We start from the raw sequence: 72,089 nt of genomic DNA on the forward strand, positions 1-72,089 counted from the left end.
CCCAACACTGGAGACATTTTTGGGGGCCACTGACAAAGAATGGATACCACTGACAAAGAATGGATACCAGAAGTAAAACATTACATCACTGAGTACCTGCGTAATTTAGTGACTAGCTTCAGAGATTACTTCCTAGCACCAAATCGTGAAAACTCATGGGTAAGGAATCCTTTTGAATGTGGTGATGTACAACTAACAACTATCTGTGGAAGAGCAAGATGTACCTGTTGACGTGACTTGTGAGGGTTCATTGAAATCATTTTTCAAAGAATGTAGACTGGACCAATTCTGGGCAGAGGTTTTTGCTGAAAAAGCTTTGAAATGCCTAGTTCCTTTTTGTTCCACATATCATTGTGAAAACACATTGTCAACATTTTGTTATATGAAGAACAAGCATAGAAAATGACTTACTGTTGAACCAGACTGGAGAATAAAAGTAGGAAATATTGAACCGGATGTGGAAGGGACAAAAAGAGGCATGGTTTTTCCCATCACATTTAGGTTGAGTGTGTTTTAACATTTTGTTGTGAGCTACCCAGAGTGGCTCCCAGCCAGATGAGTGGCATATATTTAGGCTTAGTAGCTGCTGGACATGTCCTAATTTGTTCACTTGTACTATGCGTTAATGGGGACGTGGGTGGCACTGTGGGTTAAACCACAGAGCCTAGAACTTGCTGATCAGAAGGTCGGCGGTTCAAATCCCCGTGACGGGGTGAGGTCCCGTTGCTTGGTCCCTGCTCCTGCCAACCTAGCTGTTCGAAAGCACATCAAAGTGCAAGTAGATAAACAGGTACCGCTCCGGTGGGAAGGTAAACGCCGTTTCCGTGTGCTGCTCTGGTTCACCAGAAGCAGCTTAGTCATGCTGCTCATATGACCCGGAAGCTGTGCGCCGGCTCCCTTGGCCAATAAAGCGAGATGACCGCCGCAACCCCAGAGTCGTCCGCGACTGGACCTAATGGTCAGGGGTCCCTTTACCTTTACTATGCGTTAATAATATTTAATTTGTCCCCTCCCCCAACTAAATCTTTGCATTTTGTGTAGTAATATCACAAATTTTATGGTCCTAAAATTTCGCTTATTAGGGGTTACCTCAGATTTCCTTTTAAAAAAATGCTTTGTACAGGTAACTACCATAGAGTTATAAAATTTTTCAAAAGTAGGGGGTCCGTGGCTTGCCTTTTGAAAAATAGGGGGTCCTTTAGCTAATTGGGAGCCACTGATCTAATATATCTCCTCTGTTAAAGTATGATTGTGAACAGGAAAACATAAAAGAGTATATGATAAGGTGAGCTCAGGACACCTTATCACCTGCTATGAATGCCTTATCACCTGCTATGAATGCAAAATTAAGTCGGTTTTGAGTTGGTGTTAGAATAAATATTTGTAATTTTATGTTTTCACTGGATAGATCATGACCTACAACCAAGCCACACTGTGACAATTTATCTCACTTTATTTTAAATTCAGAGGAGAAAATGAATAGAAAAAACCTGAAACTGGGAGGAGAGAAATGCATTAATTTTTTCCCTCTTTTTCTTCTTCTTTTTTTACCATAAAATGACTCATGGGTCTGAAGACAGCTGCTTTAAACAATGAGAATCTTATGTGTTTGGGCAGTTTTGGACAGGACATGATTGTTATTCACATCTGCTTACTTTCAAATATACTCTGCATTTCAACAGTCCCTGTAAATATCACTTGCTATTTTATTGCAGAGTGGATACAAAAAGTATTCTTTTATGGTTGGTTTATAGTGCCACGCAAGTGCTTTCTGAGCCTATTTAATAACCTATCTCTGTGATGAGTTTTACTCCCTTCAACTCTCTCCTTTTGCTTAGAAATCGACCTGATCCTGGGATCTGCAGCAACATTGCCCAGGCACTTTACTGCACCCCGTGAGTGTCGTTTGACATCTTCTTTTACATTAGCATACAGGAACAAGCATTGAAGTTCTTATTTCACGTGTCACCTTGACTGAGAATTATAGAGAACCAACTGTAGGGTCGTCCCTACCATTAGGCCGAGTGAAGCAGCTGGTTCAGGTGGAAAATGTGAAGGGCAATGGTGGCAATCCACTCGCCACTCCTGAGACTTCCAGCTCTTCCCCACTGTTGGAAGACTGTGTCCCATGTAGCCTTGTCCTGCACTTCTCAAATAGCCTGCTGGACTGGAGGACGGGCTCCCAAAGTAAGATTCAACAGCCAGCCTAATCTTGACATTATTGACAATAGGCAGGTGCCCTCAATATATTATTTTAGACACCTGCTGCAAAATTATCAAGCCTATCCAGACACATGATTTAGTTACGGTACTTGCGTTAGTTTTAAGTTTTTATTGTTTATATCCTTAGTTTTTAATGATGATGGTTGTGGGTATAGTTGCATTGAATTGATTTATGGCTTTAAGCCATGTTTTATCTATATTTTTTAGCTGTAAACCGCTTGGAAAGCTATTGTCATTTTCTTAATAAGTGGTTTTCTAAGTAAGTAAAATATTGTACAATAGGAAGCATGGAGGGGAAGGCGGGAAGTCCTGAGATTTGGAGAAATCTCAAAATATGGATAAGCAATTTGGATTGTTAAAAAGTAATATTTGTAAAAACCAAAACCATTATACAATGCTAAGTAAATGAAATGAAATAAATAGCCTGATTTTTGTATGTGGAAGGGTATCCTTTGTCTCAGGGAGCAAAATGTCCTGGGCTGGCCTTGAGCAGCTGTAGGCAAAATCTAATTTCTTTCCTGTGCATACTCTCAAGATGACTTCCTTTGTACATTGGGAATGATGATCCACTGTCATTTTTCCTTTCTGGAAAGCAAAGGCAATTAAATAATGATAATAATTAATCATGTGCTCAGTGAAAGTAGGCCAAAGAACCGCAGAAATGGCTTACAAGGGTCCCACATCTGCTGGTGAGCAGATGTCCCTACCTAGTCTCTTTTCCTGATGCCTTGCCAAGGAGTCCAAGATTCCTTTCAATTCCTCTTCTGTGTAGCCCATTCATGCCATTACAATCACCTGCTTTTCATTAAATCAAATAATGATGGTAAAGCGAATGAGTGGCTTTTCTCCTTACCTCCCTCCGCCCCCCGCTTTCTCTTTTTCCTCCCTCCTTTTTTCCTTTCTTTCTTTCTCCTCTGGGTGAAGGGAAGCCATCTGCACATAATAAACAGTTTCCTTATCCTTTCTTGGGAGGGAACTAATTATTTATATTTTAAGAGACTTGACTCTAGGAATAGCTATGTAGGCACAGATCACAAATCCTCTATAAAAGCTGGAAAATTCAAAAAGCCAAGCCTTGGCATCTATAAAAGTTATCAGAAAAGATTTGGGGTAAATTCAATCGTTTTGAACGAGCGTATCTTGCCAAAGGGGGGTGGGGGGGACGTCTTAATGAAGACAATCTCTCAAGTGTTACTTGGTTGATCTCATTGTTTGCAGAGAAAAATCGAGGCATGGGGTTTGAAGTAGGATATTTTAATGGCAAGATATATAAGCCCTGAAGCCAGAATTTGAGACAGCGCAGTGGGCGACCTGGACAGCTTGGATCTACAGCCTTCAATTATTAGAGCAATAAAAAGCAAAAGAGCTGTGCCCCAGAGCCCAAGTGCTTGTCAAAATATACTGGTGAAGTTTAGTTTAACACTTTTTTTTTTAATTCCTCCAATTCCAGTTTTCTTTAAAAGCATCTCAGGGTATGAGCTCTGAGCCTTAGGCCAGCCATCTTACTTTGGCCCTCACCCCTTTGCAATATGGGAATAACAGCTGCCTGTCTTTAAGATGTAATTTGATTGTGTTTATGTCTGAAATGAATGGGAAAAGGTAGTCACAGCTAAGAGAAGACCCACTGGTTTCAGTTGAAACTAAGTTCAACTGACCAATGCTCTTCTGAGGATTCCTGAGGTGATGGTTGAAATCCAAAAGCCATGGTGAAAACTGGCCAAGTATGTGTGCTTTGTGTCTTTGGCTTCACTGTTTTGAAACATCAGTATGTTCTAAATTGCTACATAACTGCCGAATTGTTTTATGGTGTTTTCTAAAGTAAAACATATTTACTTGAATTTTGAGGCTTAAATGGGGACATTCATGATGTGCAATTTTTATCCAGAGGTAAAGAACAGGCTTTTGCACATTAGGATGGTTTAAAAGAAAGAATAAACTGCTTAAAATGTAAACACAAGCAAAATATCATGAACTAAAAGGCTGGGGTAGTTTGGATATTCAGTTTGGATGCCACCACAGAAAAGGCCCTCTTTCTGGAAGCCACCTGTTTGACCTCAGAAGGCAAAGGCACCTGCAGGAGCTCATACCATGAAGATCTTAAAGAGTCACCATCTGCCTGTATTTTGAGTACATTTAAGGCTGTGATTAAAATGCTAAGCTCTGTTTAGTCTGAGTGAAGGCAATAAATACAGGCTGTGGGGAAAACAGAGAATTCATATTCTGAATCAACTGAAAATTTAAAGAAACAGTCATGTTGACGAAAGTCATTCTCACAAGTGATGCTTATTTTCTGCATCTGTAATTCTGAAGGCAAAACAGGCATTGCCTAGAAAGTAAACTTGCTTAATTTTTAATGTATTTATTTCACAACATTTATATACCATTTGATTATAATAAAATCTCAAAATGGTTAATGGAGTAGTTTACAAAAAGAATAAAACTGGGCCCGCTTTCAGCAACCATCCATGATCAGCATTCCCAAGTGTTTCATTCCAAATGAAAATGTGTTTTTAAGTATTAATTCTAAATCATCTTTGGCAGAAACAGCCAACTTTGGTTCATTAGTCTAAAATACAAGAATATTCTTTGAAAGTAGTGATGTCAAAAACAAAACCTCAGTCCAAAAGAGCACCATTTACAAAGTTCAGGACACAGGATGTCCTGAACTGTTGATCACCTATAGGTAACTCCAAGGTGAAAGGTTTACTTGTAGGCTAGTTTAAGGAAGCCTGTGTTGTTTTTGCCGGCCTGTAACAGGATGAGTGCTGTGACCTGTATTTGAACTGAGCCTGATCCCTTTAAGAATTGTGTTAGGACATGCCAGTGAAAAACTGTTGCCTGGGAAATTGTGGATGCTCTGAAGATCTTGCGAGAACATATACCACTTACTTTCCAGTGTATGCATTGTATAAGTGTCCTAGAATTTGATTGGTGTGCACAAAATTTGTACCTAATACAGGAGATACCTTTTTGATGTGACACTAAAATTTACAAATCAGACCTTGCCAATTTGCTTGAAGTTTTGTCATAGTACTGCTTCTGTTCAGGGCCCAGAACATTTAAAACTGTTCACCCATGCTTTGCTCTGACCGTGTGGAAAGAGGCTCTCAACATGAATGTCAGCTGTCCCAGTGAACACATTGGCACTGAAGACTTTCTGCTGGATTGTTAACTTACTTAGAACTCTATCCCCCTATATAGCTCCTAGATGCTCTCCAAGCAGCTTACAAAAAGTTATCGCAATACAATTGCAATGAAATGTAATACTGGACAGAGGAATAACACTGTGTCCATATGGTTCTGGGGTTATACAGGCAGCTTTTCCCATTCTCATCCTTGGTCTTTGGGGAAGGATCATAGCTCAGTGGCAGACCATCAGCTTTGCATGCAGAAGTTCCCAGGTTCTATCCCTTGCACCGCCAGATGTCACAAACTGGTTGGGCACAGAGGAACAGTGTGAGGAGCCCCCAAGGGAAGAAGGCTCAGAGTCCAGGGGCTGGTGATGGGACAACAATGAGTGGTCTGAAGGAGTAGATGGGAGGCGGAGGTGTCAAAAGCTGAAATGTACTCGGAGTCGACATTATTTACACAATGGGCCCCACGTGATTGGCTAATTCTAGGATTCACCTGTAGGCCAATCACGTTGCGGATTCACTTCCACCTGGAGCTGGATTGGATGGCTCCTGTGGACCAATCAGACTGCTGCATTCTGAATCCTATTGTTCTAGGACCAGTCAGACTACTGCATTCTGAATCCTATTGTTCTAGGACCAGTCAGACTACTGCATTCTGAATCCTATTGTTCTAGGACCAATCAGACTACTGCCTTTTGGATCCTATTCAACTAAGTACATAACAAAAGCTGAAAAGGTAAGAGGGCTGAATGAGCAGGAAGAGTCTGTGGCAGAGAGCAGTCCAGAATCAAAGGCAGAAGCTGAAGCAGGACAGGAGAGGAGGATGGCCAAGAGGCAGAGATGAATCTGGCTGGTGAAGAGGCATGGGTGTCTCCCCCTCCTGCTGCTTCAAGTTCCCCTCTCTCCTGTTCTCCCAGAACTGGGAGAGGCATGACGAGGGCAGAGGAGCAGTTAGCGTCATGCAGGCACAGTCTCAGATTGCTTGGCAAAAACCCTGGAAAGGAGGGAACTTAGGCAGCTGTGGGAAAGCAGGGACCTTCAGCATCCACAATTGCTTCAGACCTGCCAGAGATGAGTTGCTGTGCTCATTAGACCGGCCACTCCTGTACTGTTTGTGTTTTTGCTAATAAAGAGTTCATTCCAAATTGCTCAGTATAATTTACTGCTGGCTTGATCCTGTCACCAGGTGGGACTGGGAAAGAGAGTCCAAACCCCTGGAAGCTCCTGCCAGTCAGTGTACACAGAGCAGAATGAGATGGACCCAATGGTCTGTCTCACTATAAGGCATCTTCCTATGTCCCTCCCCTCAGTGACCCCCTTCGGCTCCTGCCTAGTAGGCAGCAGAGTCACTGAAAACCTCTGAGGCAAGAGCCAGTGTGGTGAGCCAGCGTGGTGTAGTGGTTAAGAGCGGTAGTCTTGTAATTTGGGGAACCGGGTTCGCATCTCCGCTCCTCCACATGCAGCTGCTGGGTGACCTTGGGCTAGTCACACTTCTCTGAAGTCTCTCAGCCCCACTCACCTCACAGAGTGTTTGTTGTGGGGGAGGAAGGGAAAGGAGAATGTTAGCTGCTTTGAGACTCCTTCGGGTAGTGATAAAGCAGGATATCAAATCCAAACTCCTCCTCTTCTTCTTCAAGGGAAGAGGGCCCAGCAACAAGACCTTGCTCAGCTAATGACAGAAGAAAGTGTTGCCAGGCTGCCTCACCCACCGTGATCCTCTGAGCAAGGGAATTGGGCGGCGTAGCTGGAACCTGCTCTGCCTACGATGGAAGCAAGTCTTCTATAATGGAGTGATTCACATGCCAAGGAGCAGCTTTCCAGCATGATGGCCTTTGCAGAGCTTCTGTCATGTGGCAGCATTTTCATGTGACAGCCGTAGTGTTTGAATTGACCCTCCGTTCTCCCCATGTCCTGTCTGCTGCCCCTAGCAACAAAAGCCAGCATGGTCAAGAGGTGCTATCAAACTTCAAAAGAATCTCCCCGGTTTGTTTTAATCTTCAGCTTCCTTCCTGTATTTTTACCAAGACTTTGTTGAAACGTTAGGCATGCCTTTGTTCTGATTTAGGCTTTCGATTAACAGGATATGCTTGTTGCTAAGGGATCTTTCATAGATTACTGCCTTGAGACAAGACAAAAAATTATTTTTATTTTTGGTCCAATTGGCATGCATCAATTCAAGATATTTCACTTTTCAATTTCCAAATCATACCCTTAGACAGTGGGCTGCCACAAAGTGATCCATCTACAAACTGAACCCTGAGATCGTAGACGAGGACAGTTTGATGATCTACTTAAAGCCTTCAGACCTGGATTCTCTACATGTCTTCTTTCGAAAGAAATGCAACATTCCTTGCAAAGGGGACAAGTGATTCACACATCACGGCCTGACATTTTGCAGTCAGGGTCATATTTTTCTTTCTTTCCCCGACAGGCATCAAGGATTTCATAATTTGTGTGAAATCCTCCCCAGGCTTGTGTAATATCAGTTCCCTGTGAAAAAATATTTGTTCCTGAAACACTTGCATGAGGGTCCATTTTAGGACTTGGCAACTGAGGAGGGGAGGAGCGAATGGACCATGAAATGCACAATCTATTGCCATGAAAAAGAATACAGCCCTAATTGCACAGAAATGAAGCTTCTCCTCCTTTCCCTTGGGGCGAAAAGTTAAGGCTCCAACCTAATGGATATTGCAGCAATTTATTTTCCTGACATTTGGTCTGAATTCTTCCTTTCCTCGCTGTCCTTTGGCTTCTCTGCTCGCTCCACCAAGTGTTATTTGCACTCTGAATCCCCTTAAGAGTGTGTTTATCATCGCCGCACCTCATTACACAGAACGGAGCTTTTGGCGCTCTCCTTCCCCTTAGCTGGCAGCAGCTGCTCTTGTCCATCATGGCACCTTCCTGGTTCACATTCCAAAACGCTCACGCCACTGCGTTGCCCCCGAAGTGCTTGCCAAAGGGGAGGGAGGCTGACAGGGCCTGCACTTTGGACGGCATCCCAGCTGAATGCAGCTCTTTGTTTCTCTCGTTAACAACAAACACATCTCGATGGGAATCGGTTGACTTGGTCAATACCTCTGCCGGAGCCTGCGCCATCATCACAGAGGCTATTCTGGTTACACGAACATGTAATTTCTTCCCTTGTTGCATGTGACGAACGATACACCCTTTCCTCGTTCAACACGAAGCAGAGGAACCAGTGTGAATTCCAGATGGATGCTACAGCTCTCGTACTTGCTCTGGTTTCACACTGTTATGATTTAGGATTAAGAGAACAGAGATCAATATCAGATGTTTCTCATGACCTCCCTCCCTCCCTGCCTGCCTGCCTCTTTGCACTTTTTGCTTGCTGTGCATCTACTCTTCCTTGGAAGTTCAGAAACCAAAAAACTGGAGGTCCTTTGTGGTTTAGGGGAGAAGGGGCTGGGCTTTTCTTTAAGGGTTTGGGGCTTTTTTTTGTAACGGGCATTTGTAGGGTAGAAAGAAAAGGTTTGAGGCTCAGAAGCTACACTTATAACCAGCTTTGTGTTCTCTCTAGTGCAGGGTTTCCCAAAGTAGTTGAAACTGACCCCACCACAAGTCAGTGGGACTGCCCAGAGGGTGACTAAGGATTGAAACAGAGTGAAATGTGGCAGAAAAGGAGTTCATGAGGCACAGTGTGAAAAAATTACTTAGGAGCTATGGGCCTCAGAAGAGTATATAAAAAGTGTGCCTCCAGTGAGAAACCTCCCTATTTAATAAGATGATATCATAGTGCAACAGTATTCTCAGACCGTGCTGCTTTCTTGCTTTTAAAAAATACTGTATTCAGTATTTTTGGTTACAGTGGCAAAAAATATTTCCAACACTCCTCTTAAATATAGCTATGTCTTGATTTCATTTACATTTCTAACAACTTGGGTTGGAGTCAATGACAACTTTATAAGCTCATAGCAGGGTTAATGAACTCAGAAATTTGGGGCACCCTCCTCTGGCGAGAGATTAGTGCTTGATGAAGGACTGTGTCAGATGAAGGCTTGCATCCTCCTTTGCCCAGAGTGGAAGGTATTTACTCTTTGAGTAGCATGAATGGGCTGAACCCCTGTAAGCAGCGTATTTGATTTCATTTGCCAGTAGCTTGCAGAGGATGGAAGAGCAAAGGGGAACCTGAGAACACACTCCAGACTTCCTCACATGTCCCAGCCATTAATGGGTAATTCCTGTGAGCTGATGTCCACTTCTCAAGGGCTGATGCATCTTTCTCGATAATAACTTCATAACAAACGTGTTTCGGTGCATCCTCCACCTGTTCTGTTACCAGTGTGATCAAATTAATTGCCTGCCTAAGCTAAACGCTCTGAATCTCCTGCTGTGTCTCCCCCCCTTAAAAACTGGAGATTCATCCAATCAGATATGAGAGTTAGCAAAGCTGCTATCAATGTCTCTTTCCAAGGGAGGTGTAAATCCTCTTTCTGTATGTAGTGTAATCATATTATATTCTCCGATGGCAGGGTATGGATTCCTTCTGGCCCTCAGCTGGGGATCAGCTTAAATCTTTTGAGTTCCAACAATGCGGAGCTATCCTAATACTTATCCCATCTAGTGTAATGCCAGATGCTGCTGCTCTTTATAGAGGCTGTCTAATCCGGCTTTGTATTCTTCAAGCTGCCTCTCTAAAGGCGAAATACGGGAGGAGAACAAGCCAGAGATGCAGTTGTGGTGCTGGGTGAGAACAGTGTTTTGTCAATTTGTGTGCTAGCAGTTGCAGGTTTTCCCTTCTTCAGGGTTTTGCTTCCTTTCGCCTGCAGCCTCTCTGAAGATCTGGCATCAGCCTCTCATATTTTTGTGTGTTCCTAATAATAATAGTGTTGCGGAGAGGTTGGGGCCTCCCCGCTGCAAAATATTGACACGACCTCAGGAAATTACATGCGCTGCTGCCAAAGCAAAGTTGTGCTCAATCAAAACACAGATCAAACAATTCCAGTTCAAGTGAGGTAGGAAGTCGAAGTCTTCCCCCAAACCATTGTGGTTTAGGAATTCCTTCTGCGTGCTTGCCAAAACCCAAATTTGTCTGAAAAAGCTATTCAGCGAGTGCAGCAAATTCTGTACAGGATCTTTAGAGCGCCATTGTGATGTTCTTAGAGTGCAACTGAAAAGAGTGCTACTGTTTTTTGGTGTCCCTCTGCTATCTTCTCATTCTCTCCTGCCAATATGAACATCAATGCTCTGGGCTGTATGAAGACATTGAAACAGCTTAGCTAGTTATAACAGGGATTGGGAACGTCCCAATGCACATTGCAAATGTGTGCTTCCACACCCCTCTACCTGGCCATGCCCCTCACCAGCCTCCTTTGATGGTGCTTGCCTGGCTGAAATGCATTCTTGAACTGTTTTCATGCCTCTTGGCTGCCAGGAGGGAGTAGTGGATGTCTGTTCTATAAATAAATTGATGGGTGTGCGTTTGTGGGTATGCATGCTCTACCTGTTGCCTCTGCTGCATGTTGCTGTGGGGAAGGATTTTTTTTTAAAAAAATAACAATTTTATTTTATTCTGAAAGTATAAAATTATAACAATACAACCAAAAACACCCACATTTAAAGATTCCTCTGAATCTCTGGGGGACGAGGGTGGCACTGTGGTCTAAACCACTGAGCTTGCCGATCAGAAGGTTGGCGGTTCGAATCCCCGTGATGGGGTGAGCTCCCGTTGCTCGGTCCCTGCTCCTGCCCACCTAGCAGTTCGAAAGCATGTCAAGTGCAAGTAGATAAATAGGTACTGCTCCAGCAGAAAGGTAAATGGCATTTCCTTGCACTGCTCTGGTTCTCCAGAAGTGGCTTAGTCATGCTGGCCATGTTTGCAGACAAACGTCAGCTCCCTCAGCCTACAGAGTGAGATGAGCGCCGCAACCCCAGAGTCGTCCGTGACTGGACCTGACGGTCAGGGGTACCTTTACCTTTACTGAATCTCTGGACTTCCCACCTTCCCCTCTGTGAGTCCTATTATTAAACCTTTTCTACTGCATCTTTTTCAGTAGTCCATATTTTATATAAATCCATTATATCCATAGTACTTGCTGCATTACAAATGTTATTGCAATCCTGCTAACGTTTTCATCTGCTTACAGTGGTCTCCAAGATAAATTGTAAATTTTCCCCATTCTTTGTTGAAGTTTTGGTCTTCTTGGTTCCTGAGCTTCCTGGCCAGTTTTGCCATTTCGGCATAGTCCAACAGTTTGATTTGCCATTCTTCTCTTGGTAGAGACTTTATCTTCTTTCCATCTCTGGGCTAATAGCATCTGTGCAGCACGGATGTGGGGAAGGGATTAGCTGGGTGAAAAGAAAAGGACCTGGAGGCTGCACCTACTGACGTGGACTGAAGAAGAGGTGAATGAGGGGATTTATCCTGTGATTCCTATACATTGATATTGCCAAAGATTTCATTTCCTAACAGAGTTGACTCTCTGCCTCTAACAGGTGAGATACAGTGTCAGAAGCAAAGGCAATAAACTCCCCCTTCTCTCTGAAGCTTCCTGTTTGGAAGTGTGGAGTGAGTGGGAGGGTAAGCTTCCCCTGTTGAATTTGTGCCCAATCCTGACCACTTCAAAACAAAAAGAAAAAGATTGCCCTGCTACATACAGAGACTTGATGGCAAGGAAAGAGCAAACTTGAAATGGGGATTGGCCATGCTCACGTTATGGCCTTCAGTAGTAGTAGCAGCACAAACATTCCCTAAGGCTTCTGTAGGAAGTTTTGTTGTTTGAAAACTGTGGTTGAAAGTGGAAGCAATAGCACTGAAGAAACCTGCATTTCCTGAGATAGTACATGCCTCGATTGGATGTGTAGTTCTGTTGAAAGCCTTTGCTGAATATAGAAGGCCTGAAGGAAGACAAAACTTCTCTGTTCCCTCTTCCTTAAATTCTACGCTGTTTTGGTCCAGTTTCCTTAGTAACTCGGTAAAATGTTACCAGGATTTCTTTTCTCTCTGGACCCCATCTGCATTATTTAGGCAATGTTGCTACCAAATAGCATTCGAAGCAAGCATTTTCACACGGTATATGAATTGAGCTGCAAACTATATCATCAAATTCAGAGAAATGCAAAAACCAGAGGATAACTTTGTTATGATTCTGAATGAAGACCTCAAGAACAATTGCTCTATGTGAGGCAGTGCCATTGCTCCAGTTACACTCTGTTGATTGAGTTTCCCAAATGACTCTCTAGTTTTGCTGCTCTGTTTTTGCTTGGCCTGGCCCTGTTTACCAGGGCTCAAAGGAGACTCCAGTTGTTGTCTAGGTGAACCTTACTTCCGAATGATATAGTTGCAAAGGGAGTATATACTTTTCATTTACTACTTTGCTGCTGGAAAGGATTTTTATAACTGGACATTTAACAGCAAGGCCAAGTACGGTAATATCCTTAACAGTGTCATGCATTTAACAGTTTAGAAGACTGCACAGCAGGCCATGCGGAAACATTAGTTATTTCCTTTCTTTTCTTTGAAGAAGAATTTTGTGTCACCCAAAAAGTAGGCTTTTCCAGCATTTAATGTGCTAATCATGCCCAATAAAGACATTGTTCAATTTGATGTACATCTTTTGCTTTAGTTGGATCAACCAAGCAATGATGATTCCTGTTTTACTCATGATCGGCTCTTTGGAATTTCCTAAATTGGAGGGGAGGGAGCTCTGCCTTGCCCCAGAAACTGAATGCTATTCAGTTAAACCTGCATCTGCATAAATCCTCAGCTGTTCAAGAGAGAGAGAGAGAAAGAGAGAGTCACCCACTTCTGCTCTTTATACAACACTCTTCTTTCCATTCTGTTACACAAAGATCTCCTTTAATGAAGGCCTTCTGCTTTGTCAAATAACCCTCCGAGGGCTCTGCCTTTTTGTTTTTGTTTTCTCAAGATGGGATGGAGTCATGCAGCTTAATTGGCCAGTTATTGACATTTTGTCCGAACAAAACACTTCTGTCCAAAGGGAAGTAGTAATAGGTTTGGAATGGTGCATTTCAGCTAGGAAAAGCATTTTTTTAAAAAACCCCGAAGAGCATTTGATTGGGACCATCAATGGCAAAATGGTTAGCTAAACCAGTTGATAATTTGATTCACTATAACAAGACATCATCAGACTCTCATGGCGAACCCAGAATTGCAAATGGCATCACATTTGAGTTGAGAGGAGTTTGCCTTTCCATGGCGTACGCACACCGTTTTTTGTCCCGTTCTTGTTTCTGGCTAAAAAATGTATTGTAGGTTTTTGAAATAATACAAAACTTCTTTGCCAGAGACTATAATGCAGTGTTCTCTTCAAGACTTAGGGCAGGAGAAATCACCTTTCAGCTTTACGGAAACCTAGAGTTGAAGGTTAAATTCCCATGAACACTGCCACAATCCATCACACTGATAGAGGGACTTGAATATTGTTTCACAAGATTTATATACCACTTGAGTGCTATAAAACCTCAAAGTGGTTTACAAATGGAAAAAAACAACTACTGAAAATGTTCAGAAAAATAATTAAAATCAATGAAAACCTGAAAACCAAATTAAAGCAACATTCTACATGTCTGGATAGGCTTGTCTAAACAAAAATGTTTTTAGCAGGCACCAAACAGAGTAGTAAAGCAATGGAGCCTGCCTGATGTCAATAGGCAGGGAGTTCCAAAGGGTAAGTCCTGCCACACTAAAAGATCAATATCTTACAAAAGCAGAACAAGCATTATGTGGCACGGCCAGTTTCAAAGCAGTGGCATATGTGATCTTGCAATTATAAGCAACTGTGCATCGGATTTTATCCCAGGTTAGCTGCACCTTGTAGCTGTCTGCATCTGGGGAATTGCTATCTGTGGCTTAGGAGCAAGATTATGATGATGGGGGATACATGTGTACGGATATTTTGTGTCACAGAGATCATGAGAGAGCTCTGGCTGCAGAGGGCCACTTGATGTGGCTATAGCGCAGTTGCAGAGAACTTTTTTGCATGCAGAAGGTCCCAGGGTCCATCCCTAGGTAGGGCTAGGAGAGACGCCTGCCTGAAGCCCTAGAGAGCCATTGCCAATCCGTGTTGACAGTCCTGGTCTAACTCTGTATTAGGCAGCTTCCTGTGCTCTTTCCATCAGCCCTTACATCCTCATTTCATCTTAATGCTGTCAGTGCTCCTGGACAAGCTTTGTGAGTTTACATGGCCTAGTAAAATGTTCAGGGCTTGCGGCCATATATTTTCATGGACAGTCAAATAGATCACCATGCATAAGTAATAACCCACTGTGGTTCTGCAGCCCTCCACAGGATGTCAACCATCCATTATTTTACTTTCCCAGCTAATAAAACAGCATTCTGGCAGGCAACTAGAACTAGGATTTGAGTGGCCAGTGAATTCCAGAAGCAGCCCGACAGTTTCTTCCTTTGCTATGAACCCTGTCCCTAGACCCACCAGAATCTACCAGGCTCTGCCCTTGACCTATCTTGCCCCAGCTAAAACCTGCCAACACCATCTCTGCCTCAGCACCTAAGGGATCCTTCATCTCTGTAAATTGAGGCAAGAATGCCTGACTCACTAGGGCTATGCCTGTGCTTGCAGAGCAGCTTGAAATTTCTAATTACTTTATAATTACTGATTATTATCATTCCACCAGTAAGCAGAGCTGCTTCGACAAGAGCTGCTGTGCTTGACATTTCGGCACAACATGATACAGAAATGCTTTCCTAGGGCAGCACACAACACACACACACACACACACAGAGAGAGAGAGAGAGAGAGAGAGAGAGAGAGAGAGAGAGAGTACTCACTGATGCTCTGGTTGGAATGGGACTCAAGTGAAGCTCAAGCACCTTCATGTATTATCCCAAACGTTTTTTGGTTTACATTCTGCTTGGGAACACATTTGCATTACCTTGTGTCTTGGGCTTTTCAAACTTCAGCTCTGCTTGCAGGGGCTTTTAGAGTTTTATTCATATGTGTTCTTCCTCCTGTTGTTGCCAGTGTATTTTCACTGACTATCTGAGTTACCAAATGCTCTATCCTGCATCTCAGACCATCCAAGTTCTAATTGTTCCACCCAGATACTTTGGCAAAGAGTCCATTACAAGACTGTTTTTCTTTACTGATGAGAACAGAAGCTGGGACGGAACACGGAGGCTTCAGCTGCTGCAGAAAGGATACTTTTCTAGATTGAGTCCCACAGAACCAAATTAGGCTTCAGTCAATGTGGGCCTAGACCCTATTATTAGGCAAAGTGAGGCATCTGCCTCAGACACCAAATACTGGTGGGTGGGGCAACAACCTCCAACTTTCCCCAAGTCCCCTAAGTTAGGCAGCCCTGCACCTCCTAAGCTAGTTTACTGCCCTCAGGTGTGGTAGAGGTAGCTATCTCCTTGCCACGGAAATGGGGTTGGGGACCATGTTTTCTTGCACCAGTCATGCAGCTTCTGAGTCTTGGATTGCTGGTGTTCCTGAAGCACGAAGAAGCACTTGGGAACAGGAGCTGAAGAACCATTCTGTGTAAGCCACCAATATACCTTGTCATATTGAGAGAAATCCATAGACTACCATTGACTTGAAAATGAAGCTGTGCCAGCATTTAAATCATTGTAGGTGGGATCATAAGAACATAAGAATAGCCTTCTGGATAAGTTGAGCACCCTGTTCTCCCAGCAGCCAACCAGGTGTGTGGGTAATGGTATCAAAAATAAAACCTGCCTTCATTTTTCTCAGTGAAAATGGCAAACAATGTAGAAAGGGACAAGGTGAAGCTAGAGAGTAGATCATACAATATTGGGGTTGTTGGATCAAAAGCAAGCCAGAATGCCCATAATAAGTGCATGTATGAAGGCTGAACTAGCTGAACACCAGTGCTTTTAATACTGCCTATAGAAAATACCAGAGGAGAGGCAATTTTCCTCTGAGTATCAGTGGTAGTCAGACTTGAACAGAATAAGGTAAGTAGTGGTGGGGATGCTCACAGGTAACAGCAACCAACCAATATCTAAGCAACTGTGTTGCACTTTGGGGACAGGGACACACACAGCATACCTCTGAGCCCTTAAGGAAGGAACACAAAGCAACTGGTTGAAGTGACAAAGCAGATTTACATTGGATATCAGAAACTGCTTCCTAAGCTTAAAAAATGTCAGACGGTGAGGTGAGGCCTGTGCTCTGGAATTTCCTTTCCTGGAGGGTTTTAAGAAGACTCGATGGGCACATACTGAATGCAGCAATTAACTTCCAGGCGATTGAAATAGATTACCCATAATCTGTCTTCCAGAACCACAGTCCTATGATTTTCTGTCATAGCAATCATCTCGCAGGCTTTTTATTACAGTTGCAGTACCTCTGGGTTATCCATCCCTTTCTCAATTTACAGATGGAAGACAGAATGACAAAAATATGTACATGACTGCATGCTGCCTATTGGCATTACAGCCATCATGGTTTTAACATCTGCAGAGGGCCAAAAGTGGTACTTTCCAGACCTTGTTACCCTTTCGCAAGAATGTACAGAGTCTCCTGCTGGACCAGACTGAAGGCCCATCTAGTTCAGCACTCTGTTCTCAAAGCAGCTAACCAGATGCCCGTAAGCAGGACCACATTGCAATGGTCCTCTCATCACTTCTGATTCTCAGCAACTGATCTCTAGACATACAAACAATGGAGTTTGAACATAGGCATCAGAGCTAGTAGCCACTGGTAGGCTGATCCTCCATGAATTTGTGTAACTGCCTTTCAAAGCCAACCAAGTTGATGGCCATCACTATTCCATATAGGAACAAATTCCACGGTGTAGCCATCTTCCGTGTGAAGACATACTGTCATTTGTTCATCCTGTATTCAGGTTCATTGGAGGGCACTGGGTTCTAATATTATGAGAGACAAAACTGCTCTATATCTACTTTATCAGGCATGTCCAACAGGTAGATCGCGATCTACTGGTAGATCGTGGGGTGCTCCTGGTAGATCTCTGGCCCCTCAGCAATCTCCTTACAAAAAAACAAAAAAACAAAACCCAACTTTGGCTTCCTTCCACAACTTTGGGTAGATCACTGCCAGTTTTTTAAATACTGTGAGTAGATTGCAGTTGGGAGTTGGACGTCCCTGATCTACACCATACATAATCTTCTACTCAGTCATATCCTCCCTGATTCGCATTCAAAAACAACACTAAAAGGCTCCAAATGTTGTAGGCTTCCGTCACAGGAGAGATGTTTCATCCCCTTAATCATGTTGGTCCTCTTTTCACATGATTGTTTAGCTTACTCAAGAGCCACGTACTTTGCCCAAAACCCTTTGGAAGTCTTAAGTACACATTGTTGACTGGATCGCTTCTATTTTTCATAAAGTTGAGACAAGGCTTATCCTTGGAGAAGTCATTCTTGTTCTTGTGAGTTGCCCTCATTCTTCTAAATGCTTGGTAGTTGTTGTTTTTTAAATAGTGTCGGAACAGTTGTGGTGTGCGTCTTTTTTGTGCTGCACCAGCAGCAGTGTTAGATCATACTTACCGGTAAATTAGGAGTCCACAACAAGGCTCTTTTACATACAAGTGCCACTGCTGCTGGAGAATGTGGCACCTGCAAGGTGAATTCAGGCTTCTGACAGGATCAGAGCAATGCAAAAATGGCATGTGTTGCAGTGGCTCTCACACTGCTAAGGTAACTTCTGAAGGGGCCTTCAGAAGTCACCTCAGAATGGTTCTGAAAATGATGTGCGAGCAGCTTCCTCATGATGTAGACTTTGAGCTCATCTATATGGGAAAATTCTTTCCCATGCTCTCATTCCATGCTGTTGAATGCTTCATAAATAAACAAACAATTCCCAAGCCATTTTTAGGTCCAGGGTGGTGTGCATTAGTTCGTGCCAGAATACTGCATTAATGTGTATGAGTACACACTTAAACAGTATCTATAGTCCAGAATGTCTCATGTCTACTGTTGAGATAAGATGGGACTGTGACACTGGCAACATGCACGGGTGCCATGAACAAATAAAAATATAATATTTGTACCCAACAACTTCAAAAGCTCTGTGCAGGAGTATCCTTTTTGTGCCAGATGATTTAGCCAACATGATTTACCAAGACAGCTATAACAAATCTAGGATTCAGATCTAGACACCTTAACATATTTCAAATCAACACAGTTATTCCTTTCCCCCAGTAGAGTAGTTTTCAGCCACCAGGAATGTAAAGTGAGGGGAAAACAGCAACTCATTCTGCAAGTTCTTGCTCCATTGCTCTTATTAATGATGAGGGTTTAAAAAATATCTGCTACTTGAAAACATTCCCCTCTTGCCGTTTTTCAACCACAGCAGAATGTTATTGCTACATTTAAAGACAATGACAAGGTCTGAAGCTCAGGGAGGAGAACCAAGCAAAACAATCATCTGTCTAACATGAACCGAGAGCTGACTGATAGTAATTAATATGTTCCTGATCTATCGCATCTACAGACATGTTTTTATCTGCAAAACTCAGATTCCGTGCAAATTGCTTGAAACCGATCCATTAAAAGATCATCATTCTTTTTGGCACTAAAATGCAGAAAACAGGATAATTTTCCTTATTCAGTGTTCAGAGAATATGAAGTTTTGATTCTGGCTTTAAAAGAATAAAGAAAAAAGCTAAATTTTGAAATGCTAACAAATCTTAACAAGATTTGGGAGAGACAGAAGCCCCTCCTTTTTGAATCACTGATGCAACAGCTTCAGGGGATAATACATCAATGAGTGGCAGGATGTAAAAGAGTCTTGAAAATTATTTTGGCTTCAGGGATCTGCCTGTGTTGCTGTTTTGGTTCATTTAGGGGTTAGAATCATGACACATTCTGAACACACATTCTGAAGAAGTACCCAGTTCACTCTGGTTGCATTTGACACCAGTGTAGAAGATTCTTTCTCACACACTCTTTCTTGTTCATCAGCAAACATGATATGAAATTGGACCAAGGCGCATGGCATGCTTTAATTTCCCTACTCCATCATGCAGAGTCTGCTGGTGCAATGGACATGGGTGCAGATATGCGTTGTCATTTTGGAATTAATAGCCATCTGCACTCTCCAGTCCCCAAAAGCGTACCTAAACAATAAAATGAATACTAGAACATCGGGTGCACCATCTAATTAGACACATTTGAATTTGAAATTCCCATGGTCTATTTTGAATAGTAAATAGTGCTCTTTTACTTCTTTAATACCCCCCCCCCAAAAAAATCCATGTTAAACTTCAGAGTTGGTGAGTGGAATGGATTTATGTGCCGAGAGTATTGGGCCAACGATACTTCAGTTTGTTTCAAGTCAGTTTATTTGGTCGCTTAAATCTTAAACAAAAACTGCATAAGGTTCTCAAGACAAGAATAGTTGAGGGGGGGGCACAATATACATGCACACAAATGTAATTCAAACTTTTTGAGGAGGGTAAGGAATCTCAGTATGTAGGATTTGCTTCAAACCCCAGGTCTAAAGGCTGGCTCTGGTAGGCACATTTACTACACCAGGGTTACAGAACTCAACAACATGCATGCTCGGTGTTATGTACTGAGTTGAATAGGATCCAGAATGCAGCAGTCTGATTGGTCCTAGAACAATAGGATTCAGAATGCAGCAGTCTGATTGGTCCGCAGGAGCCACCCAATCCAACTCCTGGTGGAAGATAATCTGCAACCTGATTGGCCTACAGGAGAATCCCGGAGGTAGCCAATCACGTGGGGCTCATTGTGTAAACAATGTATATAAAGCAGACATTTTGGGGGAACTTGCATTCCTCACTACTATGAGCTGAATAAAGAGCATGAAATCCACACTCGACTCAGAGTATATTTCACTCTGCTTGAGGTTTGGTCACAGAAGTATGATCTTACATGTGTGAACTTGCCTTCCAGAGGTCTGGCACATTTGATGAAGTTTTAGGCATCCTCTCCCCACCCCCCTTTCCCTGCTGGTTTCAGGTATTTGGACTCACCTACGAGAAGTGGGAGACTGATAGGTGGCAAAAGGTGCTCTGAGGCAAAGGTTTGGACTTGGACTTCCAAACCAATAGTTCTGTGGTTTATTTTATGGGCTTGGCAGGAAGCAAATTGGGCTCAACATCCTATTTTATCCCAAACATTCTTTTTTAGAAGAAAAAAGAGGTTCCAGTACTTGCTTGGATAGAGTTTGTGCATTTAATAGACATCTTCTCACAACATAAAAAGAAAAAGAAAACAGCTCTGTTTGCATGGCTTTCCTCACAGCCGGTTCTGATAGTATTTTAAGCCTTCGACTAATGTGGCTGTAGAATAAATGTTTTGGGGTTTTAATATGACATGCTCTCCAAGGAAGCACATTTTGAGGACATCATTTTAATGAGTAGGATCTTGGTTCTGTTTGTTCACCAACAACCCTTGAATTCTGTTTTTGGTTCCTTTTTAAATAGGTGGCAAGATTTTATCCTTGCTCCATAAATATGGATGAATAGTATATAGAAAGCCTGTTCCATATTTAGGATCTGCTAAAACCGGGCACGGCTTCCCCAAGTGATTTGCCTACAACTGAGCAAACAATAAATATCTGTATAGGGCATGCTCCAACAATTTAGTTCCATTGGTTTTAATAGGCTTACTCTCTGGTGTGTTTAGGATTGCAGACTTTATTGGAGATAACCAGAAATAGACTGGGCTATGTTCTCCACCAACCTCAAGTTACCTTCTGCCCACATAAACCGTCACGATTATCCCCATATAAACTGTCCTGGACTCTGCATTCATCATCTGAGGCCCTTTGTGTGCCTCCTCTACAAGAGGTCCAGAGGGTGGCAACACGAAAAAGAGGCCTTTTCTGTAATGGCTCCCTGTTTGTGGAATAAAGGTTTGCCTGGCACCTTCATTATATATTTTAGGCACCCGGTGAAAATGTTCCTCTTCAAAAAGGCCTTGGGCTGATTAATATTCTACAGCCTTTTAAATGTGTCTGTAGGAAGGCAGTGGGTCATGTTGTGCGGATGCCTGATTATCGTCTTCCAAAGCAACTACTCTATTCCGAACTTAAAAATGGAAAGCGTAACGCTGATGTGGTCAACAAAAGAGGTTTAAAGATTCTCTCAAGGCAAATCTAAAAAATGTAGTATAAACACCAGCAACTGGAAAACACTGGCCTGTGAGCGCTCCAATTGGAGAACAGCCTTTACCAAGAGTTTTGAAGATGCTCAAACTCAGGATGAAAGGGAGAAACGTGCTAAGAGGAAGGCACATTTGACAAACCCTCACCATGATCAACTCCTGCCCCAATACTTGCATCCCCACTGTGGAAGGACATGTGGATCCAGAATTGGCCTCCACAGTCACTTACGGACTCACTGTTAAAACCGTGATTATGGAAGACAATCTTACTCAGCTACGAGTGATCGCCAAAGATAGTTTTGTTGTTTTTGTTTTAAACCTTGTGTTTTTATCTTGTATTTTATTCTGTGAACCGTCCTGAGATCTTGTGATTTACCGCGGTATATAATAAAATAATAATAATAATAATAATAATAATAATAATAATAATAATAATAATAAATAATTGCCTTCCTCCTTTTCCTGCTGCCACCAGAGATTGCTTTCAGGTGATGTGTGTGCTTTTTTGGCCACTACAAGACTATTTGTTGGGCTGGCTGGTGGGGAGCTATACAGCTACAGTACATGCCAGGAGGCTGAAAACATTACTTGGCCACCAATGTTGCCATGCTTCTATAGTCCTCCCAAGGAATAGGAGTGGTGGACTGAAGCCACATTTCTCTTGGGCAGCTATGGCTACTCCTGTCTCCTGTCTCCTGCTCATTCTGCTTCACTGTAGTCTAAGCCTCTTGCAGTCTGGTCCAATGCATATTTACACAAAAGCAAGCCTTGTGGATTCCGGTGGGGCTTGCTCCCAGGGAAGTGTGCATGATTGCAGCTTTAGATGCTTCAGCTAAAAGTCTTATTTTTTTATAGCCATAATTAACTTTTAAGGTTTGAGTTGCAGCTGGTGCCAGGTTCCAACAGGTTTGGAAAGCCACACAGAATGCATAAAAGGCAAGTGGCCCTGCCAGGAGATCTCGCCTACTTACCATGCTGAAACCTTTACTTCTCTCTCTCTCTCTTTTTGCACTCTGCCATCTGTGTCTGTGAGTACATCACGTTTTCTGTATAATCAGTGTTCTACCAATTAGGATAAATTACCGTTTCATTACTGTTAAGTACACTATTAAAATGCCATTCATGTCTCTTGCTGACAAAGCAATGCCTGCAACTCTCCCCATTTTCAGGGAGATTCATCTAATTTCAGAATGTTGATGGAGGAGCTCATTCAACTGGCAGGATTTGCCAGCATTTTTGAGCATTAAAAGCTTTCAGGGCACTTAGTTGCATGCCAATTTCACTCTGGGGACAGGCCTTCACAAATGGCAGAAGATTGCACTGAAATGTCTGTCTTGGGCGTGATTTGCTTGGGGCAAGGCCTTAGGAGCTATGCTAGTGGATGGTTGAGGAAAGCAACACTTAGAGCAGGGCTGGGTAACCTTGTAGCCCTCCAGGGACCGTTAACCACAGCGCCCATCACCCCTGAGAATCGGCCATGATGTCAGGTGATGGGCAGATGGGCAGCCCCTCCCACCTCAAAGCTGGCCTATAGGAGCTGGGGAAATTAGGGATCCAACCTGCTGGCTGGATCCAGTTCCCCACCCCTGACCTAAGACATCCTTAGCCTAAAGGGGAGCTTTCCACAGCAGGACTGTATGATTCATAACATCATAAAACTCTGCTATACCTACAGTAGAGGTTCTTCGCGTGTTTTTGGTGGCATTGGGCCCAGGATGTCGTAAAACATTTAATCTCTCCCATAATTTGCTTAGGCAACAGTCTTCCTCACACGGTGTACTGTACATGTTCTGGCTAGGCACAAGTTGTGGTTGGGAAATACAGATGAGCTGCCAGATCTTCGAGATGTAAAATCCCCAAGGCAAACCCAAGGCTTAAAATAGAATGTGTATCTCTGAGTAAACTTCCTTGATGTTCCCCCCACCCCAAAAAAAGTTGTCAAATAAGTGTGCATTTAGTATTTGAATAAAGCTGTGGACTTAAAAATAAATAAAAAATCTGTGAGGCCCGTGTGTTCTGCCACCTAAGAATATGATGAATGAAACTCTTCAGAGATGAACACCAATGAAAAGGACACTGTTAAGTAGAAATTACCACAGAAGCAAGAGCACATGCTCCGACATTTGCACAGGTTCTTAGTGAACCGTGTTGTCTCTGGGCCTGGCGAATTGGAAAATGTCCTCCTTTCCTGAAGGAAGTTGAAACAGGCATGTCTTGTGTCTATAATTACAGTGGTAGCTCGGGTTAAGAACTTAATTCGTTCTGGAGGTCCATTCTTAACCTGAAACGGTTCTTAATCTGAGGTACTACTTTAGCTAATGGGGCCTCCCACTGCCGCCATGCGATTTCTGTTCTCATCCTGAAGCAAAGTTCTTAACCCGAGGTACTATTTCTGGGTTAGCGGAGTCTGTAACCTGAAGCGTCTGTAACCCAAGGTACCACTGTAATAGGGAAGAGACTTGAAGTAACAGACTAGCCTGCTGGTTGGGGGTAATGGGAGATGTAGTCCAACAGACAGGGGAGGGGGCCAGATAACAGGACAAGGTGAGAAAAGCTACTGCTGCCTCATATTGCAACGCCTTTGCTTTTAAAATGTGTTTGTACTTCTGCATTAAATGGTGCATGCCTGCAGGGTGAGCTATAGTTCCATTCTTGGTAGAGGGAGTTTGTTCCTCAAATTGTTCTGAAGCGCTTTATGCAATGTGTTAACCTTTCACATGTTTGACAATTTGCTTGAATCTCTGTGAATTAAGTTACTCACTTTGTTTTAACTCACTTTGTTACTGTATTTACTCGAGTCTAATGAACCAGCGAATCTCATGCACACCTCAATTTTTCAGAACCTTGAAGCCAAAAAAAGAATTTGTAGCGAATGTAAACGTGCCATCAAATCTAATGCACACCTTTATTTTCACAATGTAATTTGGCCAAAAAAGGTGAGCGTTAGATTCAAGTAAAAATGGTAGTTGTATTGAACTCATGGGGGGAAAGTGGGATATACATGTTTATTTATGTAACTTTGTTAATCATTTAATGTAGAGAGTCCTGAGAGAAAAGTCTTGAAAGTGCTTTACTGTGGAAACTGATCAGAAACAGTGTGTAATTTGAGGAGAAAGGAACAGAAAGGTTTTGTCGTTTTTCCTTCAGCCTTGTGCATAAGAGGGTGACATTCAACCAAACATAGGAGCCAATTCCTAGGGGCTGAGGTCCCTTCGCATCCCCATAAAATATTTGAGGGGGCTGCCCCCTCCCCAAGTTGATGGACATTGCCATTCAAATGGTGTGTATGCCGTGTCTTGTGATCAATTATGAGGGGCAGGGTTTACCTCCCCGCCCCACACACAATATTTTATTTAAGTCGGCACCTCTGCAACCAAACATACAGAAGAAAACTCCCTCAAGAACTGTGCAGCCAGTCAGAGCACACACTCCCTCAGTGAACATGAGACTTTGCCTGGTTCCTAAGCAACACCTCCACCCCTCCCCTCTTGGCAAGGTGACTTTTAACACTAACAGAATGGCCCCTGCTGTTGCACTTCCCACATAAATAAGACACAGCTGCATAAAGGAAAAGGCACAGATCAGCCCTAAACCATGCCTGACAGTTTAAATTTCAGAGAGAACAGAAACGTGAAGATCCTCTTCCCACCTATGGTTAAGAGATCCGGAGCAGGGATTATACATTTTTTCACCACCTCAGCCCCTCCTCTTTCCTAACCAAGGGATTATTGGTTAGCATGTTAATTGCAGCTAACATCAGGGTGCCGCTGTATCACAAAGGGAAGGGAGTACACGTGGCTCTTTGTTTTTAGCAATGTGTGGAACTGTTACATCTGTACTAACGAACTCATATCTGTGATTCATGAAAATATATCAATCCTTATGCACGACTGCTCTGTTAAAACTTCCGCAATTTAAAATAAAAAAATTCTTGGTTTGTGACACTGTGTCCAGACAGGAAAAGCTATTCTTTCCGTTCATTAATTGTTCATTTCTTGCAGACTGTTTTCCATCCTTACTGCCTGTATTCAAAGGTTCTTATTAAAAGAATAGCAAAGCAAACAATGGCTTACCTGGAAGGAAGGAAGGAAGCACGGTCTCTGCTGTGAGTAGATAATTGGCCTTTGCATAGCGAAATGAGTTAGGTTATAGCTGGAGCACCTTCTGCATTTGAGGAAGCCAAGAATCCTTTCATGCATCACTTAAATTAGCCCTCAATCAGCTCAAAAGCGAGGCCTGATTGAGCCCATTTTGTGATTGCAGCGATCACAGGAGATGACAGAGATTTGTTCTTCTTCTGGCATTCTGTTCATATATCTGCTGAATGCTTTTGCCTGCTGCAGTCTCTGAATTCAAGGACTCCTGGAGAGCTACTACTGCAACTTCCTGCAGAGTGCAAGTAACGGCGGGATGCTGCGCAGTCTGCCATAGCTGCAACCCAGCTCCATTTCTGCACATTCATAGTGGCACAGTTGTGTGGCAACAGGTATAATAGCAATTCAGAATGCAATCAGTGCAGGGACTTGGCAGCATCCTCCTGCAGGTTGAAGGCCTCTTGGCATCCAAGTGTACAGGTCCTGATTATGGTGGTGTTCAAGTTGGCTCCCTACTTCCTATTTGCTCGAAAGCTCAAAACACTACAAAGGAAGGAAAGTCCATCTGTTCCTGTTGTTGTAGTCTCGTTGTTGAGCGACAACGTGCAGAGCTCAGTGGAGTGGGAGGCCAGCCAACCAGAAGACTCCCTGAGGTGTACTTGCCTGAAGACAGAGTTAGCATCCAAAGTCAGGTCCAGTCCCAAGGGCAGGTGAACAGCAATCCACATGGTCAGATGGTCTAGGGGTCAGGGACCCCGATGATCATGGGGTCAAGATGAGCAGGAAGCAGCTAGGTATTGCCAGGAGCTATAGGTGTTGTTACCAGCAACTGAAGGCTACTGGAAGCTCAGCTTAGGCAGACTGAAGCCAGCTGGTTCTCATCAGTCCCTTCTCCTTTGTGTCATTGAAGGCTGATCAGTTGCAGGTGGAGTCACTCCTCCTTTCCCCCCTTCAGGCTGCTGTTCAGCAGGTGAAGCTGACTTTTAACTCATTTTATTATTACAGTCACAGACCAGTTCCAGCTCATTTACAATATCAGAAAAATTATAAAACACAACAGGAATACATTGGGTTGCAATTAGGTATAACAGAGACAATTCAGATATAGCGTCAGTTAAAAATATATAATAAATCTTGATCACTAAAATATAACCTAAAATTGTCATTTAAAACCTTCATCATTTTGGTAGTGAAGCTAACTCCTAGCCCATGACACCTGAACTCCATAGTAATCCCTGAAACCCCAAATAAATGCTGGGATGCCCCATGTCTTATATCAGGATCAGAGGACTCCCTCTTTGAAGCACAGCAATGCAGATAATCAATTGAAACTAACATGACTGCAAAATGCTGATAAGTGCATGGTGGCATCACAAAACCATAAAAAATTACTAACTTAGCGTGCACTAGTTCCTGTAGCAGGGACAGGGGTGGCACTGAGTCCCTTGGGCTTGCTGATGAGAAGGTCGGCGGTTCAAATCCCCACGATGCGGTGAGCTCCCATTGCTTGGTCCCAGCTCCTGCCAACCTAGCAGTTTGAAAGTACGTCAAAGTGCAAGTAGATAAATAGGTACCAAAAACGGCATTTCCGTGCGCTCTGGTTTCCGTCACAGTGTTCTGTTGCACCAGAAGCAGTTTAGTCATGCTGGCCACATGACCAGGAAAACTGTCTGTGGAAAAACGCTGGCTCCCTTGGCCTGAAAGCGGAGATGAGTGCCACAACCCCCATTTAACTGGACTTAACCGTCCAGGGGTCCATTACCTTTACCTTTTTTTACTGGTTCCTGTGGGTGCATGGCACACACTCAATGGCAGAGACAAAAAAGAAAAAAATAGCTAACTTTTGTAGGGGGAAAATAAGTAATGGAGAGTGCCCACCCTCAAATATCCTTTGGGACAAGAAGAATCATTTGTTGTTGTCATTTAGTCGTGTCCGACTCTTCGTGACCCCATGGATCAGAGCACGCCAGGCACTTCCACTGCCTCCTGCAGTTTGGTCAAACTCAGGTTCGTAGCTTCGAGAACACTGTCCAACCATCTCGTCCTCTGTCGTCCCCTTCTCCTTGTGCCCTCCATCTTTCCCAGCATCAGGATCTTTTCTAGGGAGTCTTCTCTTCTCATGAGGTGGCCAAAGTATTGGAGCCTCAGCTTCACAAGAAGAATCATACTCCCAAGCAAATCCACTATGCATCCCATCTGGCCCAGACACATGGGGGCGCATTGCATAGTCAAAGGGAATCTATGCATAGCAAGAATAGGCAGTGTGTAGGGGGGGGAATGTAACTGGGGGTGCCCACTCCAAAATATGCTTTATGTCAGGACAAATCATACAGCTAAGCAAAGGGGAGAGTGTCTTATAGAAGATGCCAAGGCATCTCACCTGCCCTGGAGCTTCCTGTGGGCGTAGGGCATGAATAAAGGTCTCTGTGCACACCAAAAACAGCCAAAATATGTAGGAAAAGTAAGTGACTGGTGATGCCCACCTCAAACTATGCTTTTGGCCACCCACAGATATGAAAGCATGTTCTGTACAAGATACCATTGGATCCTGCCTGACCCAGAGATTCCTGAGGACAAAACATAAGCTTATTTATCCAGCAGTTCAGGGACAGGTGAACTTTCCTTCTTTTCCAGTGCTTTGAACTTTCAAGCAAGGAACTGGGAAGTGGGGACGAGCTTTGATATCGTCTGATTATGCCTGGTTTTTGTGCCTTCTTATCTGGGTGTGTTTGCCTGGGCTGGAACAGAATGTGTCCTTGCAGGCTCATACTGTTTTTTTCAATTTGCCTGGCTCCAGAGGGGTGTGTGTGTGTGTGTGTGTGTGTGTGTGTGTGTGTGTGTGTGTGTAAACTAGCCTATCCCACAAAGGGGAAATTGTTCTGCTTGCTTTTGTCTCTGGTGCCACCCCTGCCATGTGGCTCCTGGGGGCAAATGCAGCCCTTGACCTGAGAGGGATTCCCCACACACAGTTAGACGCTTGCATTGTTTCCTAACCTGAGATCTTTGGATAAAGGGTGGCTTATAATTTAATTTAATTTATTTTATTTTAAAGAGGAAATGACAATCCTACTGGATATTCTTCTCCTCTGTTACCCTCTTTCCCTTGTTAGGGGGAGAGGAAGAAATGGTGATAAACAATGCCCCAGAAGTGTAGATCTTTGGGGAGATGGAATCCTGAAGGGCAGAAGAAGACACCCTCATAGAACTCATCTTTACCATCTTGTGGTTTCTGGTACTGAGTCTCTGGTCTACATCAGTTTTTCTAGGTCATGTTGACAAATAAACTTAACAGAGGATCGCTCTATCATACTCTGTGCCCCTGTTGGAAGCTACTTTCTCTGCACGATAACATCGTTCATCTTCTGAGCAAAACTAGGGAGGGCGTCCTGAACAGGTGCCATAGAATTCTAATAAAGCTGTAATGTTCCCACTGGGGCTAAAGGGAATCCAACTGATAGTTATAAGCCCAAGTCTCAATTTACATGGGCTCAATTAATCAAGCTGTTAAAAAGCACGCACCCCTAGGGAGAAGCCTGGTGCAAGTGCTTCTTTCTTCCATTGTTGGGAAACTGCTAAAATAGGAGACAGAATTGAGGGCACCAGTTTAATAGCTGCACTGATCTCAAAGGGAGCAGCATAGCTCAGTTGGGAGAGCTTGAGGCTCTTAATCTCAGGGTAGTGGGTTTGAGGCCCGTGTTCGGCAAAAGATTTGTGCATTGCAGGTCTTAGATGAGCCTCGTGGTCCCTTTCAATTCTATGATTCAGCAACCATGTGCAGTCTGACTTTTGTGTGTGGGGGTCAAATATACCAATGTTTTATATAGTTCAGCAATGTACAAGAGCCACAATCTCTCCTCCTCCTCCCACCAACAGCAACCAGCCTAGCCCTTGCAGCTTGCACCATGAAATCCACCAGGTCCTTTCCTGAAGGTGCTTTTTCACACAGCATCTGTAGTCTGTACACCAAGGACGCCAGAATCGACTTGTGTACGTACACAAAATAAACATTAAATGGCTTCCCTCCAAGAACTGCTTTCGCTAGAGCAGGAGATGGGGGTCCCCAAGCCCATGACCAAATGTGGACTCTAGCCATTATACCACACTGTCTACCCTCTCCCCAGGCTTCAGTGACACACTCCTGCCAGGGGAAAGTCACTTGGGGTATGAGGAGTGTGACCTGGGGAAGGAAGTGTGGCCTACAAAGAGTTTTGAGGTCCTGATAGGTGTGGAGGGCCACATTTGAACCCTGGGCAGACACTTCCATGGTTCAGGGCTTAATCGACAGCCATGCTCCCTCTTCTCCTACAGGTATTAAGTTTCCATAATGCCATGAATATTATGGTGTTACCCATTTTTGCTGTTGTGAATGGTCAAAATGCTACATTTCAGCTTTTGGGAGACATATCAGAGATTCGTGTCTCTTGCATTTCATGGCTTTCTGCCCCCAGCTGGCAGCTCCCCCCCCCCTATATTACCAGGTGTGTGTGTACTGTATCTGTAAAATTACTGAGTCAAATTCATTGGCTTAAGTGGGCTCTTGTTTGTAAAAAGCTACTGCCATCACAAATATATTAGCCTACAAGGAGCCTTTGCTGTTGTTTTTTGCAATAATTTGTCATTGGAGATTAAAATGGGAATGATAGAGCTGGGTCTAGTGAAAAATGAAGTGCAGCCTGATAGACAACCCTGGAGGAAGCTTTTTTTTTTTTTTTTTTGCAAAGGTCTTCTTAACAAAATTGCCTATTGAAATGCAGTGAGCAGGAAACTTGGCACAACTGGCAGGGCTTTTAAAATCCCACAGCGCCACCTGCAGTACAAGGACTGTGCCACCACTTTCTAATTTTCATTAAAGAATCAACAGCAACTTCCTTTATGGACAGAATCATATGATATAATTCTTCCCAAAACCAGTCATTTAATGTTAGCTTGAGAAGAGTTGACTGCATCTTAAGAAATGTAAAGATGTATTTGTAACTCTCATTTCTAAATATATTTGTAAGTATATCAGCCTTTTGAAAGGAAAGGATTCACAGCGGTGTGCGATCTTCCAATTAAGCAGCAGCTAAAAAGAAAATAAAAGCAACATATTCAAAATGCCATAAACACTCCTCAATGAATATACAGTATTGCCTTCATATGAGCAAACATCCAGCAGAACTTTTATTTTTATCCATTTAATTATACAAAAATACAAAATATGTCAATATCACTATAAAAATGAATACACAAGCAGAGTCCTCCCCCCACTAATAGACGTCATAAAAAAATGAGACAAGCACAGGACATTCCATAGGTGGTGATATGTCAAGGGCCACATGCCAGAGGTATGCATGGCCACCCCATTTCTCTTTGTCTGCCATTCCCTTCTCTCTCTCCCCATCTCGTTCTCTCTCTTCCTCCCCATCCACTGGGTTGCTGAAGAGGGACAGATCACTCTTGCCAAACTGTTTGCTTGGAGAGACTTTTCTATCCCTCCGCCTTCCATCACACCAGCGGTTTCCCCCTCCTGCCTCCCTCCATTTGGTTTCCTCCCTACTCCATGAAATTAGGCAGCAGGTCTCCACCCCACCACCCAATGGTGAACCTTTCTAGCCAGATCTTAACTCCACACACCCCCGTGGGCCAGTTTGGGCAGCTAGGTAGGACTGCCCACCTGTAAATCATCTGGCATAATGTCATGTGATTGACACCTATCAAAGTCGGTCTACGGGGGTGGGGGCATAGCTCAAAGATGGGACGTGGGTGGCACTGTGGTCTAAACCACTAAGCCTCTTGGGCTTGCAGAATGGAAGGTCAGTGGTTCAAATTCCCGCAATGGGGTGAGCTCCCGTTGCTCTGTCCCAACTCCTGCCAACCTAGCAGTACAAAAGCATGCCAGTGCAAGTAGAAAAATAGGTACCACTGCAGCAGGAAGGTAAACGGCGTTTCCGTGAGCTCTGGCTTCTGTCACAGTGTTCCGTTGCACCAGAAGCGATTTAGTCATGCTGGCGACATGACCCAGAAAGCTGTCTGTGGACAAACGCCGGCTCCCTCGGCCTGAAAGCGAGATGAGCACCACAACCCCATAGTCGCCTTTGACTGGACTTAACCCTCCAGGGGTCTTTTACCTTCTTTAACCATAGCTCAAGGGGCTTGCTCAGCTCTGTCTGCAGCGCTTCTCAAATGCCTGACAATCAGCTGCCTGCTGGATGCTTGGGAAGTCCTATGCAAAGCCTCTTTCCTTCAAGCCCTGCCCTCACTTTCCCTACAACTGATTGTCAGAGGGGCATGACTTGTCCAAAACAGCCTTTTGAGCCAAATGGGGAGCCCAAATTTGACCATTCCTTGCCTCTGGTTTTTAAGGGAAAAGACCTCTGGTAAAATTTCAGAAGATGTGCAACATTCTCAGTACTTGAGATTTATCATCATCCTGCACACACATAATTCCAGAGGAACAAAGTTTAATCATTATTAATTGAATTGCATCCATTGTTCCCACTAGGCTTTATGCACTTGCATTTTATTCATGGCCATTTACCTTATTCTCTCAAAGAAGAGGCTCTAATAGAATTCCTTCCTTCCTTCCTTCCTTCCTTCCTTCCTTCCTTCCTTCCTTCCTTCCTTCCTTCCTTCCTTCCATTAAATATCCTGGCTGCTAGGCTTATCTTAGTTACTGAGTGAGCAGATTTTGTTTCAGCTGATCTGTTCGCATCACTGAACAACACTAGCTTAGCGGACAGAAAACCCTCTCTCCCCTAAGGCTTCTCAAATTGCTTGTTCTTCCCCAAGCAAACATCCAATCCTTCTTACAACCACCAACCACGTATAAAACCTTTACACCTCCAGCACTGCATAGATTATTTTACCTCTTTGCCTCTCGCTTCTGGTTGCTCGGCTTCCGTGCTGGATGCGATGGGTGGAGCTGCATTGACTCCTCAATCCAGGAAAGGACTGGTGATGAAGGGCCAGGTCGCTCTGGCCCTTGGTCACCACCAGCCCACTGCACTTCTGTGTGAAGGCTCAACCTGCATGCTCAGCTTAGAGAACAAGTGGCCTGTGGCTGAGACCTGGATGGCTCCATGGTCTGGTGCTGCATATCTGTGCTGGACATCCGGCATAGAAACACAGCAGAGGGTGCTGCTGTGGTGCAGGGAAGGAGTGCAAGTTTATCTTTTCTATGCCCAGTATAATGGGGGTGCAGTGGGCTGCCAGAGGAGGAATGAAGCACCCCATGCTGCCTCCACTTCTAGGCTGGGGGTGGGGTCTGTGTTTCCTTGCTGCCCAGCTCAGAAATACAGTGGACTGCTAGAAGAGGGTCATCTGCCAGCTCACTCATTTGCCTGGGAGAAATGCTAGGTTACCTATGGAGACCATATGAGGAGGGCTTGATGAGGAGGGCAAGACTGATTTATTCCATTTTATTTACTTCCAATAACATTCATAAGCCAGCAGCTCATTAAAACCATATATAAGGAAGGTGTACCATAAAATCAACAAACCATCGTAAAAAAGCAAGATGATAAAATACAAAACAAATTACCAACAGTGAATGTTATTGGGTCTCTTAAAAAGGTTTCCATCAAGCGATGGAATATCAAGAGTCGTGGGTGCTAGCTTCATTTCAATAGGAACGGTGTTCCAAATAACTGGTGCCACTGCACGACAAGCCTTTGTTCTCATAGAGACTAAATGAAGACTGATAGCCTGAGTTTCCATTCCCTTTCAAGCTGGTAATGAACATCTGTGAATCGCATAACTAATACCCGCTATAGATGCACAGCACCTCCGGAAGTCATTAAACTCAGTTATGCACTTACAATTTCAGAACTTCACATTAAGCAACAGTCCCAAGATTTCTACCTTGAACCAAAAACCTAAATATTTAAATTCATTCGGGCACAAGTACAATAACCTAATGTCTTTAGGTCTAACGACGTTGCTTTAATATTCCCTTTCTGTATGCATGAGGGGCGAGGAACCTGTGGCCCTACAGATGTTGCTGGACTTTCAGTTCTCTTCAGCTCCAGCCTGCACAGCCAATAGTCAGTGATGATGGGAGCTGCAGTCAAACAACATCTGGAAGGCCACACGGGTCCCTCTGCCTGCTGTGCAGTCCTTCAAGCTCTTAGGTAGTTTGTTTGAAATACATTCAGGTAGGCACTGGAATTTGTAATGGTCACTACAGTGGTACCTCTGGTTAAGAACTTAATTCGTTCCAGAGGTCCGTTCTTAACCTGAAACTGTTCTTAACCTGAGGTACCACTTTAGCTAATGGGGCCTCCCGCTGCCGTCGCGTGGCCACAGCGAGATTTCTGTTCTCATCCTGGGGCAAAGTTCTTAACCCGAGGTACTACTTCCAGGTTAGTGGAGTCTGTAACCTGAAGTGTTTGTAACCCAAGGTGTTTGTAACCATTATGTTTTAAATTGTATTATGTACACTATATACTAACAGAGGTGCTGAACTTGGTTTCTAAACCAGTTCAAACCTTGAGGTAGTTGACATATAAAAATAGTTCTAATATAGAGTTGTTTAGTTGCTTTTCCCCACAAATGACAAACATCAATGTGGAGCAGGGCAGGCTAGGCTCCACCCCTGGTTCATCCAAAATGATCTCCACAATGCATGGGGGGGTTCCCCGATGGACATTGTAATGAAAATACATAGGTGAGGAGCGGAGTTTGTCACCAAAATGCCACTTTCCCACTGGAGGTGTCCGCGCATTGCGCATTTGATGGGCAATGAAGGCCCAAAGAGGCCACCATCTTTCGCTGACTCAATACTGATATTGTACAGGAGATAGGCTTAAGAAGGAGTAACCACCTCTGTTAAGATAAGAAAAGGTCACAATGGAAAACATAGCTATCTCATGTTTCAGTTTAAGGCTGTGCACTCACACTGCTTTTCAGTGCCAGGTTTTTAATGCATATTATTGTTATCCAACATGCATATGTATCCCCTACTTTTGTTATAAGATACTATGGTTTAATGCGTCGTTTTCCAAACCAGCTTCACAGTGATTGGAGTCCCTGAGCCATTTCTAATTCGTCTCTAGCCAAGGTGTGAACACCTTTCTTTAGGGTGTACACATCCTCATTCCACGAATGCCCACTGGTTTGTACACAAACAGAAATGGACTGGACACTAATTAGGCTGTGCTGATGTGAATAGCTAGTCGGGAAAGAGGTTTGAGAACTTCACTGTGCTCTAAGGCAGTAATGCAATTGGCAATATGTTTTCAGGTCCATGGGCAAAGTAGTGGATCCCGTCCCCCTTAACTAAGCAACTCAATGATTAACAATCCTTCAACCAACAAAAGCTTACATAGTTGGAACTCACATAATTGCTACGATAAACATGCAAACTTCCTTCAATTTCAGTCCAGTGTGTGCAAGATTCATCAGATGAGGCATACTGATCTATGGAAAGTCTTGGCAGTGAAGGAGGAAATGGCATGAAGATCTCCAGAGTGCTCACACAGTCTTCTCAGTGCAGGATTTGCCTTGCTCATGTAGAGAGATTAGGGCTCAATGTGTTTAAGGAACAGTATGACACACTTCTCTGACTGGCGGCCATTTCAATGGCCTGGTAGTTAGAATTGCCAACTAAGAGATGGTAATAACTTTCATTTCCAATGTCTTTGATTTCCTCCTCTTGAGTTTCTTCTTCTTCTTCTTCTGTTTCTTTTTTACTTCCTTCTTCTTCAGTATTTGGTGAGAAAGTGCATTTAGAAACCATTCCACATCTTGGGGGTCTTCGGGCCACCTCAAGTATTGACCCCTTTGCAAAAACACTCTGACTGGTTGATACTTCATAAGCTGATATTGCGAAAGTGATCCAGCCACCACCATTATGAGGACATCTTTCAGGTCACAAAAATACCGACTCTGAGCAAAATTAAAAGCTTCGACGCACCAGCCATCCTTGAGAAACTGCTTTGTCACTATGCAAATTGTTTTCCTACAGTTCCAAATGGCATCACGAATGTTGGTGATGTGATCCTCTCCTGGCAAGAAATCTCGTTCTTCAAAGCAGAGAGCAAATTTGTTTTTATCAGAATACTGGAGGTCTAGGTGTCTTATCAAGGAGTTCTGGACCCACTCAAAATCCTTGCTGCTGTAGCACATGTAGGCATCATATCTATAGGTCTCTTCCTCCAACGCTGGCCGTTGCTCCTTCAAGAATACTCTTACCACGGTCTTATACCAAATGAAGCAGGTCCCTCTAAAGCGAGCAAAAACAATCACCACCGTTAGGAACATTGTCACAGCAACGGTGGTAAAAATGAAGAGCGACAACTGCAGAGGCTCCAATATCTTGTCTTCATTGCAATCATCAACATTAAACTCATGAAGGCTTTTGCCAGCAAGATCAGGGGGTCCAAAACAAAACCTTTCATCTGGTGACCCAGCTAAGGTGACATTGGTTTGGTTCAGCCACACAATTAGGTCACTTAAGAGGCAATTACAGTAAAATCTGTTATAGGTGATATCCAGATTGTCCAGAGTTGCAAAGAGCTGAGGATCTGGATAAAGCAGCTGGTTCGAGGATAAGTCAAGTTTCCTGAGGCTCACAGGAAAAGCACTGTGAGAAATGTAAGTTAAGAGGTTTGAAGCCAAGTTAAGCCTAACCAGTGATACCAGGCCATCAAAGATGCCCTCTGGAAGGAAACTAAGGTAGTTATTATTGAGATGCAGGACCTGAAGCTTGGACAACGCCTTGAACACATCCAAGCACAAACCTCTCTCCCACACAAGCTTCAACATATTGTCTCCAAGATCCAAGTAAAGTAACTGGTTGTCTTCTGCTATATTGTTGTACCTGTAGCAGTAGGAGAAGCGATTATTTCTTAACAAAATATACTGGATATCTGGATATCGGAGAAGTTCATAGAGGTCTCCCAGATTGTCCATCCTGTTTCCTCCCATGTCAACATATGTTGAATTTATAGCCACTATTTTGCTGTGGTCTCCAGACTGTATCCGGTTGCTACCTAAAAAAGCATAGCTGAGACTTGGGAGTGTTAAGATTACTTTTAGAGCATTGTCACTGAGGTCCACAGTGTGAAGGTTTGGCAAGCCTTTAAATGGAGCCCTATCAATCACCCCAATATGATTGTGTTGCAGAGCTATAATACGCACATTTAGAAGTCCTTCAAAAGTGTAATCCAAGAGTTCTCCCAGCAGATTGTACGACAGGTCTAGGTGTTGTAGGCTCCAGAGACCAAAGAATGCTTCTTTTTGAATTTTATTTATGTTATTTGAGTTGAGATCCAGCAATTCCAGATCACCAAGATATTGAAATACACGTGGGTTAAGAGAAAAGATAAAGCCATGTGAAATATTAAGCAGGCGAAGGCCACTCTGGGCCAGACCTGCAAATGTTTTGTTGTTTGGGTCTGGCATGTTATTAAAGCCAAATGATGAGCCCATGGTGTGAGGCGATATCTTCAAACCCACCAGTGGTGTTCCCTGAATAGCTGCACAGAATTCCTGGGTTGTTCTTATACCCCAGCCATTGCCACCAACATCCAGCGTATCGAAGACAATGTTTTTGAAAGGATTGCCACAAGTTGCCCAGTCTTGAGAATCTTCTTTAAACAAACCATTAGAATTAAGATTCAACAATGTGAAAGCTTTTCCTTGAAAGCTGTAGAGATCTCCCTCACATATGGTTTCAATGCTGTTTAATTTCAAGTTCAGAAGTGTTAACTTTTGCATGTTGCGCAATGAAGGGTGAGGGTGAAGCCTAGTGATCTTATTGAATGCAAGGTCCAGATATTCCAGAGAGACCAAATCTTTAAAGTAATCCTTTTCCAGAATGGATTCATTAAGATCATTATAGTATAGCAGAAGGTTACTTAACTTCCCCAGCCCCCTGAAAGCCTGCGGATCCAGCACAATCATTTTATTGTAAGCTAAATCCAGTTGATAAAGATTTGGCAAATTCCTAAAAGCATTTTCTCCTACTGTGACAGGAGAGACCAGCTGGCTTCCAAGTGAGAGAACCGTCAATGTCTCCAGCAGTGGGAAGGATGTGGCATTCACTTGCTGGATGAAATTGAAATTTAGGGAGAGTAAAACAATGCCTTCAGGCAGAGGGGGAACCTGTGTGAAGTTGCACCAGTCGTAGTTCACAAGCCTGCTTGTTACGGCACACCGAGGATCTGCATTTATTTCTCTGTATGCAAATGTCAGTCCAATGAGAAATAGTAGGTGACCATGAAGCATTGTGCTCTTGTCCTAGAGGAGAGAAAAACAGCATTGTAATTCACACAGGACTACAGAAGGCTGGGCTAAACAGCACACAGAGTTTGCTTTACCAGAACTAACCAAAGGCTCTTCTAGCTCAAAAGCCTATTTCCAACAGAGGCCACCCACATGCCCCTGAGCTCATTATTTAATTTAAAGGGATTTGTACAGTTCTTGCTCATCAAAGCCCCCTGTGCAATTTAAACAGAATAAGCAGGGTATAAAGTTTATAGAGCACTCTCTGCTGTTGATGATCGGAGGGATGAGATCTCAAGATGGGAGCTTCTATTTAGTCACTATAGCCAATAACTCAGGCGCTGGGGGAACCAGTGGCTTTCAAGATATTGTTGGACTCCCAACTCCTAGCCAGCAAAGGCAGTGGTCTGAGATGATGGAGCTGGGGGTCCATCAACAGCTGGAGACCATCTGTCCAATATATCAGGGATGGGGAACCTCAGGCCAGGTTCCAAATGCAGATCTCCAGGCCTATCCAACTGGTTTCCCACACCATTCCCAAACCATTCACCATGTTGAATGGTTTCTTTAAATGTAAAGGTTCATCATTGTTCCACCCAATGTGTATGTCTTTAAGGGGCCAGAGCAAGGGCCAGAGCAAGATAATGAGACCCAGCTTTACAGCTGTGAAACACAGCAGGTGCTGCTGAGTTGCATTGATTAAGGTGTGTCAGCATTTGGGTGTAGTATATAAGGAGCAGCACCTAGCTCTCCCATTACCCTGGGGGATGGGTTGGTGGTTGGGTCTGGTTTGTTGTTAATGTATTTAGTGTAAAAGGAGTTTTTGTTTTTCTTATTAAAACCTTGTTTAAGTTATTTTTGAGTCCATTTCTTTTTAATGCATGGTCTCCCCAGCAAGCTCTCTGCAGCGCTACCAAACTGCAAATAGCCAACATCCCACACACCCCACATGCCCCCCCCCCAGCCACGCCACCCTTTTGCCTGGCTGGAATGCATTTTTTAGCTTAGGACCTGCAAGGACTCTGTTCCTTGACCATGAGTGGCAAGTAACTTCTTTCTACCAGTTTCAGTTGTAGCAATACAGTGGTACCTCACGTTGCAGACGCTTCAGGTTACAGACGCTTCAGGTTACAGATTCCGCTAACCCATAAATAGTACCTTGGGTTAAGAACTTTGCTTCAAGATGGGAACAGAAATCGCATGGTGGCGGCAGCGGGAGGCCCCATTAGCTAAAGTGGTACCTCAGGTTAAGAACGGTTTCAGGTTAAGAACAGACCTCCAGAACGAATTAAGTTCTTAACCCGAGTACCACCGTAGTTTGTTGCACAGTAGCTGGGCTGAGGGGAAGAACACAACAAAGAGGCTGAAGGACTCAACGTCTTCCTGATAAGGAAGGGTTGGTTGGGATCCTGGGCTTCCCACACCCATGATAGTTGTTATCTCTTTTCAGTTCATTATGAGTTGTTTGCACAAGCTTCTCACCTGCACAAGCTACATGTTTATGGCAGGGTATAAATCCAGCAACAGATAATATAGAGCTGAATAATTAAATGGGACTGAAAATAATTAGCACTGCTACCACACAATGGCTCCTTTCCTTTGCTATTAAGGTTGCCCTTTTTAATGTGCAAAGATGGATTTAACAATGTACTACCCTAATCTGCTGGGAGAAATTATTCTTTTCATGTTTCCTATCCCTGTGATACCGCCTGGGCCAGAAGAAGTGCAATATATATTAAGTGGAATATTAATCAAAAAAATGAAGGATGAGTAAATGAATCATTGGCAGCTATGGCCACATTCACACCAAATACCCTTAAAGCATCATGGAAGCACTTTAAATTGCCGCGGAGAGATGATCTTGCAACACTTCTGGAGTGCTTAAAGCAGCCTTGCCCAACCTTGTGCACTCCAGAGATCCTGGACCTTGTATGTTAGTACACTGGTACCTCGGGTTACATACACTTCAGGTTACATACGCTTCAGGTTACAGACTCCGCTAACCCAGAAATAGTGCTTCAGGTTAAGAACTTTGCTTCAGGATGAGAACAGAAATTGTGCGGCTGCGGCGGAAGCAGGAGGCCCCATTAGCTAAAGTGGTGCTTCAGGTTAAGAACAGTTTCAGGCTAAGAACGGACCTCCGGAACAAATTAAGTTCTTAACCCGAGGTACCAACATCTTGAACTTGCCCCGGAAGCAGTTTGGTAGCCAGTGCAAATCATGCAAGCGGGATGTTTATATGCTGGTGTTAGTTTGTCCCAACAAGCAACCTAGTCATGTTCTGCACCAGCTGCAAAACTCCTGACCAACCCTCAAGGGTAGCCCCACACTGAATGCATTGCAATAATCCAACCATGAGGTCACCAATGCATGAACAACTGTGCTCAAGCTATCTGGAAGACACCAGGTTGGGCAACACTGCTTTCAGCATTCCAGCAGTGCTCAAGATGACCCTTTGGGCTAGTGGTTTAAAGGCTAAGAGGACCCTGCTACTGAAACAAGCTTCCCACCAAGGATGTGAATTGTGGAAGAAACACCACTGTGGTTGATCCCGTGTATATGGATGTGGGCCTTTCAACCAAGGATAGCAAACGTAGTGCCCTCCAGATGTTGCAGTCTACAAACTCCCACCAGCCTTCTCAATGGTGAGAACATAAAGAGAAGCCATCCTGGTTCCTGTAGTCCAGCGCTATGTTCTCACAATAGCCAATCAGATGCCTATGCCCAAAGCAGGATCTGAGCATAGTTGGGTGTCCTTCACAACATCAGGAGGACACCATGGCAACAACCTCTGCTTTAAACATTAAAGCCATTATCATGGGATGAACCTACAGAAAGAGGCTCCTTATAACATGTAAATGGGCATGTTATAGTTTGTGCAGAACACTGTCGTTTGCCAGCACAGGAAGAGCCAGTTTTGTTTTTTAAGAGTTTACTGAGATTATAGCTGGAATAATTTTTTTTGTCCCCTTCAGCATTATTGTGTTCAAAGTTAATAAGCATAAACTGCTGTGGAACCGAAATCCCTGCAAGCCATCCCATAAATGTATGCTTTTAGGGGGAGCAGGGAGGAGAACTGGGCCATGGGCCAGTAATTAACAAATAGGCCAGTGCCATGAATTATTGATACAGAATTAACTGAACTGCTGCATTCACAGAATGGGCTGCCAGCATCTTGCACAGACTGCTTTTTGCAAAAGGTTTTCTGCTGGGCAAATGCTTGTGGTGTTGTTGTAGTTTAATTACAAGAAATGTTTGCAGTCTTTAAAAGTGGTACAGATATCACTTAAGAATTTATATTTGTGACAAAATAAAGAGCAACCTGCCTTTTTTACTGCTAATCTGGATGACAGACCGTATTTTTCGTCCTATAGGACGCACTTATCCCCCTCCAAAAATGAAGGGGAAATGTGTGTGCGTCCTATGGGGCAAATGCAGGCTTTCGCTGAAGCCTGGAGAGCGAGAGGGGTCGGTGCGCACCGACCCCTCTTGCTCTCCAGGCTTCAGGAGAGCCGCAGCGCCAGCCCCACAAGGTTGGGGGACAGCGGGGAGGCGGAACGCCGCCATCCCGCTGTCTCCCGATGTGGTTTGGAGGCTGACGGCGGGGAGACGTGTGCTGCCCCCGGACCTGGTCTGCAGGCAGGCGGCGGGGAGAAGAGCACTTCTCCCTGCTGCCTGCCCTGCAAGCTCCGGGGACAGCTGGGAGGCGCAGCGCGTCTTCCCGCTGTCCCCGGACCTGGTCTGTAGGCGGGCGGCGGGGAGAAGAGCGCTTCTCCCCGCTGCCGGCCCCACAAGTGCCTGGGGGGGAAATAATTATTTTTTTCTTTATTTCCCCCCCCCCCCCAAAAAACTTGGTGCGTCCTATGGGCCGGTGCGTCCTATGGGGCGAAAAATACGTTATTTGGAATGGCTCTAACCCCAGATCAGGTTTAATCTAAAGCCACCAGCAGCACAGAGAAGGGTTTTGGGGAATGTGTGGGCAAACCAATTGCACACCAGTCACTCCATTGTCCATTTTGGCTATTAAAAACCTGACAGCAGAACTTCCCTCTCCTTTTTTTTTTTTTTTACAGGGACTTCCATTTCTCCAATGCACAAATTCCATTCATCCCCAGTCAACATGCCAATGCAGTGATGATGGAAAATGTAACCCAGGTGGCACCTGAAAGGCCACGTTTCCTCCTTATAAGCTGCAAAGTAAAAGGAGGATATCCTAACAGCCTTAAAAGCATAAATTGTCAACCTCATCATATTAAAAAAAACCCAAGAGTTTACTGCCCCAAGCTCATTTTAAAAAGAAACTATGGACAAGGTGATTCGCTGACAACTGCAATTTCTGGATGCATATCAGATGGGTTAATGGAGGTTGAACACATGAACTCAGTAAAGGCTGTTATTCTTCCACCCTGACTGGAAGATGATGGTGACTCAGGAACTATTAGTTAATAAGGAAGACAGACTACTGCAACACACTGAACACGGGGCTGCTCACAAGGACTGTTCAGAAGCCTCAGCCAGTGCAGAATGCAGTAGCAAACACAGTGGGGAAGGCTGTGACAAATATATTATATTGTCGCGTCAAATCTGCATTGGCTGCCAGTGTGCATCCAATTACAATTCAAGATGCTGGTTGTTAGCTAATATTATGCATAGCCCAATGATAGCACTACCTGTGTTTGGTTTTCTTTGGATGGAGGTCATTGGTGCTTTGCAATATTTGTGTTTATTTACAAATATACAAGTTACAAATATATATGGGGGTCTCACCCACATGGCTTCTTCTTGTGCAAGTAGGAGGCCTCCACCTACAGATTCAGCAGTCTCTGTGTGAAATGAGGCTGCCCATCAAGACTCACTCACCTTTGATGTACCTCCTTAATGTACATGCTGTTCTTGGCAAGGCTTCTATACCAGACTTGAAATACAAGATTCCTTGTCCCCCAGTGAAAATATTATTAATGGGAGTACAGCCTCAAAGAACAAAGAGAGCCAACAGTGCCCTCCAGATGTTGATGGATTACAATTCCCATCATCCCTGATGGTCCAACAACACTGGTGGTGGGATTATCACCTTGGCTCAAAAGCATCAAGCTGAAGAGCTAGATGTGGTCGAAAGCATTTCTACAGTGCCATAAATTAGCGACACTGAACAAACCACAGATGCACACAAAGAGGAACTTGGTGAGCTTGTAAAAGCTGACCTGCACTGCTTGCACAAGACACAACCAGAATCAAGCTGTTCTAAGCCAACACTGACTTCAGCTTTACCCCCTCCCTGCCCCCACCAGAGAGCTGGGAAGCATGTGCAACTGGGTGTCTGCCCAGTTCCTTCCCTTTCACCAACTCTGTCTTCCATCGCTTAAGCAACAGCAGGAGTCAAACATGTCCTTTTTGCACGGGCATTTTGAATGGGGATGGGTAAAAAAAGAAAAGCAGCCTCAGGAGGTTGGGTTTTGAACAAAGGAGTGGCAGCATAGTGTGGGGATGTGTGCATGTGCACCCACCAAGACTTATCCTGACAGCTCTTCTGTTCAAAATAGTTCCCTACCCAGCTGGTTCCCCTGCAGATCTGAGATGTGTAGAGGCGCCTCCCTATTTGTGCATGATCGATATGTGTATGATGTTTTCAGCACCGCAAGGGGACGGGGCAGGGGCAGAACGAGGTGGGGTGGGCTTACGCACATCCTGCTAATGCACCCTGTGCCTCGGAATGTAATCGCGGCGTAAATAGGAAGTTGCCTGTATTACACTTGTAAATGTGCATCTGGAAAAGAAGCTGCAGGGAATTTTGAGCAGAAAAGCAGCTAGTAGGGAAAGGGTTAAGCATTCCTCCTCTCCTTCTCCTTAACCCACTGTCATTACTCTCTTCAAAATCTTTGCCTTCCAGCATACTTTTCAGTTAAAAAAACAAAACATTATTATTATTATTATTAGAATTTATATACCGCCCTGTATCCAGAGGTCTCAGGGTGGTTCAGACTAGTAATTACTTGTCCCTGATTCTTAAAACAGTCTCACCACAAACTATAGCAAATACAAAATACTGTTTGCAACCAAAAGACAATATTATATATTGATGCCATCCTTTCCGATATCAAAGATGTAATGAGACTTAACATTATATATATTCTTGGTGCCTCGGACTGAGTTAGACTGTTTCCATTCCAAAAAGAAAATAAACATGGGGTGGGGAAGGGAATTTATTTCCCCCCACCCCGTAAGATTCAAAGTGGTTTACCAAAAAGAAAATACAAAAAAAATTCCAGCAAGAAAAATTAACAATTTAAAACCATTCTGATCTTGTTACTAAAATTGGTCTGGGTTCTGGACATGCCCGTGATCTTGTTCAGTGACTTGCAAATGCAGAGACAGAAAAAGGGGTGGAGGGAGAGGTAGAGAAATTAAATGCCATATTCAAACACACCAGTTTGTGTTATTGTATCTGATTAACATTTAGTCCCCATCCTTCCTAATATAGCTTCATACAAATCATGAGCAAATTGAGCAATTAAATGAGCTATGTAACTTGTACTATTTTCTGAAACAGTAAAGCTGTCATATAATATTTAAGAATTTATACAGTTATATAGCTCATATTCTTAAGTAGTGGAAAGGTTCCGTTTAGCTATATCACAGCATGTTTTATGGTGATAACTTTAACCTTAGGCAAGCACCCTTGCAATCCTGTTTTAGATGCCTGCCGAAACTTTTCCAGGCACATAATTTAGCTACATATACTTGTTTTTAAAGGTTGCTGGTCTATGTAACTGATTTTTCTCCTTCCCTCTCTCTCTCTTTCTATGCCACTTAGCAGTTGTTTGATTCAGGTGTTTATACTTGTTCTTTGTTTGAGATTCATTTAAATTAGTGCACACTTTTGCTGAAGAGAAATAGCCAGTGTAGAAGTCAGAAACCTGATCTCAAAGATCCACTGAGAGCAACCTTTTAATTGTCCAGAAATATAGTCCAGCCTGATCTAAAGGCTTAAGGAGTGTGGTAAATATCACCCCCTACTAATCTTACCCATCTGTACAACAATCCTATGCTGTAGTTCAAAGTGGGGAATCCCAGGCTTGTGACATGAATGTGGCCCTCTGTGCCTCTCAATCTGGCCCTTCAGACTCTCTCCAGCCACACTACCTCCCCCAGTTGCACCCCTCAGCAGCTCTGCTTCACAATTTTGCCTGACTGGAGAAGAGAGGTGTATTTTTTTGCTCGCTTTTGCCTGTGGCCCTGCCCACTACTGATTTGTGGCCTATGGAAAAGTTGCCCAGAAGAGGAATGCAGTACTTAAACCAAAAAAGATTACTCACCCCAATGTTGATCCACTGCTGCTCCTGTTTCCATACAGGGAATCAGCTACTACTGCTTTGGGCGGGGCTAAGGTTCCCCCAGTTAATAGGTGACCTTTCAGCCAGTGGATTGTATCTCTGCCCCTAGCAAACAGGAAGGACCATTTGCCCTGCTCCCACAAATATTGGCAAGAATACACAGCTCACATTGCAACAGTCAAGGTCCAGCCAGGCCCTACGTTCTCATTCCCCACTAAAGAGGAAAGTATTAAAGCAGGCATAGGCAAACTCCAGCCCTCCAGATGTTTGGGACTACAATTCCCATCAACCCTGACCACTGGTCCTGTTAGCTAGGGATGATGAGAATTGCAGTCCCAAACATCTGGAGGGCCGGAGTTTGCCTATGCCTGTATTAAAGGCACCTTATCATCCTTCTGAGATTAAAATAAAATAAAATCCAGTGTGACTCAGAGAACAGTTTTCTTTTTTTAACAGGAATGTGACATGTTTAAAAGGGATCTATCAATAGGGACACTTTATGCACACAATATGAGTCAAATGGGTTTCCTATCTAAAATATTCCAGAGATTTAGCAAACGTCAAGCTGATGATTTGATTTGGGAGTGAGGGTGGTTAAATTGGAAAGGACTGGATCCTGCACTATTAGTAAAGGCATGTCAAAATTGCATTAAAGGGAAATGCAATACATTGTAAGGGAAACTTCAGTTTCTACACTTGATTAATAAATTTGGTTTGAAGGACATAGGGTCAGAATGCATCCAGCTCACCACAGTTTTACTTTCCCTCCCCCCCCCCCCCAGTACATACAAGTCATTCAAGGCTGGATAGTGTATGGCTCTGGAACTGATTTTGAGAGTTCACCAGAACATAGGGGGGCTGCAAGGGAGAAGAGAGGAGGAAAAAGTTCTGTTCTGCTAGTGCACATCTCTTGCATTGGATAACATCCCATACAGTATTTGGGGCTTTAAATACTTAAAGTCCAAACACGCCCTGTCTCTGTGTGCAGGTGTGAATTGAGCTCCAAGCCTTAAATTAAACAGTTTAAAGAAATCAGATAGTTGCTATGCCTTCAAGAGCTAAGAATACAGCAGGTTTTTGTCTAGCTTTGCAAAAGAAAATATTTATATTATGCAAGGAAGATGATCCAGGATTAGCGGCACGAAAGGTAATAGCTAATGAGATTAAAAACACTCACACAACAATGAACACTCATGGTAGTCTAGCTATTCCAGATTACATCTATTTTATACTTAGGGGCTGTCACCCAATTACAGTAATTGTGGTCAACCAAACAACAAGATGTGATACAAAATATCCAGTTATTTTTTCATAAGAGTAAAACACTAGTTTTCAAGTGAAAAGCATTCAAATTGTTGCAAAGCACCCTAAGTGGTGTATGAAAATAAGAAGGGCTGGGGGGAAATGTTACAAATAGTAATAAAATTGTTCTATTTTAAAGGAGCAACATTGCAGTCATTAAGGTTGAGAAAATATGCTTGAAAATGAGTCAGCAATGAACTTCCAAGTGCTAGGGATGTGGCTGAGTAAAATTCCAAGACTTCACCAAAATCCTTTCTCTTCCCTTGACTAACAAACACAGAAGTGATTTGAAAGCATGAGAAAATTCTGACCGATTGATAATGCAATAAAAATTGCCTGACACTGATACCTATCTGGAATGGTTTACTCAGACACTGAATTTGTATTGTTCCTTGTTCTCACTGACAAACCCATCTGAACACTTCCCCTTTAATAAACACGTTGAACACTACTAGGAAGTTGTCTTAAGGATGCAATATGGGACACCCAAAAGAAACAAGTTACTGTCTTTCTTTTTCATCAGCTGCAAAGGTGTTACCTGTATTATTGTAACTTGTTGAAATTCTGGTTAGTAAGTTCGTTCTGTACATTACTCAATTACAGTTTCCTCTGTAACGGAAGCAGAATGGAACAACAGCTGCTCCTTGTCCAAGTGTTCCCCTTAAGCTAAATTCATTGGCAAAGCACATCAATACAAGGTAAGCTAAGGTATAACTTTAGGACACAAACCAAGGAAACATGAGATCAAGGGAAGGATTCACATAAGGACTCCTGTCAGCATAGGAAAAGACTTCTGCTATAGAGCTTTTCCACGCTCCTCCCAGCACGCACCTGGTGCACCCTAAAATAGGATTCAAGGGAGTTAGGTGAACCCCCAGAACAGCATGCAGAGGAGAGACGGTCATTCCACATGGAAAGCTGCAAGGATGAGACATTCACCATAGCACAAAGTTAAATTTCACCCTGAGTGAATCTTACCATCTGTGATGGAAATATCCTATAACTTACTGTAGTACAGGACAGTGAAAGGAACAGAGATGTCTGTAGACAATCCTATAATGGTACTCATTACTTGGACACTACTCATATCTCCTGAGCTTTCTAAAGCCATGTATGCACACTGGGATTTAGAAAAAGAAAGCAGTAGTACCCACCCTAATCTAGCTAAAAGATACATACATGAATTGCACGCATTTGAAAATCATTCGTAACATCAAAAAGCTGGTGGGGCTGATACAGCATTACTGCTGATCATTAATTGATGAGATTAGGCATGCACAGCCTCAGCCACTGAACATCTGCACCACTGGATTGGGGGTCCTAGCTAAGACTGAAATCTGGATGCAAGGCTGGTACATTTATTTCTGTAGTGGGGAACTTCAGGCCCAGGGGTCTTAGCTATATCCTGGCTGGACTACTCAACATGGGACTGCCTGAACACTTTTAAATGTTCAGACGCTTCAGCTGGTCCAGACTGCTGCAGTCGGACTGCTGACTGGGGCCTTGTTAACTTAACTGGCTACTGGTCTGTTTCTGGGCACAATTCAAAGTGCTGGTCATGACCTATGAAGGCCCATATGGCTTGGGCCCAGGCTGCCTGAAAGGCTATATCTCCCTCCCTGCCTGGGTGCTAAGATCCTCAGGTGAGCACCTTCTCTTGGATCCATAGGCATCAAAAGCACAGTTGGTGGTGAAACGAGAGAGAGCCTTTTCTGTGGCTGTTCCCATTTAGTGGAATTCCCACCCAAGAGAGGCTGGATTGGCTCTGTCTTTGCTGTCCTTCTGCCAGCAGGCTAGCAACTTCCTATTCAGACAAGAGTTTGATAATTCAGGAGCAGATAATGCTGCTCACTGGGCTGCCGTTAGGGCAAACTGCATTTTAACTGCTAGCATTTTAACGTGTTTTGGTGTGCTTTAATTATTGCTTTTCAGTGGTGTGTTTTTATTAACTTTGTATTTTACAATGTTGTTCTTAAATGTTGTGAGCTGCCTTGGATTCCCATGTGGGAGAAAGGTGGGATATAAATATATTAGATGAATAAATAGAAATAATAAATAAATATCTGTCTGGTCCTCAGAACTCTTTGCAGGCCACACTCCTCACTGACCCACTTTGCACCCTGGTCTTTTTGTCTGGATGGAATGTGTCCTTGAACTCTGATCATGCCTAGTTTGGATGGCGGACAGAGAGGAGTGTGTAGAAACTAGTACAAAGGTAGTGTTTTCATGCCCCCATCCACATTTGACTCTGGCCTCGCCCACCTCTGTCAAGTGCCTCTCAGGTGGCTGTCCATAAGAGAAGGTGGCTCAGGGGTCTGAACCCTGCTTAACCTCTTGAACTTGTGCTAGTAACTTAGGTCCACAGCATAAGAGAAGAGAAGGCTAATATTTTCCTATTTTAGGGGACATGAAGAACCACTGGTCAAAAGCTTGAATAATGGGTTTAAACAAAATCTACTGGATGTCAGAGTCTACAGTAGAGATGCTGGGGTTTCATATATTAACGCCCTGCTCCCAATCTCCAAAAAGGTTTGAAATATGACCTTTCAGTATCAAGCTGCATCTACAGAAGAACATTCAGTTCTCTAGCCATTCGTATGCATTCTTCCACACTCCCAAAGGCTGCATAAATCATCCTTCTCTTAGAAGCCAGCAGGAAAGAACAATCCAGCAAGTTTAACTTCTGCAATTCTCAGTTTACTGTGATGAGCCAGCAAGATAAGATTTGCTTCCCTTTCATGTTTTGATTAGAAACTTCCATATAGCAGAGGTAGGGAACCTGTGGCCTTCCAGTTGTTGTTGGACTCCAGATGTTGTCTCATCAAATGCAGCCAGCATGACCAAGGGCCAGGGATGGTGGGAATTAGGCTCCAAAGACATATGGAGAGACATAGGTTTCTCAATCTTGAAAGCCAATATGACCACCCTCCCCTGTGTGGGCACAGATACAGCACGCAATGGGAAAAAATATGAAAAAGTAAACCAGACAAATAATTACAAAATGATAAGACCTACAGAACTATAAAAAAGACAAACAGCTTAAAGTAAACACAAGAATAGATTAAACGGTTTCCAATATTTACATGCACATGAATTATTGTCGACCAGTGTAATAGCCTCTACCAATAACATTATATAAACAAATGCAACAGACAACCACCAAAAAGACCAGACTCTGCCTTGTGCCTTGCTTACTCTAACACGCCTTTCTTTCTTTCTTTCTTTCTTTCTTTCTTTCTTTCTTTCTTTCTTTCTTTCTTTCTTTCTTTCTCTTTTTGTCCCAAACAGCTGCAGGGTCTGCACTCTGCTTCAGTGGGAAACTGGCATCAGGTGAGCAGGGAGCAGCTTCTTGCCTCTGACATTTTCTCTCACTAAACACCACCACCCTCCCCGCCTTTTCCCTCATGCAGAAAAAAGATAACAGGTCTTTGCATCACTTTCCTCATGGGGAAAGATTCAGGTAGGTAGCCGTGTTGGTCTGACGCAGTCAAAATATATATAAAAATAAAAATGTCGAGTAGCACCTTAGAGACCAACTAAATTTGTTCTTGGTATAAGCTTTCATGTGCATGCACACTTCTTCAGATACACTGAAACAGAAGTCATCAGACCCTTATATATAGTGGGAGGGTGGGGTGGGGTTTTTCAAAAGAGGGTAGTAGGAGATGGGCGATTGACTTAGTGGGGAAAATGAGCAGCTTGGGGTAGTGACAATTGATTTTAAAGGGAAGTCTGTTAAGAAACCTCTCTATTTCATCAGCTATCCACACCTTTTGCAGCTGGTGTAGGTTAAAAAAACCAAAATAAATCACCAGTAACTTAAACAACTGGGACGCAGGTGGCGCTGTGGGTTAAAGCCTCAGCGCCTAGGACTTGCCGATCGAAAGGTCGGCGGTTCGAATCCCTGCGGCGGGGTGCGCTCCCGTTGCTCGGTCCCAGCACCTGCCAACCTAGCAGTTCGAAAGCACCTCCGGGTGCAAGTAGATAAATAGGGACCGCTTACCAGCGGGAAGGTAAACGGCGTTTCCGTGTGCGGCTCTGGCTCGCCAGAGCAGCGATGTCACACTGGCCATGTGACCTGGAAGTGTCTCCGGACAGCGCTGGCCCCTGGCCTCTTGAGTGAGATGGGCGCACAACCCCAGAGTCTGTCAAGACTGGCCCGTACGGGCAGGGGTACCTTTACCTTTACCTTTAACTTAAACAACTACAGTACTGGTGTTTGGCCTAAAGTCCATCCAGCAACCCAGGTTGGTTGATATGTATGGTATTGTTTAAGATGGAGCAAAATTAGATATAAAAAGAACAACTCTGAAGACACTGTTCCAACAGTCATGGAGCACGAGGCAAGTCCTCTTGTGTGTCAGGAATTGGTTAAGCAGCAGGAAAAACAAAGTAGGAATAAATGGACAGTTCTCTGAATGAAGAGATGTAGAAAGTGGAATCAGTATTGGGACCTGTGCTTTTTAACTTATTCATAAACAAGTTAGGGGTGAGCAGTGAGGTGGCCAAATTTGCTGATGATATTAAATTGCTCAGGGTTGTTAAAACAAAAAGAGATTGTGGAGAGCTCCAAAAGGACCTCTCCCAACTGGATGGTAAAATGACAGGTTCAATTCAATGTAAACAAGTGACCAGGAACAAGATCTTGGGGTTGTAGTAGAGAGCTTGATGAAGAAGCTAACATGGCAGATGAGAAAAAGGCAAATTCCATGCTACGAATCAGTAGGAAGAGAACTGAAAAATAAAACTGTTGCTATCATAATGCCGCTATACAAACCTATAGTGCAACCACATTTGGAATACAGTGTAGTGTGAGCATTTCTTTTCCCCTCACCTCGAAAAGGATATTGTAGAGTTAGAAAAGGGCAACCCAAATGATCAAGAGGCTGGAGTAACTTCCCCTGTGAGGAAAGGTTGCAGCGTTTGGGGTTTTTTAGAAAAGGTAAGAGAAAAGGTTAAGAGAAAAAGTAAGAGGTGACTTCCTAGAGCTTTACAAAATTATGCATGGCATGGAGAAGGGGGATAGTATAACTCTCTCTCGTATAACACTAGAACTCGTGGCCATCCAATGAAGCTGAACGCTGGAAGATTCGAGTGTTGCGAAATCCTTAAGTTTATATTTACCAATGGGCATTTTGCAATCTAAGGCAGAAGTGTTCTGCTTAAATCATTGTGGCCATTTCCCTTCACGGTACGGTTACCAAATCTTGCTTAAAACAGCAAGCTGTTCTTAAACAGCATTTTACTACGCCCCATGTTCCTTCCCCAAACTAGGGGCACCAAAAGGTGAAGTATGGCTTAAGTGCTAAGGAAATATGCAGCATCTTGCTCCCATCCCAGATATGTGGCCCAGCACACAGACAGATGGGGGGAGGGAATGAGCTCCAATTCAGGGGTGCTTTCTTCATTTCACTTCATGCATTCCTCTCAGAGTTAAGCTCTTTCGCTCTCCCGCCACATATGCTCTGAAGCACTTTTGGTGATGAAACGTCACATGGAAATACAGTGGTACCTCTGGTTAATAACTTAATTCGTTCCGGAGGTCCGTTCTTAACCTGAAACTGTTCTTAACCTGAGTTACCACTTTAGTTAATGGGGCCTGCTGCTGCTGCTGCCGCCACCGCCGCGCAATTTCTGTTCTCATCCTGAAGCAAAGTTCTTAACCCAAGGTACTATTTCTGGGTCAATGGAGTCTGTAACCTGAAGCGTCTGTAACCTGAGGTACCACTGTACACTTTAAACATGCTCAGAGGCACTAGCTCATTTGGCCCTCCCGAGACTAAGGCTGTCTCTCAAGGAGGAGGGAATAGCAACTTACCTTGGCTTGCTTCCTATATTCCTTCCCGGGCTCTGCGTCCCATGACAGAAGGGAGAAAAGTGAAGAGGAGGTGACCATGGCCGCAAGCAGAGACTCTGTGGCAGAGGCGGGGAGAAGGCGTCCCTCCAAGCCAGATGTTTCCTAGCTTACGCCTCGCCCACCCACTGTGCCACCCGCACACCTTTCGAGGACCAGCGAGGAGTCCGACGGAACAGGTGCCTCGCGCTGCCCTACCTGGACGCACCTGGATGCAAAGCAGGCACCCGACGCGACCACTGAGCAAGGGGAGGGGCAGAAGCTGCCTAGACAGAGACCCCTCCTCCCTAACGAACTATATAGGGCTTCCTCCCACCCCCCACTGTCCCGTGGCCAACTAGTTCCGCCCAAGAGGGTGGCAAAAGCTCGGAGGAGCGACCAAACGGTGCCTGTGCGCCTAACTCTCCAGGCGTGGTCGCTCCTCCTCGACCCTCCTGAGGACTAGCTACGTGCGCTTGCCGCATTCAGCCCCCTCTTTCGTCACAGGGCCAATGCAGGGCAGAGGCGCCGCCCTCTTCCTTGAATCTTCCCCTCGTTAATCCTTCCGCCGCTCAGCAAACTGGAAGTGTAGAAATAGGAAAGGCGCCTGTTTTTCGAGCCTGTAGGGGACTCTGTTTTTTTTTTTAGCAGAGAAGACGCTCTTTTCCTGTCCGGGAGCCGCGTCGAGTGCGCGGCCGCTTTCCGGGCCCATCCTCCCTGAGAGCATATAGTTGGCGTCGCAGGAAGAGAAAGCCCCCTTCCCCACCCTGGTGGGTTTGCACAAGGCAGGAAGGCTTAACACTGCCACAAAAGAACTGCCCCAACTTTTAAGGAAGGCGGCGGACCGGGAGAGCGGCCCGCACTTTCTCTGTATATCCACACTGCAGCGAGGATCCTCGCAATGGATCCTCTGCGCAGCCCTGACAGGAAATCGTGCGCTGCGCCAACCAGTCAGGGAACAACAAATTCCAAAGGGCGAAATTCAGGTGCTATTGGGGCTCCTGCAGAAAGTCGTCCTAAGGCCAGCTGAGGTGTCCTGGAGATCACTGAAATTGCCTATTCTCCCAGATTACCTTTGAAACACATTCCAAGCACATTCCTTTCCCCCCAAAGAATTCTGGGCACTGTAGTTTAAGGGTTGCTGGGAACTGTAATTGAGAGGTGTGAACTACATCGCTCAGAATTATTTGAGGAGAAAGATTGTGCTTCGAATATACAGTGGTACCTCGGGTTAAGTACTTAATTCGTTCTGGAGGTCCGTTCTTAACCTGAAACTGTTCTTAACCTGAAGCACCACTTTAGCTAATGGGGCCTCCAGCTGCCGCCGCACTGCCGAAGCACGATTTCTGTTCTCATCCTGAAGCAAAGTTCTTAACCCGAGGTACTATTTCTGGGTTTGTGGAGTCTGTAACCTGAAGCGTATATAACCCGAGGTACCACTGTATTATTAGAAGTTCAGTGAGTATGCATCCAAAGGATTGCATGCTCTATAAAATCTCTAACATATTCCTAGCATCTTCTTTCTTCTTCTTTGGTGATCACTCGTAGCCGAGAGATTGTCTTCCATAAACAAGGTTTTAACAATGAGTCCGTAGGTGACTGTGGAGGCCAATTCTGGACCTGATTATCATCTTCGAAAGCAACTACAGTACTCTAACTCCCAGCATAGGCTTCTACCAACAAGGGTGGATTATTTCACACACCTGCCAATATAAGGATTTGATTAGCTGTGATTCCTGCACTGGGGTGGGTTTTGATGGATTGGTTATTTAATTTTTATACTGCTTAATATATTTTTTTAAAAATCTGTAAGCATTGCACAGAAAAGTGAAGCACCAACAGACACCTTAAACAAAATAATACAAAAATGCACCGTTACTTATAAAAATGCACCCCATACATTTAAGAGCATGTTTAAAACTCTTTGTGTCCCCCAAAGAATCCTGACAGTTGTAGTCAGTTGGGAATTATAGCCCTTTGAAGGGTAAACTACAGTTGCCAGGATTCTTGTGTGGAGTGCTTTACATTTATGGTATACACAACAGCATCAGCAAAGGCACAATATGGAAATTAAAAGGCCCTAGACCAGGGGTCTGCAACCCGCGGCTCCGGAGCTGCATGTGGCTCTTTTACACCTTTGCCGCGGCTCCGGGACGGATACTAGCAAGGAGGCGCATTGTGCGCCCCGACACTCCCCACTGTGGCGGGTGCTGTACTGGCTGTGACGTCACCTTCCCGCCCGCTGTCAGATCGCGGCTCCAGAGATATATTTGTTTTAAATGTCGCAATGGTTTTGCGGCTCCCAGAAATTTTTTTCCTTCGGAAACGGGTCCAAGTGGCTCTTTTTGTCTTAAAGGTTGCAGACCCCTGCCCTAGACCTACTCAACAAGCTCAGCAGGAGGAAATGGGACTTTGACAACAATTCATGCATAACCACCCAATTGGTTGTGATGTCCTTCTTCCTCCACAACTCTTTAAGAAAACATGGAGCAACATTGCTAGGTTTAGACCCTAGATCTTATCTGCTGTCCTTTTAAAGTTGCACTATTAAAACAGCTACAATCCAGATTCATAAGAACAAGTAATGAAAAACAGCAGAATTTGTTTTAAGAGAGGTGGCTTTTGTTGGGGATGTTCTGGGATATCAAGTTTTAAGGCAATACTCAACCTTATACTTTTTTTACTTATTAAATATGTCAAAATAAACTAAACTATGTATGATTCATTGTAAAGTAACTGAATGTTTAAAAAAGGATTCGTGTTTGACATCTGTAGAGAGGTTGGTGTATATGCATTTGCATCAAGCATGTTTAGGACCCTGTATAAAGGCTCCTACTAATGTGGATGAATTACCGGTTTTTCCTCAAAATCTAAGCATAAATATGGGGAAAGCAAACTACTTGGAAGAGGAGCTAATTTGTAGAAGGAGCTGGTTCTCCCTTTGAAATGCCAGCCTTTACTAATAGGTGCTTTTGATAATGCCAGTTGGCTTGGTCTTTACTCATCAGTCATCTTTATTATTATTATGACATTAAGCAGTAAAATGCTCCTCTAAGTGGTATAGAATAATGCACACTCTACACATGAAAGGAAAAAAGGGGATAGAGTAGGGAAGACCAGGGCTGGCCTAAGCTATTTTGCTGCATCAGGCGAAGGTAAAGATGGCACCCCCATCCATTTCCAGATGGTGACCCCTACTTTTCCATATATGCCACACTTGAAGGCTGGAAAAGCTGAGTAGCACACACAGATATATCCTCCAACACCTTGCTGCCACTGACCTCTTACTCCAGCATCTGCTGCCTGAGCCAATTGCCTCACTGTCTAACGGTAGGACTGGCCCTGAAGAACGTAGTAACCCACATTCACGCCAACCAGCTTCCAGATAGAAACTAATTTAGTTCTTAAAAAGCTGGCTCTTGATAGGGGCTGACACGTATTGTCTTCCAGGTCATATGCTGAGTGTCAGACTGATGTGGAAAATCTGCAATCAGGCTTTCCTTCATTTTAAAGAAGGTACAGGGCTGGGCCTGGACCAGGGACTAGTGGTGTGAGAATCTACCCCATATTTTCCCTATACTGTTTTCCAGATTTAAAATTCCCACCCATCTCACAAAGCTGTTTGCCCTTTGAGAGGAAACATTCACTTACCATATAGGCCAGGGGTTCCCAAAGTGATGCCCTCGGTGATATTCGACTCCAACTCCCATGAGCCCTAGCAAGCACAGCCAATGGTCATGGGTGTTGGGAGTTGTAGTGCAGCAATATCTGGAGGGCACCACATGGGTTACCACTGATATAGGTAGAGAAGCTATTTAAACCAGTGATTTTCAAAGAATGAGGCTGAGATTTTGGTGATTTGGTCAGAGTGGAGGGAACACCTTTGGGAGGTTATGGACTCCTTCCTTGGAGGTTTTTAAGCAGAGGCTGGATGGCCACCTGTCATGCATGCTTTAGTTGAGATTCTGCATTGCAGGGGGTTGGACTAGATGACCCCTGGGATCCCTTCCAACTCTTATGATTCTATAATTATAAGCCTCACCTTCTGCAGTTAACAGTAGTGTAGTTTTTCTGAGATAGTATTCTAGCAGACCAAGAAAGGGGTGGCTGCAGTGGTGTAGCGTGGGTTGTCAGCACCCGGGGCAAGGCAAGTAATTAGCACCCCCTAACCCGTGGATTTGCGCCCCCTAACCCTAACCCCAGATGTTGCGCCCGGTGCGGCCGGCCCCCCCCCTGCACCCCCCACGCTACGCCACTGGGTGGCTGTAGCGTTTTCATAGATATTGAGCAATCTGATACAGAGTGTTATAAGAATTTTAAGGTCATATTTATATATATAAAAAATGTTCATAACTATATATAAACCACATGTCTGAAACCCCCCAGATTAGGTCCTGAACAAATTGACCTCAAATATTTCTCTGCAAGGTCAAAGTGGGAAACCTCCCCATTGTCTCTTTCCTCACAAATCCTGTCTTAAGGGCACATTCAAGATATGAACAGGGTGTGAGCCTATGACCTGTTACCTAGATTCAAGAATTAAGTAGTTATAATAAGAAAAGAGTGGCCAGAACCCAGATACTGTAATGCAATCAGGTAACTTGCCAAACAAGAGATAAACAGCGTACTCAGATGTCTGTTGTAGACCGCCTTTTCTGTGATGTAGGTATGATGTATCTGAGGGGTGGTCTTGGGCTACACCCCTTCTGTGATGTATGTATGATGTTTCTGGGGGTGGTCTTGGACTCCAGGGCGGGCAATTTAAAATGTCTATATAAGGGCAGGCACACCTTTGTTCTGGGTCCTCCTCCTTTCTCCTGTGTGTGGGGGAGCACCCTGTTGCAACAGTTAATAAAGATCAGGCTTACTAGCTGCTTTGCTTCTCAATATTCTCTGGTTGGTCTCTGTTATTTCCTCCTACCGACAAAGAACCTAAAAAGAGGACTCTATATGGGCTCTTGGGTACCTCATAAGGGAAAAAGAGCAGTTTATTTTTCTTATAACAAGAGCTTTACTTCTGGAGGAATCCAAAAGAAGAAAAAGAGTTCTAAACTTGCCCTTTATCTCACTACTGAAGTTTATAAAAACACTGAAATTTGCATGTACTGTGGACTATGAAAGAAGAACTTGACACCTCTATATTCACCCTGACAACTCTATATTTACTTTATATCTAATTGCATTTACTTGTTGATAAGACATTTTGTTGGATGTTTTACAAAAAAGGATATTATTTCTTTGAGGGGCATGCTTGGGTTAACCCTGTAAGAAAAAACAAACACTGAATTATTTATCCAGCTTTGACTAAGCACTACACCTTGCTCTAGGACTATTTCAAAGCAACACAGTTTGCAAATAATATTTTCAATCTCTCCTTCCCAAAAAGCAGGTATAAAAACTGATCATTGATATTTTATTAACTGGATGTTGGTCCAATAAAAAGAAATCATTCGTAATAGATACTGAGTCTTTCTTTCTCCAGTACCAAAATAGCAACAACTCTAACCTCCAACGTAATTGGACTTGAATGAATCTGGTCTGCAGTGATGTGTTTGTGCATAGTCATGCGTAACACACCCACCTTGTAATCCATTGGGCTAAACTATATGTTTTATTTGTGAGTGCATCTGCTCTCACACTTTGGGGTACCAGGCAAATGTAAATATCCTCAGTACGGTAGTCTGAAGTCTGTGAGTGCGAGTTCCCCCCCCCCCCCAGAATGTTCCCCAGTGTGTGTTTGTTTTTTTGGCAACTGTCACATTAACAGGGAGGACCTCAGAGGGAGGTGATAGCCACAGCAAGTTGTTTGCATGCAGCAACTGATTTTCAGTCGCTGCCCTTTCAGAGCTCAGCCATTCCATTCCATTCCTCCTCCCCGATTTTCTGTTTTCACTGAAGAAGCATTCTATGGTCATGGAGGATTCTCCACATTGGGCTGTTTTGAGGTCCCTGCCTTTTGGTTATTTCTCTCCAAAGGAAAATAAGCTGATGCCTCTCTTATAGTAAATAGAAGGAACCCTGCCATCTTTGTCCATGGAGGTTCTGTTTCATAACCAAGGTTAAAGGTTATTCTCCACAAGCTTGTCTAGCCCTGTAAAACTATCAAAGCTAGCAAATCAATTTAAAATGTTAATGATGTCTTTTGTAGGGTATTACTTTATGTTTGTCCTGCCTTAACTCAGATAGGTTTTATTGGGTGACACTCCCCAGAATCCTGGTATTATACGAGGGGGGAAATTCTGCCCATTCTGTTGTTAACTATTTCTACATCCTCATTTATTCCCCTAAGACAAACCCCCAGCCTCAGGTGCTCAACGTTTTGTGGAACTGGTTATCTTGTTACAAAATCCCCAAACTATTACTGAGGAAGTTATTTCCTCATATTTAGCTTGAAGCGTGCTGCTTTTCAGTTTGACCCTTGGTAAATTGTCATATAGTGGTACCTCGGGTTACAGACGCTTCAGGTTACAGACTCCGCTAACCCAGAAATAGTACCTCGGGTTAAGAACTTTGCTTCAGGATGAGAACAGAAATTGTGGCTGGCAGCAGCGGGAGGCCGCATTAGCTAAAGTGGTGCTTCAGGTTAAGAACAGTTTCAGGTTAAGAACGGACCTCCGGAACAAATTAAGTACTTAATCCAAGGGACCACTGTAATTTTCTTGGGCAAACTGTCACCTTTCTCTTTCCTCTAAACCAGGGTTTCCCAAACTTGGGTCTCCAGTTGCTGTCGGACTACAATTCCCATCATTCCTGACTACTGGTCCTGCTAGCTAGGGATGATGGGAGTTGTAGTCCAAAACCAGCTGGAGACCCAAGTTTGGGAAACCCTGCTCTAAACCAAGAGTGGGTTACCTCATGTCCTCCAGGCCTCCCTTTCTGCACCTTGGGACTCTTCCCCAGGCCACATCCTTCATGGGACTGCAAGCCCTCCAGGAGTGCATTGATCTGGCTGGAATGTGTCCTTCACTTGTGATAACATCTCTTGCTTGCCTGGATAGAGTGGTGTGTGTGTGTGTGTGTGTGTGTGTGTGTGTGTGTACAGGCGTGCAAAAGGGACCAGAGCTGGTGAACCAGCTATAGCTGGAAAAGGTTGTTCTTAGCCATCCAGGCCACCTGAGCCCCCAGTGACAGTACTGAACTTGGGACTTGGGCATTTTCATCTCTTTTCCTTTCCTGACACCTTCAACATGAAACGGTAACTTCAGCGGACAGATTCCTCAGGAAACACCATACATACAAACTCTAGCTCATTGTACTAGTTAAATATTAGCTAGGAAAAGGAGCCTTTCGACTTTTCACTTCAGGTTACAAATACCTTTTTAAGGCCACCACAGCAGGCCAGATCCACACAGCACAAGTCATCTGAGGGACAGAAATTCCTTCAAGCCTGAAGCAGACCACACTACCTTCCCCTGTTCCTGTTATACAGAACAGTGACAGTAACACACACACACACACACACACACACACACACACACACACACACATTTTTGTGTAACATTCTAACACAGCCAGCACAGTATTGGATCCCATTCTCATTATTGCTATCACAGTGGCTCGAAACACAATGAGCTTGTTTCTCCCCACGGCATATCAAGTCAAATTGTTACATTGCTGTATATTCTGTGGGGTGTTGAGGATGTCTTCACCCAATGTGTTTTATCTGATTTGTTTACCTGCAACCCTCTCCTGCCCCCAGCTCCAATTCAATGGACAGCAGCTGTCTGAAGTGTACACAACTCAGGATAACCATGGCTTGCGTTTCCAAAGTAAATAGAAGCTGGCTTGAGGGAAAACACATGACACGGGAGTATTTCTCAAGAAGCTACAGAATACATATGGATTTATGACTAGCATCATGTGTGTTGGGCTTCAAACACCAGTGGTGAGAGCACATTGGAGCCTGAGTAAATGGAAATGTGTGCACAGCCTCTCTCTCAAGCTGCTGCTTATTTTGTTCTCTCTTTCTCACCCCCATACCCATCAGTCAAAGAGGACTCACTTTCTCAAGCTGATGGATTTCACATTTCCAGCATGCCAGATCTCCACCTTGAAGTAAACGCCTCTGGCCACATTAGCCCCCTGTAAAGAGTCATCACATTACCCGAACAACTTTGGTCGCTCCAGGCAATTCGCCAGGGAAGGGGAGGTATGGCTAGGTCAGCATTTAGAAGAGCCCTGCTGGATCAGGCCAATGGCCTATCTAGTCCAGCATCCTGTTCTCACAGTGGCTGACCAGATGCTTGTGGAAAGCCTGCAAGCAGGACATGAGAACCACAGTTTTCTGCCCACCTGCAATTTCCAGCAACTGGTATACTGAGATATGATGCATTCATAACAGGGGAGGGATAAACTAAAACACTCAAATACCACAGACATGCTTCAGGCATTCAGAGAGAGAGAGAGAGAGAGAGAGAGAGAGAGAGAGAGAGAGAGAGAGAGAGACAGTGTGTGTGTGTGTGTGTGTGTGTGTGAGAGAGAGAGAGAGAGAGAGAGAGAGAGAGAGAGAGAGATGATTTTACTCAAGATGCTAATGATACAAGGAGCTGCCTTATACTATGTCAGGGCAAAGTACTATCAGCAATAATTTGTAACAGCTTTCCTTGATCTCTGAAGCAAAGCCTGGCTTTCAGAAGAAAGTCCCAGGCTTTCATCCAACATATATTTGCTAACTAGATATGTGAGGGATTTTTACTTGAGGCTTCATGCATGCAAAATATGTTTCATGACTCAACCGCAGCTCCCATCCTGCACTCTGTCCCCCATGACTTAAAATTTCCGACTGGTATTTTACTTCAGCTCTAGAACAGTGTTTACTCCTGTAAGCGCCCCATGTGACAGAAGAAAGGAAGGCAGATTTTCATAATTTATGGAATTAAATTATGTATTTAACCATTGTAAACATGTTTAATTAATGTCACAAACAATTAGGGGAAGTCTGACTCTCTGCCTCATATGAAGGATATATGGTGCTGTCATGCTGAAATCAGATCAGCACTTCTAAATAATATTTATTTGCCTGGAAGGAAAAAAATCCTCACAGATCTTATCTCAGATTGAACAGACTGAAAGGAGATGAATCACCAACTATGCTGTGCTGGCAGCAAATTAAACATTTAGTGTTAGAACATAGTTCATAAGTGATAGACGCAAGTGCTATAGTGGAACAAGCACTCAATATCTGCAAATCTATAGTTTTGAAGAATTTATAGTGCTTCATTTTTTTTAAAAAAAATAGAAGGCAGCTGTTTAGATATTTAGGAGTTGGCCACCCAAAGTGGCTCTTTTTTCCCCTTCTTCTTCTTCTTCTTCTTCTTCTTCTTCTTCTTCTTCTTTTTCTTCTTCTTCTTCTTCTTCTTCATTTCATTTCATTTTTATACTGCTTTATATTTTTCAGAAAAAAATTCACAACCTACATTAAAATATCCACTAAAACAATCCAGAATATAACCTTGCTAAAGAAAGTCAAATATAAAGTATACACCCAGAGCAACATAATTAACAGGAAACTGAAATATTAAAAGATTTCAAAACAGAACATTACAAAGGAGGTCAGCTACAGAATGCATGTTTAATGCAGCAAAGTTAACAAACAAAATATTAATTAACTCATGGAGATGTTAGATGTAACAAGTGCAATCCAATATAATTCTGTTACCACCCTGGTATAACTGATGAACTGCCTTGGTAATATTGTGAGTGACCCTGGTATTCTTGATGCAGGGTGGTACCAAAATGCTTTAAATCAAATTAACACAGGGACAAGAAATATTTGAGACTGCCAACACTCCTATATGGTGTTTTGTGCAGTGTTCTGCTTAGTTGATAAATAAGCTGATGAACCTATCAGTCTGTTTGTCAAGACAATGCCACTGAGTTTACTGTTTTGGCAGTGAGACATGGAAGAAGGGCTGACATCCAAGAAGGGCTGCTTGCCACACCTTCCTACAAGCTGCTGTTAAACAGGCTAATGTTCATTTTTCCAGAGCACACCTTTGAATGGAGGAAGGAAACAGCTCTTTCTGAAGATTCTGAGGAAGGGAAGTGATCATGCTCAAACCAAGCAGGATTGGGTTGGCACTGGCAGGTGTTATGTGCAAAACATGCACCAGTGTAAGATATTAGTGCATACTGGTGCAAAATCCTACAGCCAGAGCCTATTGCTGCCAATGTTCTTCCCTAAAACATTCTCACCTACCTTCCATAGCATGAGCATACATGACGCCCCAGTTTGAACTGTATCCAATGGTTGTGTGACTGGGAGGCAGCCCACACAAGTGATCTTTCTAGTTTTCCCTTGCTCTTTACAGCCTGACCAAAAAAAACCTTTTCAGAGAGATGGGGAGCCCCCCTGAACAGTATATATTGTATGGTAAGCCTTACTGTGTGTGTGTGTGTGTGTGTGTGTGTGTTGCTATCAAAGGGTTAAAAGAGTAGCAGAAACGCTCTAATCACTGAGCAGCTGGAGGTCATTAGGCTTCCAGGAACATGAGTCTGTATAAATAGTCCCCCTGTTTGTTTGTTCTCTCCCCTTCTCCCTTTTGGGTGTGTGTTTTGCTGAGATGTGTGGTTCGTCGCCAGGGTTGTTTTTTGGTGTTTTGTAAATAAACCTTATTTTTTGATTTACAAACCGCATGCTCCAGGACTCCTTTTTGGGAAGATGCTGCCTCTCCTGCCCTTCTTAGCTGCTGCGCGAAATCCTCTGCCGTGGTGAGACTTTTAAAGAAGGAAGTGCACTGGGCATTTACATTAAACTAATTAAAGTTTAATGGGACAGGTTATGGATGTTTGTACGTCAAGAAGGAGATAAGGAGAGCAGTTCAGAGTGATTTATGCAAGGACTGGAGTGAAGACAGAAGCGGTTGCTGACAACGAAAGCCTCCAAAGCAGCTTGAGTCCTGCAACGTGCCTAGAAAAGTTTTAAAGAGGCACTGCGCAGTTTGTACTCGCTGGAAGACGTCTGATTCCTCAAGGAGCCACCTCAGCAGCTGGGAGACGGTCTACAGGTGTGTGAGTATCGTTCCTAAGCCCCAGGGAGGATGGCAGAGTCCCAGGAAAGTTTTACTGTCCCGTTTACGCGACTCAATGGGAAAAATTGGCAAGATTGGAAGGCTAGAGTAAGGGTTTGGTTGCAAGCAAAAGAGTTGTGGAGCTGTACTGAAGCACCGCCTTTACAGGCAGCTGCAGACGCGTCTGCAGAAGCCAAAGCAGCAGCAGCAGCTTCACAGAAACGCGACAGGAAAGCCCAAGGTCTACTAGTTTTGGCAGTGGGACCAGAGCAAATGCCTTATGTTTCTGAGTTAAAGAACACGCATGAGGTCTGGACGGTTCTGCAGCGGTTAAATTCCAGAAACACTGCGGGGGCCAAGATCCATGCTACAAGATGTTTGTTTGATTTACGTCTCCAACCGGGAGCGTGTGTGAAAGAACATATTGCCAAAATGGTGTCTGCCTTTAATCAACTAAGGCAGCTGGGCATTCCTTTCTCTATGGAGCAGCAGTCATACATATTGTTGTCTTCTCTTGATAAAAGCTATGAGACTCTAGCTCTAACTTTGGAAGCTATGCCTTCAACTGAATTAACCCTTGAATACATTTCTTCTCGGCTTGCGGATGAACAGGATAAAAGGCAAAGAGAAAGAGGTTTGTCTTTAAAGGGGAGTTATGCTGTGCCTAAGAGTGTTGATGCTGAGTTTGAGCACACAGTAAATGCTTTTGCAGCTAGACACTGTTTTCGCTGTGGTTCCCCTTCCCACCTAATCAGGAATTGCACACGTGAACCTGGTCAAGACAGCAACAAGGCCGTTACCCCTAGTTACCAGACAAGGAGTTCCAGGGGACGTCGAAGAAGAGGAGGAGGTCGTGGCTACTCCCACAGCACACAGCACATGGCTTCAGCAATGGCGTTGATGCAAGGGCGTGGCCAAGGCAGCAATCTACGCTGGTTGATCGACAGTGGTGCATCTCACCACCTGGTGGCGCCATCTAGTGTCCGTTTACAGAATTGCAGACATTTGCTAACCCCTAAAGTTGTGACAATGGCAGATTCAACTAAACGTTCCTTAGAGACTGTAGGCACAGTGTTCTTGAATTGTTTGCAAACAGAAATTGATGCCTACGTGCTAAAGGGACTGAAGGGGTGTATTTTGTCTGTGTCAGAACTTGATAGAGATGGGTTTAAAACTGTGTTTGAAAATGGGGTTTGCACTATTTCAAAGAATAACGTATCTCTTTTGCAGGTGGAATGCAGAAATGGGTTATATTATTTTGAGACAAGTCCAGATGAAGTTGAACAGGTTCATGCTGGTTGTGTGAACACGCCTACCCATAATTCTTGTGTTCATTTATGGCACCGCCGTTTAGGGCATATTAATTTTCAGTATGTTAAAAGGCAACCTGAATTATCAGAAGGGTGCAAATTGAACAAATGTAATAAGTATTTGGATTGTACTGCATGCAAAAGTGCGAAGGTTCATAGATGCAGCTATCCCAGTTCAGATAGGAAATCTGACAAAGTATTCCAACTTGTGCATATGGACCTGTGTGGCCCAATGCCTGTTGCTAGCATGGGAGGTTCGAAGTATGCACTGTGTCTCTCGGATGACAAAACAAAGGTTACATGGTTTTTTCCTCTCAAAACAAAAGCAGATACTGCAGAAACAGTTAAAAATTGGGTTCATGCAGTAGAACTTGAATTCGGTACTAGAGTACTTGCTTTTCAGACAGACAGAGGGTCAGAATTTACCGGGTCTGTGTTGCAGAATTTCTTTAAGAAAAAGGGAATTAAGCATCGTCTGTCTACACCTTATTCCCCCCAAGAAGGAGGCGTGGCCGAACGTAAAAATAGGGTTCTGCAAGAGTTGGCAAACTCTATGTTGTTTGATGCTAAACTTCCTCAGAGTTACTGGGCGGAAGCCTGGCAGGCGGCTACTCATATTCTGAACCGAGTATATAATTCGGTAATTGATACTACGCCTTATTTTGCTTTATATGGGAAGAAGCCCAAAGTTAATTACTTTCGGGTGTTTGGATCTCAAGCCTATGTACTTATCCCAAAAGCGTTAAGGAAAAAGGGAAGTCCAAGGGCTAGGAAACTCATCTTTTGCGGGTACGAACCACATGCCAAATCTTGGAGGTTTGTGGACCCAGGTGGGGATACTACAAGAGTGGTCCTCAGTAGGAGCGCTGATTTTTGTGAGCAGTCCGGATGGACTCACTTACACGCTAACCCTGACATTTTGAGAGATGATTTAGGCATTCATGCTGAGAAAGAAAGTCCAGAGAGTGATGAGCCAGAAGGGGATGGTGCACATGGTTCAGATGCAGATTCTGATCAGGCACGAGGTTCTTCTCCTAAGGTAGAAAAGCCAGAATCTAGGAGTGCTCCAACTTCGCCAGTCAGTAGGCCTAGCAGACAGCAAAAGCAAAGCAGGTCACCTGCAACACCAAGCCCAAGGGAGGTATCTAAACGGAGGTCTTTATCCCTAGGGGCGCGTCCAGACATAAAGTCTGAGACAGATTCTGACAGCCAACGGTCAGAGGGGGCACAAGAGGAGCAATTGCGCAGGTCAAAACGCGCCACGAAGGGCAAGCCGCCAGAGCGGTTTAAGGTGACAAGTGTATACGTAAATATGGCACAGTGTGAGCCAGAAAGCTATATGGAAGTACAACAGCTTCCAAGCTCAGAAGCCGTAAAGTGGCAGGAAGCAATGAAAAAAGAGATGGCTTCAATGAAGTCTCTCGGTGTGTTTACAAGTACAGAGCTTCCGAAAGGGCAACAAGCTGTAGGTTGTCGATGGGTATATCGTTTAAAGCCCACAACTACTGAAGAGTTGCAATATAAAGCCCGGCTAGTTGCAAAAGGGTTTTCGCAGCGCAAAGGTGTTCACTATTCTCAAATCTATGCCCCTACTTCAAGATCGGAGTCATTAAGAATGCTTCTAGCCTCTTCAGCTAAGAAGGGAAATAAGCTGTTTCATTTTGATGTCAATGTGGCTTATTTAAATGCAGACTTACAGGAGGAAGTCTATATGACACCACCACCAGGTTTTGAAGGAGACAAGCCAAACCAGGTCTGGCGCCTACACAAATCCATTTATGGGTTGAAACAGTCCGCCCGTAATTGGAATTCCTGCTTAAACGATGCTCTAGAGAGCATGGGGTTCAGAAAGAGCGCAGCAGATGCGTGTCTTTATCTAAAAGGCTCGGGATGTGAACAAGAAGCAGTTTTGATATTTGTTGACGATTTATTATACAGTGGAAAGGATGATAAACTTGCACAACAATTTGCCACAAAGCTTGGAGAAAGGTTTCAGATAAAATCACTAGGCAATGTATCTGTTTATCTAGGAGTTAAAATTCAGCAAGATGAAAATGGTAACTATTGGCTTAGCCAAGAAGCTAAAATCCAGCAGTTGCTGGAAAGGTTTAAAATGAACAACTGCGCTGGTGTTAAAACCCCAATGGAGTTAAGTTACACAAAGGATGCTCAAACTGAGCAAAAGGCAGAGTTCTGTAATCCCGGGGTTTACCAGTCAGCGATAGGCAGTCTACTCCACATTGCACAGTGGACTCGGCCCGATATAACATATGCTGTCAACATGCTGTGTAGACAAGCTGAAAAACCATCAATGCATGCTTGGCAAGGAGTAAAAAGAGTTTTAAGGTATCTCCAAACTACCAAAAGCTTTCGCTTAAAACTATCAGCAGAGGGCAGCACACAACTTGAATGTTGGGCCGACAGCAGTTGGGCAGATGCTGGACCAGATAGAAAATCAGTGTCAGGAATGGCGATAAAATTTGGAAATGCACTAATTGGTTGGAGATCAAGAAAACAATCACTTATAGCTTTAAGTTCAACTGAATCTGAGTTCAATGCGTTATCAGATATATGTAGAGAACTGGAATTTTATAAGCAACTGGTACAAGAATTGTTTGGAGAATGTTCCCTACCTATCAGAGTGTGGGAAGACAATCAACCTTGTATTAAACTAGCTAAATCAGGTCAATTCAAGGCGCACACAAAACACTTGGATATCCGTTATCAAAATGTATGCCAAAGTGTAAAACAAGGTTTAATTGAACTAAAGTATTGTCCAAGCCAAGAAAATCTCGCAGACGGTTTTACAAAAGCTTTGAGTCCGCAATCTCATAAATGTTTCTGTTCAGGTTTAAATTTGTATTAAGGTTGGTACAGCTCAGTGTTACGAGCGAGAGGGGGTGTTGCTATCAAAGGGTTAAAAGAGTAGCAGAAACGCTCTAATCACTGAGCAGCTGGAGGTCATTAGGCTTCCAGGAACATGAGTCTGTATAAATAGTCCCCCTGTTTGTTTGTTCTCTCCCCTTCTCCCTTTTGGGTGTGTGTTTTGCTGAGATGTGTGGTTCGTCGCCAGGGTTGTTTTTTGGTGTTTTGTAAATAAACCTTATTTTTTGATTTACAAACCGCATGCTCCAGGACTCCTTTTTGGGAAGATGCTGCCTCTCCTGCCCTTCTTAGCTGCTGCGCGAAATCCTCTGCCGTGGTGAGACTTTTAAAGAAGGAAGTGCACTGGGCATTTACATTAAACTAATTAAAGTTTAATGGGACAGTGTGTGTGTGAGAGAGAGAGAGAGAGAGAGAGAGAGAGGAAGGAAGGAAGGAAGGAAGGAAGGAAGGAAGGAAGGAAGGAAGGAAGGAAGGAAGGAAGGAAGGAAGGAAGGAAGGAATGCCCCAAAATCAGGCAGAGAAATCTTCTGCAAGCCACTTACTAGCAAACAGAGATGCAGAGATATGTAATTTTGTTATTCTTACTTTAATTGTATTTTACCACTTCTAGGTTTGTGAGCCACTCCCAAAATTGTTACTTGAAGGGCCTCAAAACAAAATATAATAAATTCATAAATGATGACTGTCTCTTAAGTTTTTGTTTGCTGATTTTAAATTCACAGGTTAAAGTTAAAAATGCAACAGGTCAAACGCCTACATGCAGCAATGGAAGGCTAAAAAGAATGGGGAGTTTGGGTCAGCTAGACCTCTTTGGCCAGCGTGCTCTAGAGCGTTGATTGTGGCCACACAAGGTCCTGGTTTAGCATCCCAGCCAAATCCAACTCAGATGGAAGATGGTCTTTCCTGATCATTATCCCTTTCTGGGGAAATTCTCTCGAGGTCAAGTTGACCACAAAACAAACTGGTGTCATTACATTGCCAAGATTTCCCCACACCAATCTAACATGTGGGCATGTTTTGTTGATGACGCATGCAAGTCTGGTTGGGTAGGGTTTAAGCAGCTCAGTGCTCACTCTTACGAGTTCATGCTTTCTATAGCACCCGCAAGCAACTAGGCGACACAAAGGTGAAGCGGGCCCACTTTCCACGGTATGTTTCCAACGTGGGAGTGATTTACAGGAGCCCTCCTCTAACTGGCATGCCTCATATGAGAAACAGGCTCCAGAGATAAGCAAATCCAAAGGATTCTCAGTTAGCTGCTGACAAAGGAATTGCTCCTGGCATCTGCTGCGAGGTTTCATCTATTCAGCACCAGGTGGAGACAAGTGCATCAAATCAGTCTACAGTTATCCTTAATGCATTCCTAGCTGCTTTCCATGAAATGCAGATTATGAAGTGCAGGGTATAGTAGTGCTAAAGAAAGCTAATCACATTAACTGGCTTAGACTGCAGAAGATATCACATCAGCCATTCTATTACAGTATTACAGTATTAAGCCAATGCAGAGGGGTCTCTCTCTCTCTCTCCAGAGTCTGACGCATTTGAGCCCCCAAGGGATCATATTTCCAAACCACTTTAATGTCCCATGTACAGACCTTGCAAACTGTTGAATGACAGCATGCCCATGTCAGCAGAGGGAAGATAAAAGCGTCACGGGGAACCTGTTTTTGCTTAACGCCCCTAGTTGTCAGGCAGACAATGACGACACAGGCATAGAAAAGGTAATTAGCAGGGGGAAATACAAGGCATCAAATCACTGCAAGACAGTCACAATATTGTCATACTGGAGAGGACAAGAAATACATGAAAGCTGGAAGCCTCCCAAAGACCATAATGAGAAAGAGACGGAGAATGAGGATGAGAAACCCACAAAAATGGCAAACAGGGGCTTATGCACTTAGATAATTCAGAAGCAAGTGTGTGTGTGTGTGTGTGTGTGTGTGTGTGTGTGTGTGTGTGTGTGTGAGAGAGAGAGAGAGAGAGAGAGAGAGAGAGAGAGAGAGAGAGAGAGACTACACAAAGGAACACACAAACATGGTTTAGGGGGCTTTATATGCCTGGATAGGTCAGAAGCAGCAAGCTTCAGCATAGAGGCAGCATCTTGCCCCCACTTCCAGGGCGGAGAGCATTGCAAAATGAATTTCGACAGATTTTGATGCATTAGCTTAATGTAGTTGGTTGTTGTTGAGCTGGCAGCTCAGCAATAATTTTGCACATTGATAGACAAAATATTCATGCAGGTGCATCAAATAATGGAAAGTTACTTCTTTGAACAGCTCAGTAGTCGGTATAGCAAATGGAGTTTTCACAACAGGGAATGGTAAGCAAAGAAATGGAGCCAGTGTTATTCATAAAATGATCTGGACTCTTAATAATTTTTTTTTAAAAATGTTAGAGATGTTTAATTGCCTTGGCCATGCTGAAGAAGAAGAAGGGGGGGGAGGAGGAGGAGGAGGAGTTTGGACTTGATATGCCACCTTTCACTCCCTTTAAGGAGTCTCAAAGCGGCTAACAATCTCCTTTCCCTTCTCTTCCTCCCCCACAACAAACACTCTGTGAGGTGAGGCTGAGAGACTTCAGAGAAATGTCACCCAGCAGCTCAAGGTCACCCAGCAGCTGCGTGTGGAGGAGCGGGGAAGCAAACCCGTTCACCAGATTACGAGTCCACCGCTCTTAACCACTACACCATGCTGGCTGTACTCTGTAACCTGGGGACCTTTATTGCAGAGCCAGTCCATCAGTACAAGATCATAGAATTGTAGACTTGGAAGGGATCCTGAGGATCATCTAGCCCTACCCCCTTGCAATATAGGAATCTCAACTAGATCATACATGACAAATGGCCATTCAACCCTTGCTTAAAAACTTCTACCTCTCATGGAACAGCTCTTCCTGTCAGAAAGTTCTTCCTGAGTCAGAATCTCCTTTCCTGTAACTTGAAGCCATTGGCTTGGGCCCTACCCCCTGGAGCAGGAGAAAACAAGCGTGCTCCATCTTCCATGTGACAGCCTTTTAGGTATTTGAAAGTGGCTATCGTGTCTCCTCTTTGCCAGGCCAAACAAACCCAGCTCCTTCAACCATTCATCATAAGGCTTGGTTTCCAGACCCTTTGGTCACCCTCCTCTCCACACGTTCCAGCTTGTCAACATCCTTCTTAACTTGTGGTGCCCACAACTGGACACAGTACTCCAGGTGTGCTCTGACCAAGGCAGAATAGAGTGGTACTATTACTTCCTTGGATTGGGACACTGCATGTCTGTTGATGCAGCCCATAATAGCGTTAACCTTTTTTGGGCTTTTATCACACTGTTGACTCATGTTAAACTTGTGGTCTACTAAGACCCCTAGGTATTTTTCACATATACTACTGGCAATCTGAGTGTCCCTCATCTTATATTTGTGCAGCTGGTTCCTCCGGCCGAAGTGTAGAACCTAACATTTGTCCCATTAAAATTTATTTTGTTGGTGTGAGCCCAGTTCTCCAAACTGTTAAGATCATCTCGAATCCCGAGTCTATGAGCACAATGTGAGTGTGGGGTTGCTATGTAAAGCTTTTAAAAATATTTCCTAGAACCAGTTTTAGGAGTTCTCCATTACAAAATAGCTGTCTATAACATATATCATGCCCCAAAGCCTTTGTTCCCTTCCTGCAGTAGAGTTACATTTTTTAAAAGGTCAGTGTTTTAAGCATCAGAGGCGTCACATGACTGTTTTATTGCAATACCTGAGGATTCACTAACCACAAAATGAATCAGCAGGATAAGTTCAAAAGGGTAGCACATGTGGCCATTGAAGACTTTGATATCTACTTCTGTGCACTGCAGACTCTAGTTGCCTAAAATGGTGATGGTTTAATGGCTTAAGGAGATGTATTAAACAAAAAACAACTCTTACCTGATATTTTTCCACTTCACCTCAGGTGCTCTTCACCAGCAGCCTGAGACAGATCTGATCCATTCAGTCATGAGACAGGTTCAGATGAACTATCTACAAACTGTTGTTGCCACATTTAAGAAACTATTTTATCTAAAATGTCCAAGATCAGATTTGTAAACTCCCTTACTGGGAGTTAATTCTCATTAAACTCAGCAGGATTTACTCCTGATTAAACATGTATAGGATTGGACGATGAGTTGTGTAGAGACAATAACTTCTATGGACGAAATGCCGCTGCAAATACATTTACTTGAATTTATACCATATCTTTTGGATTTTTCTAGTTATAATTTGGAGGTGGGGCTTAAGTGCTGAACTTTCCTTAGCCTCAGGACCAGCAACAGAGGACCAAGTGGGGATGGATATAGCAAGAGTTCATGATGTAGCACAGGAGAGGGATGGCCCCATTAACTGGGAGCAATGCTTATGAATTATCCACCTGAAATGGGACTCTCGTGAGGTTTTTATCTCCAACATTCCTCAAAATCAACAGACATGAAGGCAAAATAAATGGAAGATTTTTGATACATTACAGCAACACTTTTCTCTAAGTCCCACAACAAACGCTGGGAATATTTGGATACTACTCAGCAGCCATAGAACATCGACAAAAATGCATGCTGTTTGTTACATGACAGTTTCCCAAGGCTGTTTACACTGTTCAGTGCATGGTTCTTGAGCAGCCATTGCTTTCAGACAATTGCAATGGACTCAAATACCCCTGCTTGCAAATACATTTCCAGGATGCTTTGTCTTATTTCAAG

General features: G+C 43.8%; 1 protein-coding gene across 3 annotated transcripts; it reads right to left on the reverse strand.

The window, feature by feature from the left end:
• Positions 1-30,649: 30,649 nt before the first annotated feature.
• Positions 30,650-53,196, reverse strand: TLR5 (toll like receptor 5). Of its 3 annotated transcripts, none has more exons than XM_081903868.1 (2): positions 52,170-53,196; positions 30,650-37,733 (listed from the first exon to the last, which is right to left on the reverse strand). In XM_081903868.1, exons 1-2 carry the CDS (start codon positions 52,245-52,247, stop codon positions 35,097-35,099), a joined length of 2,715 nt encoding a protein of 904 aa, XP_081759994.1. In that variant the 5' UTR covers positions 52,248-53,196; the 3' UTR covers positions 30,650-35,096. The 3 variants fall into 3 exon arrangements, with proteins under 3 accessions (XP_081759994.1, XP_081759996.1, XP_081759995.1); XM_081903870.1 differs by lacking the exon at positions 52,170-53,196 and adding an exon at positions 49,547-49,560; XM_081903869.1 differs by lacking the exon at positions 52,170-53,196 and adding an exon at positions 44,742-44,884.
• Between the last annotated feature and the right edge of the window lie 18,893 nt (positions 53,197-72,089).

Source organism: Podarcis melisellensis, assembly GCF_964234715.1.
Source record: "Podarcis melisellensis genome assembly, chromosome: 3".
Classification (NCBI taxonomy): Eukaryota; Metazoa; Chordata; class Lepidosauria; order Squamata; family Lacertidae; genus Podarcis; species Podarcis melisellensis.

Excerpts from the sequence above, each read along its gene's own strand:
- TLR5 (XM_081903868.1), bottom strand. The coding sequence starts at position 52,247 with ATGGTCACCTCCTCTTCACTTTTCTCCCTTCTGTCATGGGACGCAGAG. Across the intron at positions 37,734-52,169 it reads AATATAGGAAGCAAGCCAAG|GACAAGAGCACAATGCTTCA; the intron begins GTAAGTTGCTAT and ends TCTCTCCTCTAG.